The sequence below is a fragment of the Crotalus tigris genome, unplaced genomic scaffold (genome assembly GCF_016545835.1).
Source record: "Crotalus tigris isolate CLP2741 ecotype Arizona unplaced genomic scaffold, ASM1654583v1 scf7180000017753.6788120, whole genome shotgun sequence".
In the NCBI taxonomy this organism is placed as follows: Eukaryota; Metazoa; Chordata; class Lepidosauria; order Squamata; family Viperidae; genus Crotalus; species Crotalus tigris.
This window is the reverse complement of record NW_024096615.1, coordinates 5,860,996-5,921,943: the sequence shown is the minus strand read 5'-3', so window position 1 is coordinate 5,921,943 and position 60,948 is coordinate 5,860,996. Positions and strand designations below refer to the sequence as shown.

At 42.6% G+C, this 60,948-nt stretch overlaps 2 protein-coding genes and 1 long non-coding RNA gene across 7 annotated transcripts; 2 read left to right on the top strand and 1 right to left on the bottom strand.

Moving 5' to 3' along the window:
• The first annotated feature begins 851 nt into the window (after positions 1–851).
• LOC120306844 lies at positions 852–2,707 on the top strand. The gene is made up of 2 exons (XR_005556402.1): positions 852–1,366; positions 2,382–2,707. It is a non-coding gene; the product is annotated as an uncharacterized LOC120306844 (long non-coding RNA).
• A 3,772-nt stretch (positions 2,708–6,479) lies between these two features.
• On the bottom strand, positions 6,480–44,316 carry POLR3A (RNA polymerase III subunit A). Of its 2 annotated transcripts, XM_039340792.1 has the most exons (32): positions 44,147–44,316; positions 43,068–43,200; positions 42,215–42,352; positions 41,834–42,005; positions 40,264–40,418; positions 38,787–39,026; positions 38,206–38,368; positions 37,914–38,050; positions 36,570–36,673; positions 35,247–35,388; positions 33,349–33,489; positions 31,900–31,969; positions 30,950–31,077; positions 30,016–30,154; positions 29,050–29,214; positions 27,559–27,731; positions 26,127–26,238; positions 24,730–24,848; positions 23,836–23,973; positions 22,702–22,872; positions 21,552–21,665; positions 21,053–21,088; positions 19,227–19,313; positions 17,886–17,968; positions 15,190–15,360; positions 13,869–13,962; positions 13,156–13,248; positions 11,999–12,163; positions 9,888–10,052; positions 8,674–8,805; positions 7,223–7,355; positions 6,480–6,766 (listed from the first exon to the last, which is right to left on the bottom strand). In XM_039340792.1, exons 1-32 carry the CDS (start codon positions 44,188–44,190, stop codon positions 6,618–6,620), a joined length of 4,206 nt encoding a protein of 1,401 aa, XP_039196726.1. In that variant the 5' UTR covers positions 44,191–44,316; the 3' UTR covers positions 6,480–6,617. The 2 variants fall into 2 exon arrangements, with proteins under 2 accessions (XP_039196726.1, XP_039196727.1); XM_039340793.1 differs by lacking the exon at positions 21,053–21,088 and having other exon boundaries at positions 44,147–44,314.
• A 1,337-nt stretch (positions 44,317–45,653) lies between these two features.
• On the top strand, positions 45,654–54,412 carry RPS24 (ribosomal protein S24). Of its 4 annotated transcripts, XM_039340788.1 has the most exons (8): positions 45,654–45,744; positions 46,614–46,679; positions 49,420–49,629; positions 51,386–51,496; positions 51,653–51,655; positions 52,336–52,349; positions 53,716–53,739; positions 54,335–54,412. In XM_039340788.1, exons 1-6 carry the CDS (start codon positions 45,742–45,744, stop codon positions 52,339–52,341), a joined length of 399 nt encoding a protein of 132 aa, XP_039196722.1. In that variant the 5' UTR covers positions 45,654–45,741; the 3' UTR covers positions 52,342–52,349; positions 53,716–53,739; positions 54,335–54,412. The 4 variants fall into 4 exon arrangements, with proteins under 4 accessions (XP_039196722.1, XP_039196723.1, XP_039196724.1 ...); XM_039340789.1 differs by lacking the exon at positions 51,653–51,655; XM_039340790.1 differs by lacking the exon at positions 52,336–52,349.
• Positions 54,413–60,948: the final 6,536 nt, after the last annotated feature.

Genomic DNA, 60,948 nt, shown 5'->3' with positions numbered 1-60,948 from the left:
ATTTTAATGTTTGGCTTTGGACTAACAGGACACGCGTGTGAGAGAGCTCTTCAGCTTCCCCACTGCCACAAGTACACCTTCACTCAGTCTTGGGGTTTTATCATTCCTGCCCTGCAGGAGTGCCAAGGAGAGGATATTAAAACGTCTGGCTCTAAAAAATGCTATTCTACTCTTAGGAAAGTTCAGGTCTTTCAGATACCTTGCTGGTCCCCACGCACCCCATTTAATCCATTTTCTTGCTGCAGAGAGAGACTCTGTTAAGCTCCAGCTGGAACTCCACATCTCTTATTCTGTTGGTAGCCGCTTTGCTTGGGTTGGTCGTAGCCGAGGGATATTTAAAAACAGCGAGGAAAGTGCACAGGAGGCCCGCTTGGGCTCCCATCGCCTGTTTCCTGGGAGAGGGGAAGTTATTTATTGAGACTAAAGCAGTCAAGCCCTCTGGGAAGAATTGAGTCCTACGGTGAAAGAAGGAATAGCAGCCACAAAAGGAAATAAACCCTTTTAACATGATTTTAAGATTATTATTATTATTATTATTTATTTATCTATTGAAGCTATTGGATGCTATTAAGGGTCAAAAAACAGTGCCATCCATCCCGTGGCTGAAGCAGGTATAGCAGCCATTACAAAACTTTGCAATGGCATTTTAAGGCTGTTCTTTATTATTAAAACCTTATTAACATTAATAGGGCATCATAGTCCTCCTTAACTAGGTTGAAGGCTTTTGAAGCAGATTTCTTCTTCCGCGCCTGTGCGTTGCAGCAAACGGGCCTCCCCTGGCCCTGTTAATAAGGTGTTAATACCGTTAATAAAGACAGAGAATATCCTCATTTTAAAATGCCATGAAAAGCGTTTATTTCTTTTGGTGGCCGCAATACCCGCTTTTGACCACAGGAGGGCAGAGTTTTCCGTCCCGTAGCATTAACGTCGAGGCCTTTTGCCCAGCATCGGGACACCGAGAAGCTAAGCCGCGAAGCGCAGAGCGTCGCCGCTCTATGCTCCTCCGAAAGGGACGGGCCGCTTCCCTCGGCCTTCGGCGCATGTCCGCCGGCTGGTTCTTCGCCAGCAATCTCTCAGAGGCCTTCTCGGCGATGGCGGACTTCCTGTCCCTCGCTATCGGCCGCCGCCCGGGTCCTGTGAGAAAAGGACCTTTCCAAGATGGCCGACTTCCGGCCCTTCGTTCTGAATCGTTCCCCCGATTTCCTTTCCCAGAAGACCTTCTCTGTATGGCGGACTTTCCGTCCGATCCAATCTGCCGTCCACCGGGGCCTTTGCAAAACGCCCTTTCCCGTCGTGGTGGTGGTGGAAGGAGGGAAGGAGGGAAGGAGATGGGCGAGCGGGCCGGGTTGTATCACACTCTGCCTTTGTAAGGGGCTGAAACTTCCAGCAGGCTCAGGCAATGTGCGGACTCGTTCCAGAAGGAGGAGGGGTGGAAATGCAGGATTGGGCGTTCAGGAAGGCTGCCCTTGTCCCGAGGCACCGACGGTTCTCCCAGCTTGCTTTTTGCGGGGCGGAGGGTTGGGGGGAGAATGCAGAACACCTCTGCCCCTTTGCAGAAGGGATGTGGCAGAAATAGCATCACTTGGCGCAACCTGGAGTAAACAAAACCGGTTTCAGGCCATTATGTCAGGGTAGGCCAGTGTTTCTCAACCTTGACCATTTTATGGCATGTGGACTTCAACTCCCAGAATTCCACAGCCAGCAATGCTGGCTGTGGAATTCTGGGAGTTGAAGTCCACATGCCTTAAAATGGTCAAGGTTGAGAAACACTGGGGTAGGCCAAGTTGGACCATAAGAAAGGCTGAGCGCCAAAGAATGGAGGCCTTTGAACTCTGGTGCTGGAGAAGACTCCTGCGAGTCCCCTGGACTGCAAGGCGTTCAAACAGGTTGGTCCTAGAGGAGATCAACCCCGACTGCTCTTTAGAAGGCCAGATCCTGAAGTTGAAACTCAAATACTTTGGCCACCTAATGAGAAGGAAGGACTCCCTGGAGAAGAGCCTAATGCTGGGAAAGATGGAGGGCAATAGAAGAAGGGGACGACAGAGAATGAGGTGGCTGGATGGAGTCACTGAAGCAGTAGGTGTGAACTTAAATGGACTCCAGAAGATGGCAGAGGACAGGAAGACCTGGAGGAGCGTTGTCCATGGGGTCACAATGGGTCGGACACGACTTCACAATTAACAACAACAACAAGGCCAAGTCTTCAGAAACATGCGCTTTGACAAAGCAGCACAAGGAACTCGTCTCTCTGGCTTTTCCTTTGAGAGTCGCTCTGGGTTTATGGTTGGGACCTCCTCCCAGTTATTGCGTTTGTGAAGTTGTGCTTCATCGCTTGTTGCGATGCTGTTGGTCAGTTGCATCTTTTCTGCTTTCTTTCCAAGGTCCCAAAGCACAGGAGAAATTTAAGCGGCTCGCGTTAACACCGAATAAAATGGGATGAGCAGAAAGGAGACGGTAAGAAAGTTTTAAAGTAATCAAATGACCTAAAAAGGGGCCAGCCCTCTTTTACATCGAAATTGAAAGACTGAAAGGAAGTTGGGGGCAACTGAAGGGAACGTGGATGGCTTCGTGAACTGGTCCTTTACTATCGCCAAAGGCTCGCTTCTTTTCGTGAGCTACTGAGCTTGCAGAGGTCTATATCCTGCCTTTTCTAAAGGAAGGGCAGAATTCTCACCTTCCGTATGAATAAAGGATGTTTCCGATCTGACCGATCTCGAGTGTACTTTTGAACAGACGAATCCATCTTCGGGTGTTTCCCCATTCTTACACCCTAAGCAGTTTATTTTTCTTGCAGATGATGAGGAATCTGTGGGAAAAAAACCCAACAAATAGTAATAGTAGTAAAGTTGGAAGGGACCTTGGAGGTCATCTAGTCCAACCCCCTGCTCAGGCAGGAAACCCTACACCATTTCGGACAAATGGCTGTCCAGTCTCTTCTTAAAAACTTCCAGTGTTGGAGCATTTACTGCTTCTAGAGGCAGGCTGTTCCACTGGTTAATTGTTCTCACTGTCAGGAAGTTTCTCCTTAGTTCTAGGTTGCTTCTCTCCTTGATTAGTTTCCATCCATTGCTTCCTGTCCTGCCTTCAGGCACTTTGGAGAATAGCTTGACTCCCTCTTCTTTGTGGCAGCCCCTGAGATATTGGAACACTGCTATCATGTCCTCCCTTTTCCTTCTCTTCATTAAACTAGACATACCCAATTGCAGTAACTGTTAACACTTCTGTTATGTGATACTTGGGCACCGAGCAGTAAGCTGACATGATTTAAGCATGAAAGTCATCTGAGAAGCATGAAAAATCATTCAAATCTTGCACAGACGGCATTTGCAAAGCGATGCGAGCGACACCTTGGGGACGAGAGATAAATTTGAACCCAGGTCCCAAAAGTCATGCTAATACATTCAAAATAATCTACCGGTGGTTGTGCTTGTCTTTTCCTTAATGCTTGATCCAGGGATTGGAGTGAGTTGCCACAGGCTCAAAATCAAAAGACAATGAAGAAAATAAACAAGGCAAGTCCACATACCAGATCCCAGAAAGTCTCTTCCTATCCAATCAATCAGAATAGAGCTGGAAGGGACCTTGGAGGTCATCTAGTCCAACCCCCTGCTCAGGCAGAAAACCCTATACCATTTCAGACAAATTGTTGTCCAATCTCTTCTTAAAAACTTCCAATGTTGGAGCATTCACAACTTCTGGTGGCAAGCTGTTTCACTGGTTAACTGTTCTCACTGTCAGGAATTTTCTCCTTAGTTCCAGGTTGCTTCTCTCTTTGATTAGTTTCCATTCGTTGCTTTTTGTCCTGCCTTCTGGTGCTTTGGAGAATAGCTTGACCCCTTCTATCTAAAAAAATCATCTTCTTCTATGGATCTAATACAGTGGTTCTCAACCTTTTTAATGCCGTGACCCCCTGGACAATTCCTATTGGCTTTGGAAAGCCAATAGAATTAGACTCTATTCAAGAGAGTCTATTCTATTGGCTTTCAAAAGCCAATAGAATAAAAGGGAGTAGCACAGCTGAGGAAAAGGGGGAAAAAATGGTGGACTGCGTTGTTTGGCGACCCCCGTGAAATGGTCATTTGACCCCAAATGGGGTCCCGACCCACAGGTTGAGAACCACTGATCTAACAGCTGGTGTACCCATGAGCACTTTTTTTGTGTGTGGTGACATCAAGCAATAACTTGTCCACCCACAGATCCCAATACATCATTTTTTGGGGTGTATTCAGGTTTTATTAAAGTAGCTGTTTTCAGTGACAGACTGTCATGCCTATGTAAATAATTGTTGGCTCTTTTTTCTAGAGGTTTTGTATCCTGATTCATATTTATTCCTGAACAATTGACAAAGTTGACCCCCTCCCTCTTCTTCGTGGCAGCCCCTCAAATATTGGAACGCTGCTATTATGTCACCCCTAGTCCTTGTTTTCTCTAGACTGGTCAGACCCAAGGCTGCAAAGGGGCATGGCCAAGCCACCACTTTTTGATGGTCCCACCAGTGAATCTTAGCCAATTTGTCTTATTTAACACCCACCCCCCTTTCCCCACATAAGTCAACCTACTGTATCCCAGGGACCCAGAAGTGCTAGCAACAAAGCCCAGTTCTTATTTCCTCACTGCAGGAGGCTGTTTCTACCCAAATGTCCAAAGTCATCATGGTGATGGCTGTCATATCCCAGCTCACAATTCAGAGTATATTTTTTGCTCCAAGCGCAAGCACAGATTGTCCTAAAGGAATTGAATTCAGTGTACGGCTGAATTAAAGTCAGCCCCGGCACGCTCCGTTTGATATAAGTGTCGTGGGGAATTGTTGTTTCTTAGCACGAGAGCAACTTTGGAGTCAGACGGTGGAAAAGAATGGAATGGAATAGAATACAAATAAGAATAGAATAGAATAGAATATGGAATGGAATGGAATAGAACAGAATAGAATAGAACAGAATAATGGCATATGGAACAGAATAGAATAATAGAATATAGAATAATGGAATATAGAATAGAAAATAGAACAGAACAATGGAATATAGAATAGAACAGAATAGAATAGTATTTTATGAGAATGTCCATCCAGAAGGTTGAAGGATCCTAATGTAAAACAAGAAGCTGGCAGCTTGACAAACATTTGAAACACTTCTCAGTGAAGGCTTGTGTCTTTTGGAAACTTACACAGCCTCAGTCCTTTTCCTTATCTCCGTTACTTTAATTATATGGATTACCTCAAAGGATTAATAGAAGGATTATCAAGATAAGACTATGGAGAATTGCATTTAGATTATTCTAGTCTCTTAAAAAAAAGAGATTTTGTGGGATTAAAAAAAAAAAAGATTATTGGGTCCCCGCCACTTCTAAAAGTTGCTCACCTTCAACATTCATTTATTTTGAGATTTTTCTACTTACAGCCCATGATTTAATTCAGCGGTACCCAATCTTTCTGGCTTGGCGGCCCAGTGGTGTGTGTGTGTGTGTGTGTGTGTGTGTGTGTGTGTGTGTGTGTGCAGTTTCCTGCGAGTGGCAGGTGGGTGGGTGTGAGCACACACAGCTCCATTTGTGCGAGTGGCAGGCACACGCACCCACATTTGGAATCTACCAAGATATTAAGAATTGTACGTTTTTGGTTTCAGGTATAGGAATTGGTTAAAATGTTTATGCATTACTAGGAGAAATGTATATAGGACTTGCAGCAGTGGAATTGTGGTATATATTTGTAGAATTAATTAATTTGTAGAAATAAATTCGAATGCTGGCAGAAGCAAGGAAGGAATCTGCAGAGCAGTGTAGTCAAAATTGGAGAACGCTGTTCTGCTTTTAATTGTCCCAAGTTTTTATTCCTTTCGAATTATCGGGGTTACTAACTTTTAGATTACTTTACCTTGTCATCGACGCTGTAAGAGTATATATATATTGTGTGTGTGTGTGTGTGTGTGTGTGTGTGTGTGTGTGTACAGTCTTCTAGGACATAACTTCACAATAAATAACTTCACAAAAGAATATAAAACGTTTATCCAGTAAAATGCATCTTTCCTTCCTCTGTTTCATTGTGGGAAAAAAATGTCGCTTTATTCACAGCATTAGAATCTTGAGATTTCTTTTTTACATTTTTTGGGTGGGGCATACACACATACACACATGCTTCTGGATTGAGTTTCCCTGCTTACTTTGACTCTTAAATAGACATTTGCTTATAACCCATTTACAACATAAACCATATAAGGAGCACACACCAATTTACGTTTCAGTTAAAATACACCCACACCCACACAAACAAACATATACCCTGTTTGAGAAGCACACACCAGTTTACGTTTCAGTTAAAAAAGATAGATTTATATATATATATATATATATATATATATATATATATATATATATATATATATATATATATGCTCCTAGAAGCACGAAGCCTAGAAGAAAACACCAGCCTGAAGATGACGAATGAGACTTCGTCGAAACGTCGCCAAGACACTTCCAATTTGACATGGGAGAAAACCCGAATAACCAAAGACCTACATACAAACACCCGCGAAAACCCCAGAAAACACACACACACACACACACACACACACACACACACACACACACACACTATGAAGTTATTCTCTGGTGCTGACCAGCTGCTGCTACGATGGAAGGGTGGTGTGGAAATCGGGGTTATCAAAAATTAAAGGCCGTCTGGGTGGAACAGCCTCTTTGTCGGCTTTATGCAGCAGCTTGAACAGTCCTGTTCCGATGTTCATTGGGATACCCATAATAATACATTCAGAAACGCCTGTGGAACATCAAGAAAAGAGAAGAAAGAAGAAGAAGAAAAACGTTTCACTCTTTCCCAGCTTTTCTCATTCTCCACCTGCACGGTTTATTTATTAAACAGATTGACCCGGCCGCTCGACTCACACAAAATGGACGAAACCTGTCTGCTTTAATAAACCAGGGGCCTTCTAATTTAATTTAGTGTTTCTTTTGCCTCATGAAAAAAAAACACCTTTGGGATAACTATGACTTGGATGGCTGAGAATCTCTATAAGTCATTACCTTTTTGTACCACATTTGAAAGTCAAGAGAAAGAACTTAATATATGGGGGGGGGGGAACTGAGCGGAAAAGGCCTTCTCATATATATATTTTTCACTCTGCCCTAAGAACTCAACTGATTTTACACAAAGGACACACCTGGTTTACAGAGATGTACCGAATGGCTAGGAGACATCTTGGCCTACGCTACTTACCGCACACCGAATCCTTCTGCCCGAAGTAGGCGGCATCAAAGAGGTGGTCTGCCGTCTTTTCGAATGAAGCAAGCATCAAGACGCTCTCTTTCATTTTGGCTAATCCGAATCTAGTAATCCCCAGAACTTCACCCTAATCCCCAAAAAAGGGGGGGGGAGGGAGTGGAAGAGCAAAAACAATTATCATTACTACAGAGTTGCCTAACAGGTAGACCGGGAAAAAAAAAAAAGCTTCATTCCAAATTTCGTACTACAAGGGATAATATAGAGACCATTTAAAAACAAAAACCTGGGATGAAAACCAGATAGAACCAATGGGGATTACTTGATTTCTCATCTGTTGAAAGAAGGATTATAAATACAATTGTCCTCTCTGAAAAAAAAACAACAACACCCTCCCCGTTGCAGGACTTGTGAAATTAGCTACCCAAGTCTTTCATAAAGCATACACAGAATACAGCCCAACGACAAAGAACAAGGGATGGGAGTATAAGTATAAAAAGAATAGAAAAGGATAATAAAGAATAGAATACAATAGAATACAATAGAATATGGAAAGAAAAGAATATAGAATAGAATAGAACAGAATAGAATATGGGATAGAATAAAATATAGAATAGATATAGAATAGAATATGGATTAGAATAGGAAAAGAATATGGAATAGAGCATAGAATAGAATAGAATAGAATAGAATAGAATAGAATAGAATAGAACAGAACAGAACATGGAATGGAGAATGGAGAATAGGATAAAATAGAACAGAATAGAATAGAATATATGGGATAGAATAGAATATAGAGTAGAATAGAATAGAATAGAATATGGAATGGAATAGAATAGAATATAGAACAGAACAGAATTCTTTATTGACCAAGGGCGATTGAACACACAAGGAACTTGTCTCTGATGCAGAAGCTCTCAGTGTACATGCAAACTACAAAGTGACAGATCATAGATCATAGTTACAATCATTAATCATAAGATTAAAAACAAGTGATAAATCACAGGGGAAGGTAGTAGGAAAGATGAGAAGGATAATAGCAATACAGCCCTAACTATGTGGGTAAATACCTTTAGGCCTAAGACAGGGCTGTGCAAATTAGGTGTTCAGCAGAGTGAGGGCACGGGAGGAAAAAAAACTACCTTTGTGTCTAATTGTTTGGGCGTGCAATGCCCTGTAGCTGCGTCCTGAGGGAAGGAATTGAAACAGATTCATGTCCAGGATGTGAGGGGTTTGTGGTTATCTTCTCAGCCCTCTTTTTGGTTTGTGTAGTGTACAGGTCCTCAATTGAAGGCATTTTCCTATATCTAAAGGAGAAGAACCCTTGCCCAAATTCCATGCTGGTATTATTGCTAAACTTTTCTTAGCATTTTCTTTATTTTTATTTTTTTTTTCAGAGGGGAAAGAATAAGCAATTTTATACAATAATGGGGGGAGGAATTCCAAACCTTGTAGGTCATTAGGTCCGACAACAACATGACATGCCTCCGATCAATACTCATTCCGTGGTTGACCATCGTATATTGGATTTCACTGATAATAGTGCTTCGTGCAGCCTCAATGCCCAGGGTTTTCTCAACCTGGAAGATTAATTTATGTTGCCTTCATGAAATGGAAAAAATCCTTATTCAATTTTCTCTGTTCTCCAACCCAATTATATTCACCTCTTTAAGGATTTCTATGGCATCTCTGATAGATAGGCTATAGGAATGTGTAAAAAAATGTCTGTCTATCATCCTTATCTATCTATCTGTCTGTCTGTCTACCTTGTCTGTCTACCTAGTCTGTCTGTCTATCCTATCTGTCTGTCATCTATCTATCTATCTATCTATCTATCTATCTATCTATCTATCTATCTATCTATCTATCTATCTATCTATCTATCTACCTACCTACCTACCAACCTACCTACCTATCTACCTATCCTGTCTGTCTACCTTGTCTGTCTGTCTATCCTATCCTATCAATCTACCTACCTACCTATCCTGTCTGACCACCTACCTACCTATTTTGTCTGTCTATCCACCCACCCACCCACCCATCTCCTGGTGGGTGACATATCCAACACACCTTCCTCGTCCTATTTCCCCCACAATCACATCCCTGTAAAGTCAGTTGGGCTGAGAGAGAGTGACTGGCCCCAAGTCCCCCAGTTGGGCTACAGTGGGACTAGAATTCACTGTCTCCCAGTTTCTAGCTTGGCGCCTTAACCATGGTTAGACCAAACTGGCTCTCTCTTTTTATGCCTTTGTCCAAAAAAGTGACGTCTTGCTTTTCCCCTTCATTACGTCCAGAACCATTCCCGTTATGATCTTACGACAATCCTTACACAGACCCTACAAAATGTGCATTAGGCCCATATTGCAGACAAGGCACCAAGCTTTAAATGAAGGCCTTACTTTAGTACAGGGGTCTTCAAACTTGGCCCTTTGATGACTGGTGGACTTCAACTCCCAGAATTCCTCAGCCAGGCATGCATGCCTGGCTGAGGAATTCTGGGAGCTGAAGTCCACCAGTCATCAAAGGGTCAAGTTTGAAGACCCCTGCTTTAGTACTTAAGTCAGTTCATGGAAGAAGCAAGATTTGAACCAAGGAAAAATGTTGCGTGCTTAGGACCCCTTAACTGCTTTGTTCCATCAATGTATTCCCTGTCATTGGTTACCTCATAAGTGTTGTTCGAGGTCGTTCTGGTTCCTTTGACTCCATGGGTGGCCATGACAGCTCTCAAGTTGTCACCTTCCACCAACAATTTGTACTTTTCCTTCCCACTCTGTTCGTCAATATGAATGACAGCCCGAGATACCTCTGGGATACCTTGCACCACCACCTAAAAAGTTGAAAGGGAAGCGACCAAAAGCAGAAACATTTGCTTTTTCTCAGGAAACACAGGATTAGTAGTGTAAAAACCACAAGCTTCCTTCACAGTTTTTACAAAGATTTGGCAGCTCATCTGACTGTTTCTCCCTGAAGGAAAACGGGTAGAATATGAATGAACGAGAATCGCAAGAGAGATATTCTTTGGTGATTAAACAGCTAGAGAAAAATCGTATGATTATACCATTTATTGCTTATGATTATTTAAATGTGGTAATTTTGGCTTCTCTCCATCATCGGCAGCCCCTGGAGCGTGATGATGCTGCATACATTTTACAAATAAATGCTTTCTGTGCGATCGAAATTTGCTTTTTTAATCAGGTCGGAGTGTACGAGATTTCACTGAAGCTTGAACAGTCCATGGTTTGATAAACACCAGTCTGGGGATGTCTTGGGGAAGGATGAAGAAGACAGTATTGATAGTCATAGCTGCCTTGGGTTCAATCCCAAAACATCTGGAACATCAATGTCTGTGGAGATTCTCAATCATCCAGATCATGGTTGTCATAAAGGTGCTTTTTCAAGAGGAAATTGGACTTTCTTGTTTTTTTTTGAAGATGTTTCATTTCTCATTCAAGAAGCTTCTTCAGCTCTGACTGGAAGGTGGGGAATGGAAGGATTTATACTCCTTGCAGACAGCTGGTCATTTGCATTCTTTTTAGAGAGTCGTTGAGGCCACTTGGACGTTTAGCTGTGTCCTCAAGGTCACCTGAGTGGTGCAAATGGGTATGGAGCCATTTGGGACTGCTGAAAAGATTTGTGTTGTAGACTGGAGATAGATGAGGTCGTATCCCTCACCCTCTTTGATCCCTCTTTCAAATCAGCGGTCCTCTCTGTTCAAAATGTGGACTTTGCTTTCTTCAAAAAAGTGGCCTTTTGTCTTTTAAAGAGTCTCTTCTCAATAGCAGAGAAGGAATACGACATCATCTATCTTCAATCTACAACACAGTCCTTTCAGCAGCTCCAAGAAGGCTCCACACCCATTTGCACCATTCTGAGGATACAGATAAACCTGCAGGTGGCCTCAAGGACTCTCTAAAACAGTGGTTCTCAACCTTTTTAATGCTGCGACCCCCCAACCGGTCGTAAGTCGAGGACTACTCAACCAGTCGTAAGTCGAGGACTACTCAACTGGTGCAGCACCGTTTGCAGAATGGGACTTTTGGCGGGCTTAGCAGGGCAGAGACAGCCTGGACAATTCCTATTGGCTTTTGAAAGCCAATAGAATTAGACTCTATTCAAGAGAATCTATTCTATTGGCTTTCAAAAGCCAATAGAAGAAAAGGGAGTAGCACAGCTAAGGAAAAGAGGAAAAAAATGGCGGACTGCGTTGTTTAGCAACCCCCGTGAAATGGTTGTTTGACCCCAAATGGGGTCCTGACCCACAGGTTGAGAACCACTGCTCTAAAAGAAGGCAAATGACCAGCTGTCTGCAAGGAGTATAAATCCTTCCATTCCCCACCCTCCAGTCAGAGCTGAAGAAGCTTCTTGGAGGAGAAGTGAAAGGTCTTCAAAGAAAAACAAGAAAGTCCAGTTGCCTCCTGAAAAAAGCACATTTGAGACATCTGGAACATCATTTGAACACCACTGAAATTGACAAAATATCACCATCGGTCAATTACAAAAGGCAGCTTTGGTTGAAACAGCTTATGTCCTGCAAAGGTACTTTTAACGCCATCAAACATCCACCCCTGCCTATCCCAGCTCCTTGGGAAGGACTCAACGCCAAATCCAATGTCAACATCTGGTTGGACGTGCAAAAAAGCCCTAACAAAAGTTGCAGCAATATTAAGAATCCCCCCCCCCCCCGGTTCGGAAGATTTTGAAGATCCTTTTCAGAAAAAAAAAATTGAACAATTTCACTTAGCCACCAATGGCAATAAAATCAAAAATTCTCACCTTTGGGAGTTCTTCCTTCAGGGATTGCAAGACATAATACATGGAGCTCTTGCTGTTCTCCCGGGGAGTAATACAGACCACCGCTTCCCCATGGACCACCACATCCCCAGGCTTCACTCTAAGCTTTGAGACGCAGATAGAATATCTCACAGTCTCTGCATTAACCTGCACGGGGAGAATATCCTGTTATTATCTGCGTCGGGTTTGGGGCCTCAAATCTGGTTCCGCAAGGATACAATCGCTATTAGCCGAGATGTTCAAAATACTAGTTTGACCAAGTGCTTATGATGGGATGACACCAAAACAAAGCATCTCTCTATTCAGCTATGGAATATATGATTTGAACCTAGAATCTTAGAAATACTCAAGTTATCTGCCAAAACTGGATGCCGTATTCCAAGTGTGGCCTTACCAAGGCCTTGTAAAGTGGTATTATTTATTTATTTATTTATGAGACTTATATACCACTTTAAGTGCAAGCACTCTCTAAGCGGTGTACACCAGTAAGCAATGTATATATATATTTACACTGCCCCCAACAATCTGGGTCCTCATTTTACCTACCTCGGAAGGATGGAAGGCTGAGTCAACCTTGAGCTGGTGAGATTTGAACCGCCGACCTGCTGAACACAGTCAGCTAAAGTGGCCTGCAGTACTGCACTCTAACTGCTGCGCCACCTCGGCTCTTATTAATACTTCACGTGATAAATAGTGCTAAATAGAAATATCAGTGTAATTTCTGCCCTCTTCTTTGGGGCAGCCCCTGAGATACTGGAAGACTGCTATCGTGTCCCCCCTCGTCCTTCTCTTCATTAAACTAGACATACCCAATTCCAGCAACCGTTCCTTATATATTTTAGCCTCCCTAATCATCTTTGTTGCTCTTCTCTGCACTCTTTCTAGAGTCTCAACATCTTTTTTTACATCGTGGTGACCAAAACTGGATGCAGTATTCCAAGTGTGGCCTTACCAAGGCCCTGTAAAGTGGTATTAACACTTCACGTGATCTTGATTCTATCCCTCTGTTAATGCAGCCCAGCACTATGTTGGCTTTTTTGGCAGCTGCAGCACACGGCTGGCTCACATCTAAGGGATTGTCCACTGGGATTCTGAGATCCCTCTCACAGTTATTAACTTACTCCCGTGCTGATACTTACTTCCAGCCTCAGCAGCCTGATCCGCTCTAGAGAAAGCTTGACAAGAATGAAACAGTCGTCGGGAAGAAAAACCTCCTCCATGTACTCTGAAATCTGCAAGTCGGAAAGAGGAACCTCTCAAGGGCCGTTGGCTCCTGAATATCCCTTGTATCCCACCGCACAAAACAGGGAGTCCTCAATTTACGACCACAGAGGTGCCGCAAAATTCCTACAATGATCACGTCAGTTTGGCGACCCCGTTTGACGGACCTCCCTTGCCGCAGTTGTTAAGTGAATCCAGCTATCCCGGATCTCCAGAGGGGGGATCGCAACCGTCATAAGTACGAGTCAGTTGCCAAGTACTTGAATTTGGATCACGTGAACCCAGGGAGGCGGCAACAGTGGTTAAGTGGTCTTAAGTCCCTTTTTTTCAGTGCCGTTGTTAACTTTGGCCAAGTTGTAATTTGAGGACTACCTGTACATATGAGCTATTACTGTGTTTCCCCGAAAATAAGCCCTAGCATGATTGTTTCAGGATCCTCGTAATATAAGCCCCCCCCCAAAAATAAGCTCCGGTTAAGATCGTCAGCCAAACGGGCGCATTGAGTACCGTATTTCCCCCGAATAGAAGCCCTAAGCAGGAAATAAGGCCTAATGAGTCTTTTGGAGCAAAAAATTAATGTAAGACCTGGTTTTATTTTCGGGGAAGCACAATATTAAGAAACACACCATACCTCTCCTAGAAGTGTCTTTTCTATTCTTCCTTTGACCAAACGGGCAAAATCGGGATCGTCGTCTTTGTCAAGATGGGCAGTGATAATTGGCGTGCTACATATAAGCAAGAGAAGCGTAACTGTGAAAAGGTTTTATATATATTCAGATTTCTTTTTGCTGACAAAGGGTTAGAAAATTAAGTGGGAGACTAGTATAGCTATTTCAGGCTCATTAGCCCTCATCAGCTAGCCACACCCATAAATCCCATAAAGGGTGTGGCTAGCTGATGACGGCTAATGAGCCTGAAATAACTATACTAGTCTCCCACTTAATTTTTTAACTCTTTGTCTGCGAAAAGAAATCTGAATTTGTAATGTATCGCAGTAGCAACTTGAGCCTGCTTAATGCCCTTAGTATGGGGGGCGGCAAGGCAAAAGTGATTATAAAAAAAATAGAACTGCAGTATAGCAGTCAAAAAAATGCCAAGGTGCAATCAATCAGACCGGTCTGTCTGAAAATCTATCTATCTATCTATCTATCTATCTATCTATCTATCTATCTATCTATCTATCTATCTATCTATCTATCTACCTACCTACCTACCTACCTACCTACCTACCTACCTACCTACCTACCTACCTACCTATCTATCTATCTATCTATCTAGACGCTTTATAATTCACACAGCACAAAGTGCAAAACCACCGCAAGGCAATATATGCTTTCCACATTGTCCAGTTCTTAAATGTGATCTATAAATTACATAAACTTTAAATAGATGCTCTGCTGTCACCCAGCACAGTCCTTAAAGCAAGTAACACCATACTGCATGAACAAAACAAGTTTTTGATTAAAATTATTTTCTTTTACATGTATGTTACTTCCCTGTTGCAAAACACCTTTTTAAAAAAAAATATTTGAAGCCCCGGTGCTTTTTTTAAACACTGAACTGAATCCCCAGTTCTTCCCACATTTTTTATTTGGAAATTTCAAACCTCTGTATATCCCTTCCTACTAAAAAAATAAAAAATAATTAAAAAAAATAAAATAAAATCTCAAAGTGCTCTCCATGAAGTTTTACTCCAGGCGTCTTCAAACGTGGCCCTTTGATGACTTGTGGACTTCAGCTCCCAGAATTCCTCAGCCAGGCACGTGTGCCTGGCTGAGGAATTCTGGGAGCTGAAGTCCACAAGTCATCAAAGGGCCACATTTGAAAAACCCCGTTCTACTCCATTAACTGTAATGTTATTTATTTTTTGGTTTTTTAACAAACAAAAGTTGGAATTGAGGCACCTAACCACGATCCAGAACTATCTTCAGATCGCTTCTGAGTCCACGCACCTGATCGCTTTCGAGGCGTTGATGATCTCCTTGATCCTTGGCACCCCTAAAGTGATGTTCATGGAGGCCACGCCGGCAAAATGGAAAGTCTTGAGAGTCATCTGCGTGCCGGGCTCCCCGATGCTTTGCGCACAAAGGGCTCCCACTGCTGAGCCAGGCTCCATCTGCGCCCTGAAGGTAACATCAAAAAAACGTTGGTTTCCGTTCCTTCCACAACTTGATGCTGCCTTGAAAACACACCCCAGTTCTGGAAAGATCCAGAGTCACATTCCCTTGTATCAAATGGAGATTCTCAGTGTGATATTCGAGACTCAGCGCTTGCTTGCAGTTGAACCTGCGTGTCCTAAAAACGGACACGAGGTTATCAGTCTTTGGGAAAGGACGATCAAAATGAGGCGCCCGACACAATTTTGTTCCACCGCCTCTGTAATTTTAGAAAGTACCTTTGCAGTGTCTCATTCCTGGTGGTGTAATCCATAACCTGTCCTCCTAAATCTCTATGGAGATTGTGCAGGTCCTGGTTGTCCCAAAGCTGCTTTTTTTCAGGAGACAATTGGACTTTCTCATTTTTCTTTGAAGAGGTTTTGCTTCTTATTCTAGAAGCTTCTTCAGCTCTGATTGGATGGTGGGGAACAGAAGGATTTATACTCCTTGCAGATAGCTGGTGTAATATAAATCCTTCTATCCTCCACCATTTATACTCCTTGCAGACAGCTGGTCGTTTGCCTTCTTTTAGAGAGTTGTTGAGGCAACTTGGAGGTTTACCTGTGTCCTCAAGGTCACCTGAGTTGTGCAAATGGGTGTGGAGCCTTTTTGGAGCTGCTGAAAGGACTTGTGTTGTAGACTGGAGATAGACAGTGTCGTATCCTTCCCCCTCTGTTGAGAAAGGGGACCACTTGTTTGAAAGAGGGGTCAAAGAGGCCACCTAGGTCAAAACTAAACAGCTCTCTCTCAATAGAGGGGAAGGGATACAACATCATCTATCTCCAATCTACAACAGAGTCCTTTTAGCAGCTCCAAAAAGGCTCCACACCCATGTCCACCACCCAGGTGACCGTGAGGACACAGGTAAGCCCTCCAGATGTCCTCAAGGACTCTCTAAAAGAATGCAAATGACCACCATTCAGTCAGAACTGAAGAAGCTTCTTGGATGAGAAATGAAACATCTTCAAGGAAAAACAAGAAAGCCCAGTTGCTTTTTTGACAAAGCTCCTTTGGGATCAACCATGACCTGGATGAGTGAGAATCTCCATAGACACCATTTTTATATTTTAACTTCCTTGTTTAAGTAAGTCCACAGTCCACATTCTTGTTTAAGTGCACACAAAGGGGAAAAGACTCAGAGCTCTGATCTGCTAAGGACCCTGGGTCAGGCTTAATGCAAGTTGCTCAAATATCTACAATGTTGTTGTTAGCTGCGAAGTCGTGTCCGACCCATCATGACACAATGGACAGCATTCCTCCAGGCCTTCCTGTCTTCTACCATCTTCTGGAGTCCATTGAAGCTCACGCCTCCTGCTTCAGTGACTCCATCCAGCCACCTCATTCTCTGTCGTCCCCTTCTTCTATTGTCCTCAATCCTTCCCAGCATTAGGCTCTTCTCCAGGAAGTCTTTCCTTCTCATTAGGTGGCCAAAGTACTTGAGTTTCAACTTCAGGATCTGGCCTTCTAAAGAGCAGTCGGGGTTGATCTCCTCTAGGACTGACAGGTTTGATCGCCTTGCAGTCCAAGGGACTCGCAGGAGTCTTCTCCAGCACCAATAGCTGTTCATTATTTGGCTATTTATAGATATATATATATATATATTTAGCAGAATTAGAGAAGCAACCTACAACCTAGAGGAGAAACAAGCCTTCTTGCCTTCAGAAATTGTGAATGCTCCAACACTGGAGGTTTTTAAGAAGAAACTGGACAGTCATTTGTCCGGAATGGTCTAGGGCAGGGGTAGGCAACCTTGGCTCTTTCATGACTCGTGGACTTCAACTCCCAGAATTCCTGAGCCAGCCAAGCTGAGGGGAAAGGGAGAGTTTCCAAGCTGAGCCATGCTGGCTCAGGAATTCTGGGAGTTGAAGTCCATGAGTCATAAAAGAGCCAAGGTTGCCTACCCCTGCTCTAGGAGGCTCACCGCTTAGAACAGGAGGACTTAGGGACAGAGTAGGCAACCTTGGCTCTTTATGACTTGTGGACTTCAACTCCCAGAATTCCTGAGCCAGCCTGGCTCAGCTTGGAAACCTCTCCCTTTCCCCTCAGCATGGCTGGCTCAGGAATTCTGGGAGTTGAAGTCCATGAGTCATGAAAGAGCCAAGGTTGCCTACCCCTGGTCTAGGGTCTGCTGCTCCCTTCCAACTGTTATTCTGTCTGGTTGGGTCAAATCCATCATACTCCAACTTTGTTATTCTACGAGGAAGCCATTTCTCTCGAATGACATTTCTTAACCACAATAGAGGGAAGCTAATGCCCCAGAGTATCTTTAGCAAGAGACCTTTTGCAGCAAAGCAAACAGGAGATTCGGATGACAGCTGTCACCATCCATTAAATCCCAATGAAAATACTTGAAGGCAGGCGGGACCTTTGCTGAATCAAATCAAATCGAATCACAGATCAATGATAGCCCCAAGACTAGCATCCTCCTTTTTTTTTTTTTTTTAAGGACAAACTCATGCATCGGAAATAATCTTTTTTTTTTCCTCCCCTACCTCATATACTTCTCTCTGCAGATCTCCAGAAACTTCTCCAATTGGGTTGGAGTGATTCGGTCCAACTGGTATAACACGTAGGGCTAAAGGGAATGAAATGCCACGACAATTAGAAATATATTCAATACGGCAGTGAATAATAATAATAATAACTTTATTGTCATCGTATGTGTATACACAGTGTACACATGCAACGAAATTTACATGACACCCAAAGACCAGGTCCCACACACATAATCCCCAAACACATTCCCACCCACTCCAATTCCCCACCCCTAAGACCACCCAAACATCCACCCAACAGACCAAATAATACTGTCCAACAGTTCAATGATGGTGGCCCTTTAGTTCATTGTTGAGTGCATTTATAGCTCTGGGATAAAAACTATTCAGAAAACGGGTGGTCCGAGTTTTAATTGTTCTGTATCTTCTGTCAGAAGGCAACAGTCCAAAGAGATTGTAAGCAGGATGGGAAGAGTCCCTGAGAATGTTATACAACTTTCTCAAACAACGAGATTCGAAGATGTTGTCCAGGGCTGGTAGCTGAAATCCGATAATATTCTGGGCAGTTTTAATGATTCTCTGTAGAGCTTTTTTGTCCCCTACACCAATTGTCCCCTAATTGGTGTTGTGTTCTTTGCCTAGGGCTCAAAGGGGCACCAAATCTCTTGTTCTTCCTCAGGAGCTTTGAACAAGGGGCCAACTTGTCTTCCAAAGCCCCTGAAGGCAGGACAAGAAGCAACGGATGGGAACTCATCAAGGAGAGAAGCAACCTGGAACTAAGGAGGAATTTCCTGACAGTGAGATCTTGGAAGTCTTCCAGTCCAACCCCCTGCTCAGGCAGGAACCCGTATACCATTTCTGACAAATGGCTGTCCAATCTCTTCTTGAAAGACTCCAGTGATGAAGCATTCACAACTTCTGGAGGCAGGTTGTTCCACTGATTAATTGTTCTCACTGTCAGGAAATTCCTCCTTAGTTCTAGGTTGCTTCTCTCCTGGATTAGTTTCCATCCGTTGCTTCTTGTCCTCCCTTTCAGATGCTTTGGAGAATAGCTTGACTCCCTCTTCTTTGGGGCAGCCCCTGAGATACTGAAAGGCTGCTTATCATGTGCCCCCTCGTCCTTCTCTTCATTTCCTCCAGTTCTCTTCATGCTAAACCCCCTGAAAGCCACCGACATACAATCGGGCACATCCAGAGAATTTAAGATGGAAGAGGGAAATTCAGTATTAAAAGCACCTGGATTCAGACCACCTGGATTCATTCAAGCTGTGAGTTCCCCTTTTCCATCGCCCAAACTATACATCCCAAACCACAGAACGCGCCCATTCTGCGGACTACCTCTGTCGTGCCGTTGTCGTTAATGCCGTACTTGTCCCGGGTTTTCTTGATCTTTTCCGACAAGCTTTTGATGAATTTTTTAATTTCCTGCAATAAAGAATTCACGTGGTTTCAGCTCTGTGCTTCGTTTCTGCCCGTTAGTGATGTAAGGCCACCAGCAGCTTTGACATTTAACAGTACTTTATGTAAGTGGTTAGGAGAAAAAAGACCCCCCCCCCAAAAAAAATGGAAGTCAAACTCAAACCCTGCAGACTTTCTAAGGCAATGCAGTTGTCTTGCCGACAATATAGAAGTGGTTTGCCACTGCTTATGACTCTTGAATAGAATTTCTTTTCTACTTCCCAATTATGACTACGTCCTTGTGAGATGGTAGTCTCTCATCCAAGTACTTCCAGGGCTGACCCTGCTTAGCTTCTTAGTCCTCAGTCAAGCCAGTGAAGTGCTGCCACCTACTGGGCCATCCATAAAAAAAAAGAATTAAAAAGTTGACTGCATTTCACACCACCATTCAAAAACTGCTCAGCAAGCGGAAATAAAATATTATAGAATCAGGACCAGAAAAGAGCTGGAAGGGACCTTGGAGGTCTTCTAGTCCAGCCCCCTTAGAATTGTCTTCTCTTACTGTTTGAAAAAGGTAGAAAATGCCAAAACAAGAGAAGACACTTATAAGGAAAAACAGAAAAAGAAAAGAAAATGGGAAAAAAAGTAAAACTAAAAGAAGAAAAAAGAAAAAGAAATAGAAAAAAAAAGACAAAGACAAAGAAATAGAAATTGAAAAACAGAAAAAGAAAAGGTAATGGGAAAGAGAGAGGCAGAAGGAAAACAAAAAGAAGTTCCTGTTTGAGGAACAACACAACACTCTTGTAGCCTTGTTAGCATGCTTGTTGTTTTAGTGTGTTGGGAACGGGGCCCAGGCACTCCTCAAGCAGGTTCTTGCTTTGAAACGGGAGACTCGGCGAGCAATCAGATAATATTTAGAACAGAAAAAAAAATATACATTTTGCAAAGACCATACAGGAAAGGCTTTCGGGAACGGGAGAATTCTCTCTCTCTCTCTGAGGCGAGAGTCACACAACGACTGGAGCAGGAAACAAACTGAACAACGTTGTCAGCCTCCTTGAACTCAAACAGGATTTTCTGCTGAACAAACATGCACGGGGCAAGATTCTGTAAACAGCCAAGCAATCAGACCGATTTTAAAGAGTCACCAAAAAAGAAAGAGGCACTCCAAGCAGTTAAGACTTGAAATTTTAGTTGGAAAAGCCATATTAATGTGTATCTCAATTTAGACTTCACACGGAAAGTGTGTCGCTCCTGGAAAAGCAGTTTTGTGGCTGGAATAATGGAGACAGGATGGAAAACTGGGACAGAGAGCTACAGAACGAAGCCGGCAACTTAGTGGCATCTTCAATTTTGTTTATTCGGGAACAGCACACGCGTGGAGATAGACGTTGAGGTGTGACTTCATTGTACATTTTTAGGAGTTACAATTAAAAGTTTGGGGTTTATTTACTGACTTCTTAAATGTCTCGATGGTGCTTTCCCCCCCCCCCAAAAAAAGGCAATAGAACTTTCTTCCTTTCCCCCCCCCCCCTTGAAAACATTGGAATAAAAAGCGAAATGTTTTCAAGGGGGAAAAAAGCACCTTTGGGACAACCGTCATCTGGATGATGGAGAATCTCCATAGATTTCCTGAATATCTCCTAAATAAAATTCTGTCTCTTTCAATGAAGCAGTGCATTAAGAGCCTCGGCATAATCTGTGCACAGTCCACACAGCACCCCCCCCCGCACACACACGCACGCACACACACATGCGTCAATTACCTTATTATGGGCCACATAGCCACTTTCAGTTAAAGCCTTCAAGAACGGACAGGAAAAAGCAAAGTAGTGTGTTTTGCTGTTGTTGAAGTTAACGCTTCTCAACTTTTACAAAACGAACAAACAAGCGTGTTTTTGCAACTTAGTTTAGTTTTGGTTTTTTCTTTTGTTTTTTGGCTTTTGAAACAAACGTCCAGTTTTGGATATCGACATCACGTTCAGGCAAAGGACTCTAAAACAAATAAAGTCCTCTCCTGTCTTAAAAGTGGAAGATTTAGGAATCTTTTATCGGTTCCGGGGTTGACAAAACAAGCAATTTCTGAGAAGATTTGGGAAACAAGGGAAAGGAAGATGCCAACTTACATTATTAACCCCAAGTCCGTTTATTGAATAATCAAGATGAGAATAGAAGGACATTCATTTTGAGTTCTAAAGAGGGCCACGCCTTTTATGAAAAAAAAAAGATCTTTGGGGGGAAAAGGGGATCGTAATAAAAGGATACCTGCAGGAAGCTGTCCTGGCAACAAACGAACTCGTTCTTCTTCATGATGGATTCAGCCGTCAGCACCAATTCGTTTTTACTCAGCGCGGGCTCACTCCGGCTGGGATACACGGCCTAAAGCCACAGAACCGCACACAGATCAATTTACAGCGCTATTTTACGTCTGGGTTCCTTAGAAAAATTCAATATTCCCTACGAATGAACGTGGCTCAGCGTTCTTGTGCAAATATAACCATCTGATGCAAATGATAATAATAATAATAATAATCCTGACCCAGGTCCTTCAAAGAGCTTTGCTGCTGCTGTTTGATTCTTTCTGAAAGCGGTTTCCTAAAACAACATCGGATAAAAACCTTGCAAGATTTAAGAATCTATTTGCTGTTTGATATGTACCGATGTTGTACCTGGAGCAAATTACTTTCGTTTTCTGTGCAGACTCTTTAGGCAGACAGGCGAGACACCAGAATATTAATTTATAGCAAACAGAATATTAATTTATAGCAAACAGCACTCCTTATTAGCACTGATGAAGTTACTTAGTTAGGGTAATGAAACGTCTGCAAGAAAACAAGCAAATGCAAGTAAACAAGCAAGCTGAGCCGAGGTGGTGCAGCAGTTAAAGTGCAGTACTGCAGGCCACTTTAGCTGACTCTGTTCAGCAGGTCAGCGGTTCAAATCTCACCGGCTCAAGGTTGACTCAGCCTTCCATCCTTCCGGGGTAGGTAAAATGAGGACCCAGATTGTTGGGGGCAATGTAAATATATATATACATTGCTTACTGGTGTACACCGCTTAGAGAGTGCTTGCACTTAAAGCGGTATATAAGTCTCATAAATAAATAAATAAATAAGCTCAGAGAGCACCAAGGATCCCACAGTCCTCTCCTCCTCCTCCTCCTCCCCATAACCCACACTCTCTTCTAGCACTGATCATATTACCTAGTTAGGGTAATAAAACGTCTGCAAGAAAACAAGCAAGCTCAGAGAGCACCCAGGACCCCTGATTTAAGAATCTTGCAGGGCATTTCAGCTGCAGAATCCATGAAACTATGACGGGGACAATCAGTATTTAAGTCCAAGGCCTTCATGGTTTGGTGGACATCCAGAAGACTGTTCTTCTTCAGAAAAGATGCCCTGGGGCTAAGACTTACTCTGACATTGTCCAGAACGCGCTTGAACTCCAAGGGTTCGTCCTTTCCTTCCATGGCTGCAGGATCCAAGCCGTCCCCACCGTAAATGAACTGTATAATGTCCCCCGTTGAACTCCGGACGGTCAAGTCATACTGAGAACAAAGATCTTCAAGGGATTTCACCAATCGTCTCTGGGAGAAGATGGAGAAAGAGCCTCTTCAGGACACAGTTACAGACGTGGAATGTTAGTCAAGATGGGCAGGGTAACCAGTTCCCACTAACTACCATAAAAGGACTTGAGGTCTACTTCCTGTTTTTGAATAGCTAGGAGAATGTTTATTCAGTTATACAGCTAAATAGAAAATAAAAATATCTATGTATCTATTATGTATGTATGTATGTATGTATCTACCTACCTACCCATTATCTATCTATCTATCTATCTATCTATCTATCTATCTATCCATCTATCATCTATTTATTTATCTATCCATCCATCCATCCATCCATCATCTATGTATTTATTTATCCATCCTATGTATCTATGTATCTATCTATCTATTTATCTATATCTATCTATCTATCTATCTATCTATCTATCTATCTATCTATCTATCTATCTGGAAATACATTGTGCATTTGTGATTTATACCAAGAGGTCTACTAAACTGAAATGTAATTATAAAGATAACCTTCTATTCAAGTTCCTTAAGGGACCAAAGTTATTAAGTAACACCCAGGGTTTTGTTAATTAGGCTGCTTGTAATTATTATTTTTTTAATCAAGGTCTCAGAAAACTTTAATTAGCATTATGTAGGCCATAGGAACTTCCAGGAAAAATTAACTTGAGTGTCCCCATTAAATAAATAAAAAAGATCGAAAGCTAACTAAGTCCAGGTAGATGACATAATCATCCCTGAACAAGTTATGGCGGTTGTTTCTTATCCATCCATCCATCCACAGCAAAGAACTGGATATAACAGTTTGTTCTTTCCATATTTCTTTTCTTTCTTTACCCTCAGACCCAAAACCAGAATGGAGACGAGAGACTGGAATTTGTTGGCAGGGGAAAAAAAATCCTTGACTTAAAGGAGAATAAACCCTTCTAGTTGGCTATCCAGATAGTTCTCCTATAGACAAGAGCCTCCAGTTACCTGCATGTATCCTGTTTCAGCTGTTTTTACAGCTGTATCAACAAGGCCTTCCCGTCCCGCCATGGTGTGGAAGAAAAATTCAGTGGGTGTCAACCCGGAATAGAAGCTGTTGGCAACAAAACCTTTAGCGGCTGGAAGCTGAAAGAGGAAAAGACTTTTGAAATATATTGCTGTAGGGTTTACTTCCACGGTCAGCCTGGCTAATATAATAGTACTGGTGGGTATAGAGTCAAATTGCCCTTTGGCTGTTAAGCACATCGGTCTAGGTTTTCCCACGAGGATCAAATCGGAAGGCTTCTGGTGGCGTATAACTTGGAAGAGGGACAAAATCTACCGTATTTTACGGTGTATAAGACGACTTTCTAAACTCTGAAAATCTTCTCAAAAGTCAGAGGTCGTCTTATACGCAGGAATATACGGGTAGCTGTTCTCTGAATTTAAAACCAATCTGCCCCCTAGTGGCCAGCCCTATTTTTTTTTTTTACAGAAATAAGCACTAACAGGACAAAGCTTTCTAGCAGCAAAGGAGTTCCTATTGTGCTCATCTATAAACAGAAATTCAATATTGTACTGTATTTTCTGGCGTATAAGATGACTTTCTAAACCCTGAAAATCTTCTCAAAAGTTGGGGGTCGTCTTATACGCCTAGTCGCCTTATACGCCAGAATATACGGGTAATTCAAAGGACCCACGGTTGTAATCAGAATTGGTAAGCTATCCAATATCTTTGCCTAGCCTCGTGAATTTTTCGGAAACGCCACATGAACAGTGTGTATAATCTACAGGAAGCACCAGCTGGATCAAAAGCCCACCTTCATCATATCTTAGATTTGAACCCATACTGCCTCGTTCCACAATACTGCCGAAGTCCTATCTAAGTCTCAGGCTCCTTACCTTGGAATGCTTCTCAAAATGAGGCAAGGATCGATTTTCAAAGCCATCGGGCACCCGTGAGCCACTGATAGCTTGTTGACCTACACAAGCAATCATCTGGGATATATTGATAAAGGATCCTATGGGGGGGGGGGAAGAGAAAATGACAACAGGAAAGGTCAGCAGCCTCTTTCCCTCGTGACCGAAAGCAACAAGTTATCACACTGTTCCCCCTACTCTACTACGATAAGTAAAGCATCAAAAGTCTATAGAGAAAGCTTGTTTCATGATCCTACAATGTTGCACTAATTATAAATAAGTGCTTCTGGTGAGGATCTTAGCCTCTAATTGTGACCACACCAGCTGAGCTTCAAAACAAAACGAAAACAAAATATGGCCAAGTCTGGTTAATGGTTAAGGAGCCTACCAAAAAAAATCTCAGGGTTTTAGGGCGAACTGTGTAGGAGAAGAGCAGGCAAAGCTGGGGGAGGAGGCAGAGTTAAACATGTCATTAGCTCAGAGTCCTGATGTTGCCTAAATAATCCAAGTTCAACCCCTTTGAATTCCGTTGACCCCTACTTGGCACCAATTTAGTGTTTAATTTTAGTTAACTAGATCAGGGCTCCTCAACCGTGGCAACTTTAAAACTTGTGGACTTCAACTCCCAGAATTCCTCAGCCAGCAAAGATGGGAGTTGAAGTCCACAAGTCTTAAAGTTGCCAACGTTGAGGACCCTGAACTAGATTCTTGTGAATAGGCTTAATTAAATCTTCCGTGCTGCAACTTAACTTAGGAGCCGCGGTGGCACAGTGGTTAGAGAATGCAGTATTGCAGGCTAATTCACTGCTCACTGTCAGGAGTTCAATCCTGACCGGCTGAAGGTTGACTCAGCCTCCCATCCTTCCGAGATCGGTAAAAATGTATATGTATCTCCCAGCTGAATTTCCATCTCTCCATCAAAATGGTCAACCCAGTTCCTCCAAGTAGATAAAGCATAACTGTCCGTGCTACCGGCCATGGCTATGGCCAACGTTACACCTGGCTTTAGAATGGAGCTCCAACTTCTTTTCATATCAATAGGAAGAATTTCAACCAATAAAACAGAGCTATCCACTTGCGGTCCACTTTCCAACTTAGACTAGACCAGGGATAGGCAACCTTGGCTCTTTTATGACTCGTGGACTTCAACTTCTAGAATTCCTGAGCCAGCCGTGCTGGAATTCTGGGAGTTGAAGTCCACGAGTCATAAAAGAGCAAGGTTGCCTACCCCTGAACTAGACTGATTTCTCTTAGCTAGAACTTTGCCTCTGCATGGATGCCACCAACTCCTGCTGCTGGGAACGAGACAATAATTATACCTAAGCAGAATCTATTTATTGGTCACAGAGATAGGTGCTAATTTGAAGGATCAACCCTACCTTTTGACCCACACACAGCCATTGTGAGGGGGCTGTTACTCTTGTCGAGTTCTCTGAGGCAGGCACTGCCAGCATGGTCTCGGATAACGGACAGCTCCTTCAGAATCAGGGCCTAGCAAACAGACTCAATTAACCAGCCAGGCTTGCAAGAATTGGACCATTTTCATTTCACTTATTCGAATCGGACGCTGACATTATTCTTGAGGTAGCAGCCCAATATGTATTGTTTGGAATTGAATGAAAATGCCGCACAATTATGGACAAAAAGATTTAATTAAAGAGCCGAGGTGGCGCAGCAGTTAGAGTGCAGTACTGCAGGCCACTTTAGCTGACTGTGTTCAGCAGGTCAGCAGTTCAAATCTCACCGGCTCAAGGTTGACTCAGCCTTCCATCCTTCCGGGGTAGGTAAAATGAGGACCCAGATTGTTGGGGGCAATGTAACTATATATATACATTGCTTACTGGTGTACACCGCTTAGAGAGTGCTTGCACTTAAAGCGGTATATAAGTCTCATAAATAAATAAATAAATAAATAATTGCTCTGAATTTTCCCAGTGGGTAAGACAGTGAGTGATTACTAATGGTAAGAAATCTGTCCTGCAGGGTTTCTTTCTGAACTAAAAGAAAACATAGCTTCTTTGGCAAGGGGAATCAAGAGGAGTGGCCTCATTCTTCAATTTCAAATCATAATAAATATGAATTGTAATGGCTATGTCGCGCCCATTGCAGACTTTACGATGCTGCTAAAGGTAAAACTGCTCCAACACTGGAGGTTTTTAAGAAGAGATTGGGGAACCATTTGTCTGAAATGGCCTGAGCAGGGGGTTGGACTAGAAGACCTCCAAGGTCCCTTCCAACTTTATTATTATTATTATTATTATTATTATTATTATTATTGTTGTTGTTGTTGTTGTTGTTGTTGTTGTTATTGTTATTATTGTTATTATTATTATGGATCATCGCACAGTCAGCCAGATGTTCAGACTGGATTTGGCATTTTTGTCTATCGAGTCCTTACCCAGGACCTGGGATAGGCAGATGTGGATGTTTGATGGTATTACAGATATCGTCGCAGGATGGAAGCAGTTCCTAATAAGGCCGCCTTTCACAATTGACTGATGGTGAATTTATTATTATTATTGTTGTTGTTGTTTATTGTTGTTTTGTTATTTTATTTGCTGGATCCCATGTCTGAACTTGACATGAACATTACTCATTAATTTATACACTGCTTCCTTCCTTAGTTATTTTTGTTATTTTTGATGTTAATATTCATCACTTTAATATTTTAAACAGTTTTGCATTGTTAGTTTTTATCTTACTGGAAGTCAGCAAGGGGCCGCTTGAGGGCGCGATGGGCGGCCGATACGTTTAATAAAAGAATAAATAAAAAGAATAAATAAAATAAATAAAAATGGGATTATGACTAACCTCTAGTGTCTCCTCTGCTGTGCAGCCAGGCTGCTGCTGTAGCTTACCAGTCTTCAAGGCTTCGATGTATTCATCACATTTCTTGTAGCCAGCATTCAGAAGTTCATATTTTGCCTTCAGCAAGCCTTGCCCGGGAGTGACATCCCCAATTCCAATGGAAAATCCCCGATTAGCTAGGCGGTTGCAAAGAAAGATCAAATGTCTATATCAGCACACTGCAGGAAAAGACAACAATTTACATGAGATGATCATGAGATGATCCTTTGGTTGGCTGTGGCTTCCAAGAATTTCACTGGGTCACCCTATTCTGACAAATAGTTTAGTTTAATGTCTAGTTTAATGAAGAGAAGGACGAGGGGGACATGATAGCAGGGTTGCACTATCTCAGGGGTTGCCCCAAAGAAGAGGGAGTCAAGCTCTTCTCCAAAGCACCTGAAGGCAGGACAAGAACCAACGGATGGAAACTAATCAAGGACAACTCCATCATCATCTGGGCTGTTTACATAAAGCCATAATGTGATTTTGGCTTAGTGTGCTGTATAAAACCAACCGATTCTGGCTTGATCAACCAATCATGATTATAAAGGCTTTGTTCAAGGCAATGGGTTAAACTCAGCCTTCGTGTTTTAAAGAAGAAGGATATGTCTAGTTTCATTCTTCAATTGCATTCATATTACTTTTTTTGGCTTTTATTTTGGCAGGTAATGGAATTACAACTTGTAAAGTCTTCCAGGGGGGCAGATACTCTATTTGGTGTAGAATTTTCCTGGAGATGTTCCAAGATCAGAATTCTACTGCTGAAGAGCTTTGTGAGCAATATCAGAAGAATGAAAATGATTTAGGCCTCTTAAGCCAAAAAGAAAAGGAACACAAGAGTAACAATACAAAGAAATACAAGTGGTGAGATGATTCCAATATTTGAGGGGCTGCCCCAAAGAAGAGGGGGTCAAGCTATTTCTCCAAAGCCCCTGAAGGCAAGACAAGAAGCAACGGATGGAAACTCATCCAGGAGAGAAGCAACCTAGAACTAAGGAGAAATTTCATGACAGTGAGAACAATTAACCAGTGGAACCACCTGCCTCCAGAAGCGGTGAATGCTCCAACACTGGAAGTTTTTAAGAAGAGACTGGACAGCCATTTATCTGAAATGGCATAGGGTTTCCTGCCTGACCAGCGGGTTGGACTAGATGACCTCCAAGGTCCTTTCCAACTCTGTCATTAAAAGATCACTGCTTTAGTTGTTCCTCGCTCTCAGCATAAGATCTTTATTTTGCTGCGGTGCAAGGGCACAGAACAGGTACCCTGGAAAAGTCTGCACAACAATTTGTGTCCTTCTCTAACACTCAGTGGGAAATATTGGGCCGATCCAACGTTCTTAAACTAACCTCTTTTACTGTATCACCATGCAGGTAAAAAACCGACAGCGGAAAGAACCAGGGAAAATGAAAAGGTAACATCCATGAAGACGAAAGCCTGGTTCAAGATACTTACACAGGTAGACAGGAGCAAGTCTGGCTAATCTTGACATAGCATCAGCTGCCTCCACTTGGCCCCAGTCTCTCAGCAAAATGTAGAATATATTGTTCTTGGATCCGGATCCCAGCGTTCCTTTGTCCATGCTGCCGGACATCAACTCGCTGTTGTGGATTGCGACATCTGAAACACAAATGCATTCAGTGGGCCAGCTAAACATGCCACAGGAGGCAGCTTTTTATCCTTCTTTCTCCGGCTGGGCCACGTTCTTAGTATAATTCCAAAAAGGGGCTTTGGAGCATAGAAAGAGAGCACTTGTCCGCCACTCTTAAAGGCAGCTGCATCTTTACGGTATTCTGCAGCAGCTGCCAGAGCCTGGGAGAAGACATGGCTACTTTAAAAGGTTCATTACGTCCAGGTAGCAATTTTTGACCTTTTGTTATAGACACTGTGGCACACATTTGGAATCAAATTAAAAAAGGCTGCACAACCTTTTTAGTAATAGCACTAGCAATAGCACTTAGACTTATATACCGCTTCACGGTGCTTTACAGCTCTAAGCACTGTACAGGGTCTGTTCTGTATTCTATTCTTTGTTCTATTCTATTCCATTCTGCATCTATTCTATTCTATTCTATTCTATTCTATTCTATTCTATTCTATTCTATTCTATTCTATTCTATTCTATTCTATTCTACTCTATTCCGTTCCATTCCATTCTTCATTCTATTCCATTCTGTATCTATTCGTATCTATTCTGCATCTATTCTATTCTATTCTATTCTATTCTATTTCTAATTCTATTCCATTCTTATTCCTATTCTATTCTATTCTATTCTATTCTACTCTACTCTACTCTTATTCTATTCCTGTTTTTCGCAGCTTGCAAAAAAGTCTGTGACTAAAATGAACAGCAAAATCTTTTCAAGAAATCCTAGCAATCAATGATCAACAACAACAAATCAGGGGAGCCGTACTACTTACAGGAGTCGTTACTGCACAAATCTTCTCCTTTACCACAGTATTGTTTGCCTTTGGTTCTGAGATTGGCCTTGACTGGGCAACTGTCCCCGGGCTTCAGAATGATGCTAAAGACCTGTTTTCCTGTCCACAGGGTGACCGGCTTTACAAAAAAAAAAGAGGTCAAGAAGAAAGGATTATAAATAGGGATGTGGAAGAATGCTCTCCAGAGGCTAGTTCTGAGGAGGATGAGCTGGCAGCTGAGAGCTATGAGAGAGAGGAGTGGAGGGGCGCAACCAGATGAGCAGCTGGCTGAGCCAGAGACAGGAGAGGCCCAACTGCAGCTGGGAAGCCCAAAGGCCTCGAGTGGAGAGGGCACACAGTTGCAGCTGGCCAGAAGAGATGAAGAACTACTTCCGCCTCCAGATCCGAAAGGCTAAGAGGAGGCAGGCGCAAAGGTCAGCCAGGCTGCTCGCGAGGAGGCAGCCTCACCTCTCTTGATGAGCTGCACCAAGAAGCAGTTATTTAGCAAAGGGAGCAAAATGATGCTGGGAACATGTTCATTTCCTCGCTGTGTGTTCTTGCCTCCAATTTTGGATTGTGTCTCCTCAGCTGGGGCCTTGGTCTTGTCTTTGCCCTGTGGATTTGCCTTGGCCTCCTCCATCCCTTTCTCCCTTGTCCCTCCTCTCTCCCTCCATCCCTCTGTCCCTTTTTCTCTCTCCTCTGTCCCTCCCTCTCTTGTCCTCCCTCTCTCCCTTTATCCCTCTCATCCTGCCCCTTTTTCTCCCTCCCTTCCTTCGTTTCTCCCTGTCCATCCGTTTTTTCCTCCCATTCCTCCCTCACTCTTTCTCACTCCGCCTCCCTCGGTCCTCCCTCCCTTTCCCTGTATCCCTCCCTTCCTCTCTCTCTCTTCCTCTCCCTCTGTCCCTCCCTCATCCTCTCCCTCTCTCTGCCGGACCTTAAGAATTGCTGGAGATGGGAGGCGAACTTTCACTTTTTCATCCTTGCCCACCAGAATAGAGGCGATCAACTGACACGCTTTCGCTCGGTCAAAGAAAGTGTCCTTTAGCGTGAGGAGATAAGCACCTAAAGTATGAAATTAAAAAAAAAAATTCCACAACAAAACGCAGAAAGAAAGAAAGAAAGAAAGAAAGAAAGAAAGAAAGAAAGAAAGAAAGAAAGAAAGAAAGAAAGAAAGAAAGAAAAAGCATTAAGCCTGGTGCATTTTATCAGCTCTCAGGTTTTTATCCCATGACACTGCGCAGAACAGGGATGCAAAACAATCCCCAAATAAAAACCGATGTATTTATTTTATAAAGATAATTTACACGGTACGAAGACAAAAGTGCAAAAAATGTTATTAAAGAGATGCAAAATATTTCATCCTCTGGCACTTTCCTTCTTTATACGGGCAAATTTTCTTTCACCTTTATAAAATTGCAAAGACTAGGTCAAAAGCTGAGAGTTTTAAGGAAAACTTAAAAAATAAAAATAAAAAAGTGGGGTCCAATGCTGCACGAAACTATTTCAGACATACTTCGATACCAAACTTCTCAACAGAAAAAAAACAAAACCCTGTGACATTGTATTAATTTTTTAATTTAGGAGGAAATGTTATTTCAATTAGCAAAAGACTCTCAACATTCTCCTAACAATAAGTTTCCTAAAAGGCTCAGGTGAAAATAAAAATAAAAATAAAAAAAAGGGATATTAGTTTCTGTTTTTCCCCTCAGGCCTTTTTTTTTTTTTTTTGGTTTTGTTTTGTTTTGCTAAACATTGGAAAAATGAACCGTTTGGAAATACCAAAATAAAATGTTCCCATTATGCCCCAAATTTTTACAAAGACGTATCTGAGACTGAAGTTAATAAAATGTGACTCCTATTGGTAATATGATTTAAAATGCAAACCTGTCAGAAAATCTTGAATGGCAGCAATCAGCGGTTCCCCATTCCTCGGAGTTACCAAGTTTGCTTTGGTCTGAGAAAAGAAAATATATATATAATTTCCATACTAGATTTCCTCCCAGAAAAGGAAATTGATCAGATCAGATCGTGCATATCCTCACATTTGAAGCTAATTACTTAATTGTCATGGTTCAAGTATATACTGTAAGATATACTTGAGATAAGGGGATTAATTGTCCTCGCTGTCAGGAAATTTCTCCTTATTTCTAAGTTGCTTCTCTCCTGGATGAGTCTCCATCCGTCGCTTCTTGTCCTGCCTTCTGGTGCTTTGGAGAATAGCTTGACTGCCTCTTCTTTGGGGCAACCCCTGAGATATTGGAACACTGCTATCAAGTCCCCCCCCTCGTCCTTCTCTTCATTAAACTAGACATAACCAATTCCAGCAACCGTTCTTTATATGTTTTAGCCTCCAGTTTCTGATCATCTTTGTTGCTCTTCTCTGCACTCCCCCCCCCCGCCCCAAGGTCTCAACATCTTTTTTGTATCGTGACCAAACCTGAGTTGACTGGCTTCATTTGACTGGCTTCATCTGCAATTGTGCAGATCAATTTGCACCACCGGAAAAAACCTTGTCTCTATGGAGATTCTCAGTAGAAGCATCTTAACTCGATTCTCTCTTTCAACTTCCTTGGTGGTGCTCATAGTCTCTCAGGACCAAAGTGGACGTAACGGAACCAACCTCATTGGTATCTAGGGAGGTTCTCCATCATCCAGGTTGTCCCAAAGATGCTTTTTCCAGGAGGCAACTGGACTTTGTTTTTCCTTTGAAGATGTTTCGCTTCTCGTCCAAGAAGCTTCTTCAACTCTGACTGGATGGTGGGGAAATGGAAGGATTTATACTCCTTGCAGATGGCTGGTCATTTGCATCCTTTTAGAGTCGTTGAGGCCATTTTGAAGGTGTCCTCAGGGTCATCTGAGTGTGCAAATGGGTGTGGAGCCTTCTCAGCAGCAGGATGTTTTCTGCCCTGGGTCCCTGTTGGGGATGAGTCTGTGCTGTCTGAATCTCAAATGGGAAGCGCAAATGGTTCCTGAATCTCAAATGGGAAGCGCAAATGGTTCCTGTAGTACTCAGACAACTTTGAGAACACAGGAAAACCCCAAGTGGCCTCAACGACGCTCTGAAATAATGCAAACGACCGGCTGTCTGCAAGGAGTATAAATCCTTCCTACCATCCAGTCAGGGCGGAAGAAGCTCCCCTGATGAGGAGCGAAACTTCTTCAAAGAAAAAAAAAAGTGCAGTTGCCTCCTGAAAAATAATAATAATAAAAAAGCACCGTTGGGGCCCTGACAAAGCCTAAACTCATGAAGGCGGTAACTAATCAGGAGAACTCCATAGCAAATCTCTCAAGTCTCTTCTGTGGCTACTCCAGCGAGATCAGAGGCCCACTTACCCCCATGAGGACCAGCGCTTCAGCTTTCGCTTCTTCGGTTTGAGGGAGGTGAAGATTCATCTCGTCGCCATCAAAATCGGCGTTGTACGGCGTGCAAACACATTCGTTGAACCGAAAAGTGCGGTGAGGTTTTACCCTAGCCTGGAACACACCATCGAACCAAGGTAAGGAAGAGGGGAAAATAAATACTCAAAAGGATTTCTAAATATACCAACAGGAATAATGGGAACGGACTGTCTTTCTGGCTTGGAAGAGGGAAGCTTTTAACAAAAAAGAGAACTGACGTTATTTGCTCAGGCGTACGGCAACGCCGTTAAGCGAACCTGGCTTAACGGCGTTGACTCATGGACTGGTCTTCTCAGAAGGTAACGCAAAAGGGGATCACGTGACCCCAGAACCCTGCAACCGTCCTAAGTCCATGCCAGTGGCCAAGCATCTGAATTCTGATCACGTGACCCTGGAGATGCTGCAATGGTCGTAAGCGTGAAGGATGGTTGTAAGTCACTTTTTTGGGGCGTGTTGCAACTTCGGTCACTAAAAGAATGATTCTAAATTCGACCTCTGTGTATACTTGTTAGACGTTCAGCTGTCTGGTTTGGCAACTTAGATTTGGCTCTACTATTTACATAAATTAGGGAACAGTTAATTATAAGTAGTTAACTGTTCCCTAATTTATGTAAATAGTAGAGCCAAATCTAAGTTGCCAAACCAGACAGCTGAACGTCTAACAGAGTTGGAAGGGACCTTGGAGGTCATCTAGTCCAGGGCTTTTCAACCTTTTTCACCCATTGTACCACTTTTAGGATATGGCAACATCCAAGGACCACCAGTCGCCTAGCAAGGTGTCAAAAACTTGATGACCCCCCCCCAAAAAAGGAAAAAAGTGATAAAGTACAGGTAGTCCTCGACTTACAACAGTTCGCTTAGTGACTGTTCGAAGTTACAATGGCATTGAAAAAAGTGCCCCCCCCAAGCCACAGCCGAGCAAGACACCTGCCCGCCTGCGCTCTTCCTCCTGTCCGAGGTTTTCATTGTTGTGAGCATTTCTGTTGAGGATTGGCAGTAGGGATGGGGTGGGGGGGTGTTTGTTTTTTATTCCCCCCATCTGCTGGGTGGTTGCAGCAGGTGTTGGTCACTTCACAAGACCCTGGGACACTGTGACCGTCATAAATATGAATCAGTTGCCAAGCATCTGAATGTAAATCACAAGACCCTGGAGATGCTGCAACATTCCAACTGATCGGCGCTTCTTCTGGGCTCAGCAGAAGCACCAGGATCAGCGCTGAGCTCCAGCTGGAGCCTGGCGCTGATCCTGGCACTTCCACTGAGCCCTGAGAGTCCCGAAGAAGTGCTGATCCTGGCTCTTCCGCTGAGCCCTGACAGCCCTGCAGCTCCAGCCGTCTCTCGCTCAGGCTTGTGCGGTGCTGCCACTGGTTCAGCTCATTCCCCTCCCTCGCTACCACTTTTCTAGGATGGTCGCGTACCACCTGCCAGGTGCCAATGTACCACAGATGGTACCCGTACCACTGGTTGAAACGCCCTGGGCTAGTCCAGCCCCCTGCTCAAGCAGGAGACCCTATACCATTTCAGACAAATGGTTGTCCAGTCTCTTCTTAAAAACCTCCGATGATAGAGCACCCACAACTTCTGGAGGCAAGGAGTTCCACTGATTATTTGCTCTAACTCTCAGGAAATTTCCCCGTCTACAAATTTAGCACAATACTGTGATTAAACAACTTTGTTCCCAAAGCCAACTGCCCAGATTGTGTTTGACGTCCGACACAGACCACCTCTTCTGCCCCAGTCTTCTCCTACTCTTACTTAAACCCACTGGGTCTCATTCCTAAAGACCACCAAACAAGGAGAGGGCTTTAAAAAGCTAAAAGAAATGCCCTTACAATGTGAGCCATAATGCTGAGTTTGTGCAAAGAAGGCTGTCGGTTAAACAAGACGATGTCTCCATCTACCAGGTGCCTCTCTACAATGTCGCCGTATTTCAGCTCCTGTGCCATCCTCTCCCGGTTCCCGTACTTCAAAAACCTAAGCAGGGGGGGGAAGAGAGAAAGAAAGTAGAGAACTTGATTCAAACTCGCACTTGAAGATTGCGAAGCATTGTCTGCTTGGCTTTTAGAAGTTGCTTGATGTTGCATAGATTAACCCAGGGGTCTTCAAACTTGGCCCTTTGATGACTTGTGGACTTCAACTCCCAGAATTCCTCAGCCAGGCACGAATTCTGGGAGTTGAAGTCCACAAGTCATCAAAGGGCCAAGTTTGAAGACCCCTGTCTTAAATCTAACAAACAAAATGGAGGCTGGCTGAGGAATTCTGGGAGCTGAAGTCCACATGTCATCAAAGGGCCAAGTTTGAAGACCCCCGTCTTAAATCTAACAAACAAAATGGAGGCTGGCTGAGGAATTCTGGGAGCTGAAGTCCACAGGTCATCAAAGGGCCAAGTTTGAAGACCCGTCTTAAATCTAACGAACAAAATGGAGGCTGGCTGAGGAATTCTGGGAGCTGAAGTCCACAAGTCATCAAAGGGCCAAGTTTGAAGACCCCTGTCTTACATCTAACAAACAAAATGGAGGCTGGCTGAGGAATTCTGGGAGCTGACATCCACAAGTCATCAAAGGGCCAAGTTTGACCCCTGGGTTAACCTCTCGAGAAATATAGTTCCCTTCTGTGTAAGAACATTTCCAAATAGTAGAAAAATGGATCATTTTTCGTCAATTAACGGTTACCTCTTCCAAACCCCTCAAAAAACAAAACAAAAAAAACCTCGCCCCTTTACACCTCAGAAATGCCTTCTTTATTAATAAAAACGACTCCCTTAAAACTTGTTCTTCATCTAACAAGCAACAGTTGCGCACTCAATTCTTCAGGAAGAGAAAGAGTAACACACTCGGTTGTCCAAAGTGCTGATCCAACAACGTGATCGTTTTTAATGGTGTGGTGAATGGAATTAAATTAAAACTAGACCTGATTTGGAATCCAGTTTTTACATCTGAGGCACATCCCTGCTTTCCTGGAAAAGGATGTTTATGGGGGTTGATTGTACCCATGTTTAAAACAGAAGGGGCCTTTGCAACAGAAATGAAATAAACTGACAGGAAGAAGGCAGCCAGATCGTGTTGAATTACATCCGAGATCCGGATAGAGTTATACATGACTGAAGCAAGGGGACGGCGAAGTAGAAAAATGTCCCTTATGATCAAAGACCGCACCGTTTCATTTGTGTATGTCTCTGCTGGATGAAGTTGGCACCGGGATGAATTTCTGGACCATTTCGAACAAGTTTCCTCATGAAGCCGATGTTGGCTTTGTTTACCTGCAGCAGGAAGAGAGAGAGAGAGAGAGAGAGAGGGAAGGAGGGAGGGAGGGAGGGAGAGAGAGAGAGAGAGAGAGAGAGAGAGAGAGAGAGAGAGAGAGAGAATACACCTTTGAAGCTCCAATGTGTAATGGAGGAAAAAAAAAAAACCTTTATGATGACCTAAAGAACAGGATACATAGAGGATGTCCTGAAGAGTTGGCAAAATAAGATAAACGTGTCAATATTATGTAAAATGTAATAAATAGGTCAAGGCTAATATACGGCATCAACACCACCACCACGACTACTGCCAGACCTGGGACAGGAACTGTCATAATGCTCCCATCGTTACAAAAAATAAATTCTGACTTATTTTAGTCTTGTTGGGTTGCAGTTAGCAGAATAACAGGCGAACAAACTAACTGAGTTGAAAAGTACTTTAGAGGTCCTCTAGTCCAACCCCCTGCTCAGGTAAGAAACCCTATACCATTTCAGACAAATGGCTGTCCAGTCTCTTCTTAAAAGCCTCCAGTGATGGAGCATTCACCGCTTCTGGAGGCAGGTTGTTCCACTGGTTAATTGTTCTAACAGTCAGGAAGTTTCTCCTTAGTTCCAGGTTGCTTCTCTCCTTGATTAGTTTCCATCCATTGCTTCTTGTCCTGCCTTCAGGGGCTTTGGAGAATAGCTTGATTTCCTCTTCTTTGGGGCAGCCCCTGAGATACTGGAAGACTGCTATCCTGTCCCCCCCTTGTCCTTCTCTTCATTAAACTAGACATCCCTTATTCCTGCAACCGTTCTTCCTATGTTATAGCCTCCAGTCTTTTAATTATCATTGTTGCTCTCCTCTGCACTCTTTCCAGAGTCTCAACATCTTTTTTACATCGTGGGGACCAAACCTGGATGCAGGATTCCAAGTGTGGCCTTCCCAAGACGTTGCAAAGCGGTACTAACCCTTCAGGTGATTTTGATCCTATCCCTGTCAATGCAGCCTAGGCGACGTTTCAATTCGAGTCAAAGAAAGGGCGAAATTTTTCATGGAGGGCACCTTGGAGAGAGCTTCTACACCAGTGTTTCCCAAACTTGACAATTTTAAGGCACGTGGACTTCAACTCCCAGAATTCCACAGCCAGCCATTGCTGGCTGTGGAATTCTGGGAGTTGAAGTCCACGTGCCTTAAAATTGTCACGTTTGGGAAACACTGTTCTACACCAAAGGGCCACCACCACAGAGAGTAGGGGAGCAGGTCATTCCTGCTTACCTTCTCGGGAAAGGTGAGAATCTTTGCCACGTGGACAGGTACAGCCACTTCATCAATTCTCAGGTTAGGATCAGGAGAGATAACCGTCCTGCCTGAGAAATCGACTCGCTTTCCAGACAGGTTTCCCCTAAACCGGCCTGAAAAATTAAAAAAAAGGGAAAGAGGGGAAAATGAGATATTGCAAGCCCAGGACGACCTGCACATATGTTACCAGGGTGACTAGAGGTGACAACGAGACTTGGATTAATGGCTTATGGTGGGCCCACAAAGATGGAGACAGGTTAAGACCAACCTTGTTTCCCCTTCAGCCTTTGAACAAAGCCTCTGGTCCATTTCTTGGGCGCCATGTTGAGGGGAATGCCGGAAAGTTCGCTGTTAATATACAGGGCACATTGTAGCTGCAGGAAATCCCAGTCTTCCATTATCATCTGAGTTTTGGCTCCCGATATTCTATGCTGAAACGGACAGGAACCAGCCGAAAAAGCCAAAACAAAACAAAACAAAACAAAACAAAAGACAGATTAAAAAACGATTGGTTGCATATAATCAAAGTTTCACTCTAGTTAGCACATTATGTGCAGCAAGTAGAAGGACTGAATACTTAAACAGCCTTAAATAAAAGGCTTAAATACTCCATTTTTTACAAATCATATTTTAAAGAGAGAGGGGAGGGGTAAGAAGGGTATCGTAATAATATATGACCAATTTTCTTTATCCTTTTTTTAAAAGGCAACAACATGGAATTATTTCCTTTTTTATTTTTTAAATTGAAAGTGCGGGGGGGGGGGGAGAAAATGTAAATAAAAACCAAATAACCAAAGGGAAAAAAGCTTTATTTCGCTGTAGGCTGCAGGAAGCAAAACAAGAAGCCACCTTTTTGATCACATCGTTCAAGAAAATGATTTCCGTCAGCTTCATCGTTAGATCGTCCTCGTTGGTGCCGGACTTCAAGTCGCTGATCACGGAGGGCCGAATGCAGAGCGGGGGAACCAGAAGGCGGGTCAGGATCAAGTCGGAAGGCTTCCCTGATTCGGGGTTCATCAGGAGCAAAGGGATGTCTTCTGCAGGGATCCTCTTCAAGATGTTCAGCACCATCAGTGGGTTCAGGTTCTCCTGGAAGATTCAGAAACAAGAGGGTCACATTTTTGCCCAGTCACCCTACATGGGGGTCTATGACAACTCACCACGGCCAACGCGTCATGGCCAACTCACCGTAGCCAACTCAATACAGCCAACTTGCCGTGGTCAATCAGTACAGCCAATTCACTACAGCCAACTCACCATAGCCAACTCAATACAGCCAACTTGCCGTGGTCAACTCAGTACAGCCAACTCGCCACGGCCAACTCAATACAGCCAACTCGCCATAACCAACTTAGCACGGCCAACTCAATACAGCCAACTTGCCGTGGACAATTCACTACAGCCAACTCACCATGGGCAACTCAATACAGCCAACTTGCCGTGGTCAACTCAGTACAGCCAACTTGCCACGGCCAACGTGCCATGGCCAACTCACTACAGCCAACTCACTGTGGCCAACTCAATACAGCCAACTGGCCGTGGTCAACTTAGTATAGCCAACTCGCCACAGCTAACTCAGGGGGAAGCCAGGATTCACTTCACAACCGTGTTACTAACTTAACAACTGCAGTGATTCACTTAACAGCTTGTGGCAGGAGAGGTTGTAAAATGGGGCAAAGCTCACTTCACTACACCTTGCTTAGCAACGGAAAGTTTGGGCTCAGTTCTGGCCGTCAGTAAAGGACGACTTGTAGTCTGCTAACCCTACAAACAAACAAACAAACAAACAATGTTTGAAGTCATGATGAAACTGAAAAAAAAGTGACTTGTGATCATTTTTCACACTTACAACCGCTGCAGCATCACGTGATCAGAATTCAGATACTTGGCAACTGGCTCACATTTACAACGGTCACAGTGTCCCGGGATCGTGTGATCCCCTTTTGCAACCTTCTGACAATCAAAGTCAACGGGGGAAGCCAGAATCACTTCACAACCGTTACTAACTTACCAACTGCCATGATTCATTTAACAACGGTGGAAGAAAGGTCATAAAATGGGGCAAAACTCACTTAACAAATGTCTCACTTAACAAGAGATTTGGGGCTCAACTGTGGTCGTAACCCGAGAACTACTTACTTGTACTTTCCTAATCCTACAAAAAAACGACATTGAAGATCGTTTACTCTCCTGTGATGCTTCAAGACAAGTCAGCGCTCAAGGCACACAAACCTCCATGGGAATCTCACATGCCAACAGAAACCTGGACTACCGCAGAGAAGGGGAAACCGGGCTAACATATGGTTTGGGGTGTCTTGGGGCTCACCTGGGCTTTCCCCAGCAAAGCTTCAATCTCTTTGTTATGCTCTATTGCCGTGTCGAAAGACTGAATGAAATGAGACACAACGGGGTCCACAATCTTTTTGGTGGTCTTGTACTTCTCGTGGATTATCTTCAGCAAGCCACACTTCTTCACAGTACCTGGAAGGGAACAAGGGTTCAAGTCAAGGTTGACACTAATTCGCTCTTTCCTTGAACATTTGCTGCTCGGCACACACACACACACACACACACACACACACACACACAAATGGAAAGAGTTTCCCGCCGTTAAGGAGACCACCCAGAAATGTAGAAAGATGGTGCAACTGTTACTGTTTCCAGTATGTGAAGAATGAATGCGTTCAATTCAAGTTGTTGTTGGGTTTTTTGGTCAGGAATGCTAACGTTCAAGATGGCCAATTTGGTAACGTGGTTAAAGACATTGGCTAGAAGCTGGGTAAGCCAACCAGCTGACTTTGGGCCAGTTACTTCCTCTGCGCCTTAGGAAGGAGACAATGGAAAACCGCTTCGGAAAAATATTGCCAAGAAAACCGCAGGGATTTGTCAAGACTGACTCAAACGAACAACCTTGCAAATCCCCTTGACAATAAAAATGACACCTTGCTTGAAGACGCAGAAACATCTGAAGCCTAAAATATAATAATGTATAGACTTTGAAACAGTGTCACGTAAATGTCCCAAAGGTGTTTTTTCAGGAGGCAACTGGACTTTCTCGTTTTTTTTCTCATTTAAGAAGCTTCTTCAGCTCTGACTGGATGGTGTGGAATGGAAGGATTTGTACTCCTTGCAGCCAGCTGGTCATTTGCCTTCTTTTGGAGAGTCATTGAGGCCACTTGGGGGTTTGTCTGTGTCCTCAGGGTCACCTGAGTAGTGCAAAAGAGTGTGGAGCCTTTTTGGAGCTGCTGAAAGGACACAGGATTCACAGCTGAACCTGACAACTTTCCCCAGCAAAGGGTTAAAGAGTCGTGGTAGCACAGTGGTTAGAATGCAGTACTACAGGCTAATTCTGTCAACTGCCCACAGTTCGATCCTGACTGGCTCAAGGTTGACTCAGCCTCCCGTCCTTCCGAGGTCGGTAAAATGAGGACCCAGATTGTTGGGGGCAACAGTCTTTGTAAAACCGCTTAGAGAGGGTTGTAAAGCACTGTGAAGCAGTATATAAGTCTAAGTGCTATTGCTAAGTGGGAGGGAAGGAAGGAAGGAAGGAAGGAAGGAAGGAAGGAAGGAAGGAAGGAAGGAAGGAAGGAAGGAAGGAAGGAAGGAAGGAAGGAGCTGTGGTGGCGCAGTGGTTAGAATGCAGTATTGCAGACTAATTCACTGCCCACAGCCAGGAGTTCGATCCTGACCAGCTCAAGGTTGACTCAGCCTTTCATCCTTCCAAGGTCGCGAAAAGGAGGACCCAGATTGTTGGGGGCAACAGGCTGACTTTGCAAAACCGCTTAGAGAGGGCTGTAAAGCACTGTGAAGCGGTATATAAGTAGAAGTGCTATTGCCACCTGCTGAACTCCACGTGTCAATTCCAACCGACAGAAGGGGTTGAGAACCAAACCTACCGTTGAAAGCACCACAATGTGGGCAGGTATTCTTCTTCCTGCATTTTTCGGAGATCTTTTTCTTCAAACCCCTTTTCTGGAGATAGGTCAAACCGGGCCTCTTCAGATAATCCAAAAACTGTTTCTGTTCTTCGGTGGTCAGCAAGATATGGCAACAAGTTTTGCAAATCATCTAAGGAGGAGGAGAAAAATCTTTAAAGTCAGCTTTCCCACAGCAAAAGAAACAACGAACCTCTTGGCTTTAATAACTACATATACAGAGATGCTTGCATTCCTGCATGTTATGACGCACCTTTTCCAAAACTGAATGCAAAGTACTGTGCAGCTTGATAGCAGTTCGAGCGAAAGATGCTTCCGCGACAGCTTTTGACTTGACCTTACCTGGAGAATCCCTATCACAGCTTTGAAGTATCCCACGTGAAAACAAGGTAACTCCAGGTCGATGTAGCCATAATGCCCCAAACATTCTGCCAGATTTTTTCCACAGGTCTTACAGGGACGGTCTTTTTCACTTGTACCCTTGCGTAAAAGAATAAAAAAGAATGGATGGAGATGAACTTTGGTCAAGGTACTATTAGGTGAATCAGACGTTTTCTTAAAATTAAACACAGAATGTCAGAAACAGAAATAAGGCACATGATCGCTCTACAGCCTTTACAATCTTTCCAGGAGCTGAAGTGGAGATATCTAGAAAGAAAAAAAAAATAGCAGGTCTGGAATACCTCAAAGTCACTTACAGCACAAAGAATTTATTTCCAACCAATGCTTACAACTATTCTCCTGAAAAGCTGGGTCTGGAGGAAAATGGAATGTTTCATTTCGCTCCAGAATAGCCCGTTCCCAGATTCACAACTCTTGCACAAATCCAAACCCAAGGAGGTCTTGAGGATAGTGATAATCCCAGAAGGCCATGCCATCGTTATAAAAATAGACGACGATGTGAGCTTGCACAGGAACAAATGACAAAGAAAAAAAGCTGAACATTATATAATTCGCTAAATGGAGCATCAAACACTGATTGGCTCAGCATGGTCAGGAAATACAAATCGTAGCCTCTGTTTTAGAGCTGTCCCCCCCCCCCGTGAGCTTTAATGATTTCTCGGTTCCAATCAGCTGAACCCTTCCTAGGTTTTAGTTTACCCCGTCCTGGCTTATTCTGAAGCTCTTCAGGTATTTACTCCCTCAGTGTCGCTTCTGACATGCCCAAATGAGACTGAGCACCTAGAAGGCTTACCAGGCGATGGTCCAAGACGCCATATTGAAGAGGCGAGTGGTTATCTTGGTTGTACAGATTTTTACTGACCACCTGGATGTGAGCCTGTTGCCGCATCTCTTCAGGAGACTTCATCCCAAAGCAGATGTGACTTCTGGAACAAAAAGACAACGCAGAATGTCATGAGGTAGAGATACAGAATAACAGAATGACAAGAGTTGGAAGGGACCTTGGAGGTCTTCTAGTCCAACTCCCTATACCATTTCAGACAAATGGCTGTCCAGTCTCTTCTTAAAAACTCCCAGGGTTGGAGCATTCACAGCTTCTGGAGGCAGGTGGTTCCATTGGTTAATTGTTCTGACTGTCAGGAAGTTTCTTCTTAGTTCTAGGTTGCTTCTCTCCTTGGTTAGTTTCCATCCGTTGTTTCTTGTCCTGCCTTCAGGTGCTTTGGAGAATAGCTTGACTCCCTCTTCTTTGGGGCAGCCCCTGAGATACTGGAACACTGCTATCATGTTCCCCCTCGTCCTTCTCTTCGTTAAACTAGACATCCCCCATTCCAGCAACCGTTCCTTGTATGTTTTAGCCTCCTCTAATCCTCTTCGTTGCTCTTCTCTGCACTCTTTCTAGAGTCTCAACATCTTTTTTTTTTTATACCATGGCGACCAAAACTAGTCCTTGGTGATTATTTTCAAATCTCAGCCAGTGCAGAATATGGTGCTTCCTCCTTAATCAGGGTGCAAACTTCCCAAGTTATACCTGGTAGCCTTCTAAGCATAATTTTACAAAGCAACTAAGTGCAACTAAAGTAAGATATTTTAATTCTTCCATGTATTAATCTGCAATATCAACCAAAACCTTTTCTGTTAAACATATCCTGGAATTTTTGAGGGGGGCTGTTTTCCAGTAAATAACACTAAAAAAAGCTCAAAAATGGAATTGGATGGATGGATAGATAGACAGATAGATAGACAGACAGACAGAGAGACAGACAGACAGATGATAGACAAGAGATAGATATAATGGATGGATGGATGGATGGATAAAAACCCACGCATGCGCACAACCCCCCACCCTCCCGGCCCGACTCCGGGGCGCCTCACATTTTCTTGGCCACGTCCGTCTCGCGGAACTGCTCCTTCCCCATGGCTCCGGCCAGCCCGGCGGCGACGAAGGCGGCGGGGAGAACTCCCGGCCCGCAGCCACCCACGCCGTACTGACGTCACCGCTGGAGCGACGTCGGGCGCTGCCCCGATGACATCACGGGCAAAACGGCAGGCAGCCCCGGGAGAACCCGGAAGTTGAGGAAGGCGCCGGCAAGAGTGGGCGGGGCGAAGTATAAACCCAATGGAGTCTCTCTCTTCACTGACTCGTGGAGTGACAGATGAGTGAGAGAGAGAGAGAGTCTCTTGATAGAAACAGGAATGGATGGTAGATAGATAGATAGATAGATAGATAGATAGATAGATAGATAGATAGATAGATAGATAGATAGATAGATAGATAGATAGATAGATAGATAGATAGATAGATAGATGTAGGTAGGTAGATATAGAGATAGATAGATGTAGGTAGGTAGGTAGGTAGGTAGATAGATAGACAGATAAGATAATGGATAGATGAATACATTGATAGATATAGATGATAGATTGATAAAGATAGATGGATAAAGAGACGAAAGACAAATAGATATAGATAATATGGATAGATGAATAGATTGATGTAGATAGATTAATAGATAAAGATACATGGCCAGATGACTAGATATAGAGAATAGATGGATAGATTGATATAGATTAATAAAGAGGTGGATAGATGAATATAAATAATATATGGATAGATGGATTGATATAGATAGATCGATATATATTGATAGATTATAGATATTGATGATTGATAAAATAGATGAATAGATGAATATAAATAATGGCTAGATGAGTAGATTATATAGATGATTGATATAGATGATAGGTTGATAGATATAGATAGATGAATGGATGACAGGAGTCTCTTAACTGATTGATTGATTGATAGAGATAAAAAGTCTCTTGATAGGATGGATAGATAGATGATAATTAAAGGTAATAGGTATAAAGAAATTTGATAGATAAAGGAGTCTCTTAGAAAGTTCCTTGATGGAGGAGAATAGATAGGTGACATTTAAAAGTAATAGAAAGAAATTTGATAAATAAGTCTCTTGGCTGATTGATAGATAGAAATATATAGAAATAGAAAAAAAATGATGGATAGGTGGGTGGGTAGTTAACAGATATATTGAATCTGATATATACTAGAAGGATACATGGGGAATCTCTTGCTAGACTATCTATAACTTCATGCAATATAACCGCACAACAATACAATGTTTTGGAAAATAAGTTGACCCCCTCTTTTTTGTGGCAGCCTCTCAAATATCTCATAAGATCTGCAGAAATAACTATTTCCGTCTTTCTCATACAATATACGAATAAGAGCTTCGTGATCCACGCGCAATAGCATTCAACCGGATAGGAGGACTAACAAGTGCCTCTCTTTCCCCCACTCTCTGATTTCCCGGAAGGCTTTTTCCGCTGCCAGCGGAAATCCCACCTTTTTCGCTAGGGCGCTTCCTTTTCCTTTCCTCTCCGGCATATGATTGGCTACCGAAGGTGCCTTCTTTCCTTTTCTCTCTCTCTGGGCTGCGAGGGAGGTCGCCAAGATGGTGAGTGCTGGCGCTGGAGCTTCTCGGCACCGGGAGGCGCCTTCAATCCGTCCTGGCCTGGCGCCATCCTTGGTTCTCCGGCCCGAGGACCGCCTGCCTTCCCTTCCGCGGGGGCTGCGGAGTGTTTTAGGGGGGTTATGGGCTGGAGGAAAGGGGGCGAAGTTGCCGGCGCCGGGGCTTCCCCGTGGGCCCCCGCTTCTCTGCCGCGGGCCAAGCTCTCCCTCTCACTCCCCCCCCCATTTATTCATCTGAGCTACTGCCCAGTATGAGGGGCGCCAGGTTGGGGAACGGGGGGGTCTGTGCTGCAAAATAGGCCCCCCACCGTTTTTTTCAACTCTGCACACTTCCAAAGGCTGACACCTGTGCACGCTCAACTTTTTTTTAATAAATTATAATTTATTATACACATAGGTGTGTATGTATGCATACGTATGTATAGGTGTGTATAAGTATAAATATGTATAATTAAATATTAAAAGAATTCACAACTTTTTTTAATAAATTATAATTTATATATGTGTGTCTATATGTATATATGTGTGTATACATATATATATAATTTAAAAAATAATTCTCAGTTCAACTTAAATAATTATATATATGTGTGTATGTATTATATATGTGTGTGTATAAATATAAATCTCAACTTTATTAAATTATAATTTATATATAATTATATATATGTGTGTGTATAAATATAAAAAATAATTTTCAACCTTTTTAAATAAATTATAATTTATATATATGTGTGTGTGTGTGTGTGTATTAAAAGAATACCTAGTTCTTTTAAAGAGGGATCCTTTGGATTAGTTACGAGACAAATGAAATGCTTTACTTGAATTTTTATTTTGTGTTACTTTTCATGCTAGAATGACACAGTCACCATCCGAACGAGGAAGTTCATGACAAACCGGCTGCTTCAGCGTAAGCAAATGGTAAGACGCGTGTTTTGTGGCCTCTAAGGTGGGCTTTCCAGGGGAAAACTTGGCTTTGCAATAATTATTTTATTTGCATGGTCATCTAATCAATAGCCTAATCACGCTGTCACCAGTAGCAGTTAAAACACCAACGACAAAATATAGCTAATAATATAGTCTAGCTTTTGGAATGCTATTATGTTGATCGAAACGGTTACATTAAAGGCTGGCTAGTAGTAAAGTAAAGTTGGAAGGGATCTTGGAGGTCATCTAGTCCAACCCCCTGCTCAGGCAGGAAACCCTATACCATTTCGGACAAATGGCTGTCCAGTCTCTTCTAATGAGGATGAGGTTTACAGCGGTTTGGATATAATAAGTTCTAATGATTAATATTACATATAAATATTCTAATATTAATGAGAATTAATATGGTTTAATAATGGGACAATTGGGAGACCTTTCCATATGCTGCGTTTAAGCAAACGTTGCTGTATAAAGGCAGCAAAGAGGAAGGCTTGTCATTTGCAAATTTGTTTTCTTCTCATTACTCCTAAACTTGTGACTTTCTAAATGTCTGGAGACTACAAACTCTTTACATCTATTTTAGCTGAAAGACTTAAAGTTTTATAGACAACTAAAAGACAATGTAAGAGTCATTTTCAATATGATTGAATGTTTACAACAATGTAGCGACAAACTAGTTGCCTTGATCTTTTTGGAGGCAGAAAAAGCTCTTGACACTTTGAACCGATCTGTCATAAATTCTTGACCTTCTGAATCTTGCCTTCAGACATTGTGGGCGCTCCATCACTGGAGGTTTTTAAAAAGAAGCTAGACAATCACCTGTCTGAGATGGTATAGGTTCTCCTGCTTAAGCAGGGGGTTGGACTAGAAGATCTCCAAGGTCCCTTCCAGCTCTATTCTATTCTAAATGTCCAGAGAACTTTAATGCTAGAATTCAAATTTTGACAAGGTTACTTGGCAAACAGATTCAGTAATCTATCGACTGTACAGCATTTCCCAGACATAACAAAGGAGAGTTTTTCAGTCATTAAATATTGCATTATTTTTCTGTACAGGTAGTCCTGTAGTGTGCCCCAAATGTCTGTTGTTCAGTGAGACACTTGTTAAGTGACTTTTGCTCCATTTTACGGCCTTTCTCGCCTCTGTTGTTAAGTGAATCACTGCAGGTGATAAGTTAGTGACCCGGTTGTTAAGTGACACCAGCTCCGCCACTGACTTTGCTTGTCAGAAGTTTTCAAAACGGGACACTACGACCGTCATAAATATGAGCCAGTTGCCAAGCATCTGAATTTTTACTTTATTTTATTTTTAACCAACAAAACAAAGCAAAACATAACACACATACACACATAGTATATACTCCTCCTCCCCTTTTTTTAACAGCGATTACATAACGGTAATCTTCTATTATTTACATTTCCCCCCTTATTCTTCTTTAGAATATTTGTCCTTATTGCCCCGTTGTTTCTTATTTACATTTTTCTTCCTTCATATTCTACTTAACTAAGAATAATTCATGTTGTTATTATTATACATTATTATACACATATTTTCACTTTTGACCTTTCCATATTTATTCTCTATTATTTCTAGTCTCCCACCAGTCATACCACTTGTTCCATGTTATATAGTGCTCTGTGTCTTCCTTTTCTTTTATCTCTTTTGTTCATTTGTCCATCTCAGCACAGTCCAGGATTTTTCTTAATCGCTTCTTCCTCTGATGGTATATTCTCATTTTTCCAGCACTGTGCATATACTATTCTTGCCGCCATTATTATATGTAAAATTAAAATGTTCCAGAACAATTCACCAAGCATCTGAATTTTGATGGGTGCGGCAGTGGTCATAACTGTGAAAAACGGTCCTAGGTCATTTTTCTTTTTAAGGCCGTTGTAACTTTGTAACGGTCACTAAATGAAGTGCTGTAAATTGAGGACTGCCTGTATTGAGAGCTTTGCAAAGGGTGTAACCAGGGTGTATGTTTTGCATAGACAGGTCTACAAATTAGCGCTGACAACAATAAAAATGCATTAAATTACTTCCAGGTGAGGTTTTTAGCATACAGTGGACCCGTTTCATTTTTGAATTTTTGTGTCTGTCTGCACAAGCGGCCTCTGCTGTTACTGTCTGTCTTCACCACCCCTCCCTCTACAACCCCCCCCCCCAAATCTCTCATTTTTAATCTGAAACTACTCTGATGTATAGGTTGACCTATAACAGTGGTTCTCAACCTTTTTAATGCCGCGACCCCCAACCGGTCGTAAGTCGAGGACTACTCAACTGATGCAGCACCGTTTGCAGAATGGGACTTTTGGCGGGCTCAGCAGGGCAGAGACAGCCTGGACAATCCCTATTGGCTTTTGAAAGCCAATAGAATGAGACTCTATTCAAGAGAGTGTCTTCTATTGGCTTTCAAAAGGCAATAGAATAAAAGGGAGTAGCACAGCTAAGGAAAAGGGGGGGAAAAATGGTGGACTGCGTTGTTGGGCGACCCCCGTGAAATGGTCGTTCGACCCCAAATGGGGTCCCAACCCACAGGTTGAGAACCACTGGCCTATAAGCTTAAAATGGAAGCATAGCATATTTCTGGCCGAGGTTTCACGTTCGAGGCTGAATTTCTAACGTGCTTATGAGCCCTGTCTCTGCCGCCACTAAGATATTTTTCCTCCTGGGCCCCCCCCAAAAAAGAGAGGAAGCTTTGAATTTATTTATTTTTCCGCTCCTGAACTTGTAGGTGATCGATGTCCTTCACCCTGGAAAAGCCACCGTACCCAAAACGGAAATCCGCGAGAAGTTGGCCAAAATGTACAAGACGACGCCGGACGTCATTTTTGTCTTCGGCTTCAGGACCCATTTTGGCGGCGGGAAGACCACGGGCTTCGGCATGATCTACGATTCTCTAGACTACGCAAAGAAAAACGAACCAAAGCATAGACTGGCCAGGGTAGGTAGTTTTTAACCTTTTTTTTCCCTTGGAATATGGACCGTGTTGGGATAACAAGGAATTTTTACTCCGGTTATATAGCACTTTGGTGTAAGTTTGCAGTTAAAGAGGCATTTTTTTTCTCTCCTGTTTCTGTTAATTAAATATCACTTAAAATACCAATTTCTTTTTTCCCCCTACTATTCCAACCGATATATAAAATAAATCGTTATTCTTTATTGCTTTTTGCTGCAGATTTGGCAAGATGGATTTCCTTCCAAACCACTAAAGTTTTGTGTGTTTGGACATAGTGAGATAGGATTGTGCAAGTAGAAATCTAGAAAGCGTTAGCATCCCTTCGGCTGTTGTGTTAAACTGCCACTTCCCCTGTTAAATGCCAATTTCTGTACGTGCTTCCACTACTGCTCAAATGTTTTTGCACATTTCTTTTAACCAAAAGATGTCATTGTAAACTCCTAAATTAAGGTTGGATTTTTTTTGTTGCATGTCCCCTTTCTCTGTGCTAAGAGTGATTTGTGTAAAACGGTTTATAATGGGTTAGTAAGTGCTATGGTACAAACCATTAGCTATTATTACCTTTGACGTGTATTTCAAAAATACAAATGTTGTTTAACTGAAGTCTAGTTCTTTGTTTAGAAATAGGTCACTTGCCTACAAATAGTGGGTTGTTTTTTTTTGTTTTTTTTTTTTGCATGAGTTGGATACCTGAATAGTGACTCATTGTGAATTGAGAATCACTACTACTTCATCATGTCTGGAAAGGATCCTCCTTACAAACCTTTAATTTTGCGGAAAAAAAGAATGGAAGGCAGATGTTTTAAGCTAAATACACTTTATTCTTTATCTGCTTATATCCTGCCTTTATTCACTTTTATAAATAAGGCAGTGAAGACACATAATATTCCTTCTCTTTTTTCTCCCAACACAACTCTATGAGGTAGGTTTGGCTGAGAGAAAGAGAGAGAGACTAGTCAAAAGTCACCCAGCTGACTTTCCTGGCTAAGGCAAGGCTAGAATTCCCAATCTCCTGGTTTCCAACTTGGCGCCTTCCTGACCGGACCAAACCGGCTCTGTTTGGCAGTCAGTTGGCCCTGCAGGTGTAGATGTGTCATAGGATAAATAGGTTATTTAATGACATTTATTGGCCGCCCATCTTACCATAGGGTAACTCTGGGCGGCTTGCAAGTTACACAAAATTCAAAATTTAAAATATTAAAACCGAAGGACACATGGGGAGGGCGGGGGCAGAGTGGGGCGGAAGCCGGTTCCGTTATGACTCAATCAACCGCCTCCATTGTGCTGTTCCCCCCTCCCCCACTGGAGCGCCAAGCCGACTGGCACAGCCTGCTCTTCAGACCCTTACAAAAAGATAGGAGGGTTGGGGCCAACTCACATCAGGGGGGGGCAGATGTTATAGAGGGCAGAAAGGGCCCTCCTCCTGAACCCCGCTAGCCAGACTAATTGGGCTGATGGGACCCCTGCAGCATGCCTCAAGTAACCTGGACCCCTGCCATTTGGCATTTAATTGCTCCCGGAGTACAGACTGGTAACCAGTGCAGCAGTGGTGTCACAGGGGCCATCCTTGCTTTTTTACTACCCACACTGCCGCTCTCCCCACCAGTTGTAGCTTCCGAAGGCTCTTCCAGAGTGAGCCCCATGTAGAGCGCGTTACAGCAGTCCAGTCGTGAGACGACTGAGTGCGCGTGCCAGAAACGTCGGTGTGTAAGGTTCATTTCCCGCTCGTTGTCTTCGCCAGCACGGCTTGTACGAAAAGAAGAAGACGTCCCGGAAACAGCGCAAAGAGCGTAAGAATAGGATGAAGAAGGTCAGAGGAACCGCAAAGGCCACGGTGGGCGCCAGCAAGAAGGTAAGGATGTCCCCCCCCCAACCCCCCCCCCCCAAAAAAAAATTTAGAGAATGCTCATCAGACACCATTGTTGCTGCCTGGCTTATTTCATTGACAAAAGTACTCTCTTTTTTTTTTCCCCTCGCCAATTTCCCATCTTTCACCACTGGCGCACAGAAGGTAATTCCAAGCTCGTTCACTTTGTTTCGGCTTTGTAGCTAACAAAGTGAAACGATAAAAGGATGGTGGCATTTTTTAGAATTTCCATAGAAACAGGGTTTTTAGAGCATGCCTCTCTTGTTTCCTGTCTTTCTCTTTTTCCTTGCGATGCATCTAGCTTCCTGATTAGCTTACTTTTACCTTGTCGAATCCTGCTTTATTGTCAGGTTATTTATTTATTTATTTGTTTGTTTGTTTATTTATTTAGAATTGAGGAATAATTTCCTTCCGGCCAGTGGTTGGCAGGTTAAAATTAAGATGCTCATTAGCCTGGCATTTAATGAAATTGGAAATGTACGCCGAATATAATTTTGGCTTCAGAAGAGAAAGAGTTACAGGCTTTTAACAGATGTTGGTTAAAATCGGCATTTAAGAAGAGAGAGAGATATATACAGATGTGCCATTTTATCAGTGACATAATGTTTAGATTTTGGAATAGCCTATTTAGGATTAGAACATCCCGGGCCACTGTATTTTTTTTTTTTTTTTTGTGCGTGTGTGTGTGTGGGATTCCTTTCAAAGGTTGTGGGTTTTCAAGCTTTTCATTCAGCTAGATTGAGGTGCTTTAAGTAAATCCTCCCAGTTAATAACTCTTTAATTTCACTTCTCTTTTCTACCTCCTTGGATTTCTTCTTAATCAGAAATGAGGTGTTTGGTAGGTATGGAGAATGAGCGCATGGTTGTGGTTGCATGAGCTGAGTGTCCCTGACACGTTTTCCCGATGCTCCTTGCTTTCCGTGGGTTTTCGTTTTGTAGCTGAGCTTCTGTGTCTTGCGCACGTTTAGTTCAATTAATTTTGCATCCTGCCCATCTCACTCTGCAAAGCATCTCTGATCTAGCTCCAGGTAGATGTGCTATAGACTCATAAGGGCTTGTTCCTGTATTCAAATTTATTTCATATTTAGTTTGAACTGTATTACCGAGGCTCTGTGGGAAATACCTGCAAGATTCCTTTGAGCTAGCTAATTATAATTAAAAGGGAAAAAACAACACTCTAAATTTCTCTCCTTTTCATAGAACGGGAGGAAAATTTCCCGTTTTCCTTATAAGTTACTGGTAAAAACGTGAAATGTTGGGGCAGCAGATTGTCTCAGTAAAAGATGAGGGCTGATAAGGTTGCCACTTGTATTTTCTCAGTGTTTAATTCCAAGAACCGCTTTTCTTGCTATGTAAACTAGGCATCCAATGTATTGTGCTGTGCAGGCATTGGGTATCCCTGCCTTATTTTGGCTTACTTACCTGAAATTGAAAGAATTTATTTATAATTTGGATTTGTTCTGCCCACTCAGTGTGTATCAAATTGTTGCCACCTCTATTAGTCACTTATTTCTGATTCTTAATATGCCACAAGACTCTTTGATTTCCTGGACCCCAGTTTGGCAGACTTCGGGCATGGTGGACAGAGCCCATTCGTAGCTTTACACACGTATAATGCTATTTTTGCATGGATAAAATTCATTTTCTATTTAGCAAGTGTCCCCTAGCAATCAATTAAAACCAAGGTTTTATTCCACTGGAGTGCTAAACCAGGCTTAGCAAGAGCACTCTTGACATCTCACCTGTTACAGTTGACCTGTACAGTAAAAAAACACCTATTTCTTCTCTTTCCCCCCCCTTGTCTTGTAAAAATAGCTTAGCTGCGGGAATGTGTTTTTCAGACATTTCACTCCAAAAGCCGTCATTGTCAAGGACTAAATTACACGTGACTGCTTTTTGTTAACTTTCCAAATTCTGCATCATTGGTTTTTTTCCCCATTTAATTCTATTTTACCACATTCCGTGGTCCTCTGTGCCATGAACAGAATCTAACCTGATCCTTGTTAGAAACTGAACAAAGTTTCAGCTGAATCTTTAACCTCCTGAAACAGCTAAGGTAAATTCTTTAGCTTTGTAAGCCGCTTCCTTTGGAAATGGTTAGTGACCAGTGGCTGGACTGCTATACGATTGGATTACTTAAAGTAGTGTTTTATACCTCGTGTGCTTAAAGATGTACTGACAAGTTTTATCTCTTTCTCTTGCAGTGAGCCAGTCAGAAAACCAAACAGGTACAGTAGCTCTGAACTATATTATGCAACAACCTTGGCGAGGAGATTCCTTTTAGAGTCTAATACATTGCATTCTTTTAATTTAACCTTCCGCTTTCCTCCAGCATTTTTGGATGCAGTAAAATTTATCTCATTTGGATGAGCCCAGACCATTGTTTAATGTGGAATTTAGCTAATCCAGACTTTGGAGCGAGGAGCTGTGTTTTTCTCCCCCCGCAAACAAACTCAGAAATTTCTGCAGAAAATCTCTGCAAAATCTTTATTCACATGAAGTCCTTTGTGAGAAGCAGCAATCACATTTTTGTGCTTTATCAGCTCTGGAGCTGGCATTAATTTTGAGCCCATTGCAAGCAGAAATAGTTTGGGAATCTTACAGATTCTCACGTGCTTTCAGTTAGTTGCCGTTTTTAGCATTATTGCAATTAGAATCTCATTCTCAAGTTGGTCAGTTAATACATTTAGATAAATAAATGCAGTCTGAGCTTCGATTCTAGGTTTGTTGTACTTGGTGGGAGGAACTGCATGCCTCTTACTCACATTTATAATTTACTGCCTAATGTTAAAAACTGACTTTATTTTGCTTTTTTACCTACAGGAAAACTTAACATAGCCCGTGTCTATGGATGTTGTAGTGAAGTCAGTTCTATGAATAAAATTTCTATGAAAACCAAAACTGCTTAGCGCGTGTGTTCTTCTCCTGAGCAGTTGGACTGTTCAGATTTGCACACAGTATCAAAACGAGAAAAACAAACTTGATTCAATCAGGTGTAATTGGCACGGGGGGAGTGAGAAAATGAAATTTAATTCAAAATAGTGGTATTTTAAATTAAGCGGGTTTGCAAAAGTGCGTGTTTGTAAAATCGGAATGTAAAAAACAAGACCCTGAGAGATGCTGAGCATTAATTCCAGGAGCAGCAATCGGCGTGAACTGGCATGGGAATTGTAGCTGAGCAATCTTGTGTCTGGATTTCTTCCTACTTTGTGTATAGGTTAACTTTTGGTCTTGGTGGATTTTCAGATGCAGAGAGAGCAAAACACAACTAGTAGAATTCTTCTCTTAGAGTCTAGTTCTTGTTCCCCAGTATTCCTAGGTTTCCAAAGACACAATCCTCTAGCCCTTCATTTTGTTTTATCGTCACAAGTTGTGCTGTACTAGAATAGAATAAAATGCGGAATAGAATAGAACAGAACAACAGAATAAGAATTTGGAATAGAATAGGATGCAGAATAGAATAGAATGTGGAATAGAATAGGAATGAATAAAAATAGAATAGAATAGAATAATAGGGGATACATGATAGCAGTCTTCCAGTATTTGAGGAGATGCTGTAAGGCAGAGGGGACCAGGTTCACCACAGCATCAGAGGGAAGGATGAGAAACAACGGTTGGAAACTGATCAAAGAGAGAAGCAACCTGGGACTAAGGAGAAACTTCCTAACAGTGAGGACAATTAACCAGTGGAACAGAAGTTGCCTTCAGAAATCGTGGGCGTTCCATCACTGGAGGTTTTTAAGAAGAGGCTAGACAGTCATTTGTCTGAGATGGTATAGGTTCTGCTTGAACGGGGCTGGACTAGAAGACTTCCAAGGTCCCTTCCAGCTTCTATTCTGCTCTGCTGCAACCTGGATGATTAATTCAGGCATTTCCTTCCACACAAGAGTGAACAATATCTTCGATTTAAGTGTTTTCTGGTGAGACCAGTCTACAGGGCAACCTGGTCTACCCTAAATATGGGACAGAGCATACTGCTTCTGCTTAATCTCCCCCCTGGTACAGGCGACAAAGCGAGGAGAGCTCATGGCCTACAGGTTAATTCATCTGCTTAAGATGCAAGTGGCCCGGGTTTGAATCTCAGAAAGGGTATAGCTAGCTGATGAGAGCTAAGTAGCTCGAAATAGCTATACTGGTCTCCCTTTAATTCTTCGCCAGTAAATTTAAATTTAACACACAAATCTCTTGGATTACGTAAGCTACCAGAAACCGTCTGAATAATGGAAAATAGTGTCACCCCCTCCCTCTCCCAATTCTGCAACTTGGTTTCTTTGGCTGACTTCGGGATTCTCGATGGCTCATTTACTACAGATTTTGGATCCTTAAGAAAACCCCAAACTGCTAAAACTGGGAGCGTGCGATAATTCTTCATTCTTTAAATAAAAACAATGGCGACTTGAAACTTTCTAATCTTTTCGGCAGCTGCCAAAAAGTCCTCACTTCTAGCAACTTTGGAAATTGCTTTTCGGTTGATTTCAGTTCTGACCTGGTAACAATGCCTCTGGGGCCTAATTAACAGGGAAATCGCTTTGCAACGTGTTATCTCTGAAACTCAATCACTTGGGTTAACAAATTAACTTCTGCATTGCTGCTGAGAGAATGATGGAGGGGAAAAAAAAAGGCTAAATTGCTACTTTTTTTAGAAGAAAAACAATTCCTGTTTGCCCTCTTGGTCTCTGTGCTTGCATATTAAATTTTGTGAAAGCTGACAAACCGTTTTTGGAGGCAGACCTGATAGAAACGGGGGCATTTAGCTCCTGATAAAAACAATAAAATAGATCAAGCTAAGGTTTTTTTTTTAAAAAAAAAACTAATTTTGTGTCCTCATTTCATTATTCTGCTATGACCTAGGCCAGTGTTTCCCAAACTTGACAATTTTAAGGCATGAGGACTTCAACTCCCAGAATTCCACAGCCAGCAACGCTGGCTGTGGAATTCTGGGAGTTGAAGTCCACATGCCTTAAAATTGTCAAGTTTGGGAAACACTGACCTAGGCCTTAGTAAGAAAATATCTTGCCTGCCTCGTTTTCTAGAACAGGGCTCCCCAACCGAGCTGCAGCCTGTTTGGATCCGGACCGTGGAAGTGGAGGGCGAGAGGGTGCGTGCGCGAAGCTGCATTTATGAAATCGACGCACCTGCAGATGTGAAACTATCCCGTCTCCCCAACCTTCCACCTTCGCCTACAGTCTGAGCGGGAAAATTTGAGTGTGTTCTAGAGTGATTTTGATCCATCAGTCTTTTGTAACAAATGAGAGGCAGTTTGGTCTAGTGTGGGGGGTCCCCAACCTCTGGGCCGTGGCCTACTACCGGTCCAGGGCCTATTCGCAACCAGGCTGTATGAGTGGCTGGCTGGTGCACATGTGCACAGCCCCACTTGTGCGAGCATCACAGGCGCTCCTGGTCCCCATTGCTTGAGCGTTACAGGAACATTTGGCCTCACACAAGTGTCATGGTGCTCTTGGCCTCACCTGTGCGAGTAACGGGTGCTCGCGCGCACACTTGCCCCTCCCACAAAACCATCCCTTTATCTCTTTTCTGGTCTGCCAACCGTTTACCTTCAGCATTGTAGAAAAGGACCAACTGCTTCCTAATGAAGGATTAATCTCTCGTTGGAAAAGGAGCTTTTTCATAATCTTTACCCAAAGAATATTCATGACATTCGTGATTTTTTTTAACCATTGAATCATAAAGACGATGCCTGACATCAATATTGTGGAAAAGGGGGGGGGAAGTCTGGTTCATTGATATCGCGATGCTGGATAATGCATGAATTGAAGAGAAACTGGAAAAAATAACGAAATACTGCAATTTGCAAATTGAAGTTGAGCGGTTGTAGAGGAAGAAACTAATGGTTGTCCCTATAGTAAGAGAAGACCGTGAAGCAATACCCAAAGGGCTGCCGAGATACAGGGAAATGTTGAACTCATTAAACCTGAATATCCTTATTTTGCAAAAAAAAAAAAAAAAAACCCCACCTTACTCGGAACCACCTATTATACTCTGAGGTTACCTTAACAGCTCTTAAGGTCCTTGGTTAGGACCACAACTATTAAGCTTTTACCAGTCCCAGACTGAATTGTACTGAACATTAAATCTTAAATAATAATAATATAAATAGCAATACCCAAAGGGTTGCCTAGATACGTGGAAATTTTGAACTTATTAGACCTGAATATTCTGACTTTGCAAAAAAACAACAACAAAAAAAACACCTTATTTGGAACTGCCTATATACTCTGACGTTACCTTAACAGCTCTTAGGTCCTTGGTTAAGCTTTTACCAGTCCCAGATTGTGAATCGAACAGAAGACAATAATAACAACAACAATAATACACCACCAAGAGCCTTACCAAGGACCTGGGATAGGCAGATCTGGATATTTGACAGTGTTATGAAGGAGAATATAGCTCGGTTGAAATGAGGGGTCCCTGGTGCTCTCTGAGCATGGTTGTTTTCTTGCAGATGTTTCATGACCCAACTAGGTAATGTCATCAGTGCTAGAAGAGAGTGGAACTCATCAAGGAGAGAAGCAACCTGGAACTAAGAGAAATTTCCTGACATTTAGAACAATCAACCAGTGGAACTGCTTCCCTCCAGAAGCTGTGAATGCTTCAACACTGGAAGTTTTTAAGAAGAGACTGGACAGCCATTTGTCTGAAATGGTATAGGATCTCCTGCCTGAGTAGGGGTTGAACTAGAAGAACTCCAAGGTCCCTTCCAACTTCTATTCTATTCTATTCTATTCTATTCTATTCTATTCTATTCTATTCTATTCTATTCTATTCTATTCTATTCTATTCTATTCTGTATTCTTATTCTACTCTATTCTGCATTCTTATTCTACTCTATTCTGCATTCTATTCTATTCTTTATAGATTACTACTACTACTACTACTACTATGCTACTTGTCAGTCTTAAAAAAAGAGTCAAATATCACCTTGTCGGGGAGATGGTGGCATTAAAAAAAATCAGTACTTAAATAATTAAAAATAATTCTCGTATGGATAACTTTTAACTATTACGTTTACATTTGTCGTGCTCCCAGTCCATCCCTAGAGCCAGCGCACACATTCAATGTTTATTAAAATCTGCAAACATCCAAAACAGTTTATGAACAAACTTGAGATAAAAGGCAGGGGAAAAAAAACAAACCTGGGACAGACATGAATAGCAGGGAAGAACTTAAACATTATCTATATGCATCGCTACATCTCAAAAGAACATACGGAATCTTTCAGACCCTCTGGAAACCATATTCACATGGACAGTCAAGATAACAGAGGAAATGGCTGTTAGTTATTTTCAAGTATATTTTATGTATGCAGTAGAAGACTAAGATGATGTGATTCTTCCCCTATTCTGCAGCATCCAGCTGCAATTGAGAAACACGTATGGTACCCCATAGAGATCTTATAAATAAATAGATATGGTTGGATCCTGTTTTTTCCTATTCAAATGTGAGTATTTTCGATATGAAAACCGGCTGGATAATTTTGGGCCAGTCACTGATTTTCGGCCCAACCCATCTCACAGGGTTATTGTTGCGGTGAACCTGTATCTTGGGCTCTAATCCTTTTAATGAGCATCGCAGTTTTGATTTCAAAGAGCGTCAAGTAAACCGTTTTCCAGTAGAGGGCGATGCAATCCCACAACTCCACTCTCTAAACTCCCAGAGGGAAGATAAATGTTTGTTTGGAGTCACAAAGGATACACACAAAAAGGCAACAGAATCCACCAATCTAGGATGAAATATTGCTAGTCTTCCCTCCCTCTCTTCCTCCCACCCCCCCTCCAACTTTCCCAATTCTCTGTTTTGTTCATGAATGCATGCAACACACACATCCTGCTGAAGATTGCTTGGAATTTTGTCTACATTCCGGTTTACGTTTTGTCAAGAGTACTTTATAAAACCACACCTAGAATACTGCATCCAGTTTTGGTCACCACACTACAAAAAAGATGTTGAGACTCTGGAAAGAGTGCAGAGAAGAGCAACAAAGATGATCAGGGGACTGGAGTCTAAAACATATAAGGAACGGTTGCTGGAATTGGGTATGTCTAGTTTAACGAAGAGAAGGACGAGGGGGGACATGATAGCAGGGTTCCTATATTTGAGGGGCTGTCACAGAGAGGAGGGGGGGGTCAACCTATTTTCCAAAGCACACAAATGCCAGACAAGGAACAATGGATAGAAAATGATCCAAGGAGAGATTCAACCTAGAAATAAGGAGGAATTTTCTGACAATGAGAACAATCAATCAATGGAATTGCTTGCCTTCAGAAGTTGTGGGAGCTTCATCCCTAGAGGCTTTCAAGAAGAAACTGGACTGCCTTCTGTCAGAAATGGTGTAGGGTCTTCTGCTTAATCAGGAGGTTGGACTTGATGACCTATAAGGCCCCTTCCAACTCTGTTTATTCTATTCTATTCTATTCTATTCTATTCTATTCTATTCTATTCTATTCTATTCTATTCTATTCTATTCTGTTGATTAAGTACTGTACTTGGAAGCCGTTTGGAGATATGGTACTGCTATTAAATATTGTGAATCTGGTAAACTCGCAAGATTCATTTTTCTCGCCATGTACATGTATACATCTGAATTAGATTGTGTTAGAGAATTTTAATTTCTCTATTGGTTTGGGGGCAATATACAAATAATGCTTCTCCATTATAAGCCACCCATTATAAGATTGTTGGGGGCAATATACAAATAATGCTTCTCCATTATAAGCCACCCAGAGAATGCTATTGGTGAAAAAATAAATCAGAAGCTCTCACAGTTGACTGCATTTAGCTGATTCAAAATAACTTCTTTATATTTATATCAAAATATTTACAATACCATACATTCTTCTTTACCGCAACATAGCTCAATTGAAGACTTCTTACAGAGAGATACAGAGACAGACCTGAGACTGGAAATCCAGCTCCTAACTCAATACACTTTTTGCACAGACTCAGTAGCACTTTCTTCCCATTGGCTGACTGAGTTACCACATGACTCTTCTTGCTCATGAATATTCCAACAGATTGTGTTTTTTCTCTATGTCAGAATATATGTGGGTATAGGCAAAAAAGTTTTTGTCATATTTATACAGTGTATATTGGAGGTGGTGACCCTTTGAGAGCTGTATGCATGAAAATTTCATTTTAATGTATGCTGATTAGTGTACATGTAAAGCTGGTCAGGATTGAACTTCTGGCAGTGGGGAGAGTTTCCATTATGGCTATAGAGCCCTGGTGGCGCAGTAGTTGAGATGCAGTATTGCAGGCTAACTCTGCTCACTGCCAGGAGTTCTATCCTGAAGGGCTCAAGGTTGACTCAGCCTTCCATCCTTCCGAGGTTGGTAAAATGAGGACCCAGATTGTTGGGGGCAATATACAAATAATGCTTTTCCATTATAAGCCACCCAGAGAATGCTGTAAAGGATTAT

Bases quoted from the DNA above. Each gene is read 5' to 3' on its own strand.
- POLR3A (XM_039340792.1), bottom strand. From the start codon at position 44,190: ATGGGGAAGGAGCAGTTCCGCGAGACGGACGTGGCCAAGAAAAT. The intron at 42,353-43,067 runs GTAAGCCTTCTA...CTTTTACGCAAG, and splicing joins GCGTCTTGGACCATCGCCTG to GGTACAAGTGAAAAAGACCG. The intron at 19,314-21,052 runs GTAATTGACGCA...TCTTTATTGCAG, and splicing joins GCTATGTGGCCCATAATAAG to GAAATTAAAAAATTCATCAA.
- RPS24 (XM_039340788.1), top strand. The intron at 46,680-49,419 runs GTAAGACGCGTG...CTGAACTTGTAG, and splicing joins TGCTTCAGCGTAAGCAAATG to GTGATCGATGTCCTTCACCC. The intron at 49,630-51,385 runs GTAGGTAGTTTT...TGTCTTCGCCAG, and splicing joins CAAAGCATAGACTGGCCAGG to CACGGCTTGTACGAAAAGAA.